Here is a 55,831-nt window from a genome sequence, read left to right as displayed (position 1 = left end):
GTATAAACAAGCCGAGAGCTAAATCGTTATCCCAGTCTTGAAGGGTTTTTTTTAAGCTTCCTACTTAAATTCGCAATTGATTGAAAAGTTCTTGAAACTGAAATGTTTTCTTAAATGCACAAACATTAGCTGGGGGTAAGATAATGAAAATAGATGCAAAAGAGCGGCATCAGCTTTATTTGTAAACGTATTTTAGCTATTGCTTTGTTCTCCTTAAAATATATATATATTCACAACAGATACTCGCTATTTAAATTAAAGTATTTGCGTAAATACTCTGCCATATGGTCTCAGCTACGTTTGCACTGTTTGGCCGACATGTATTATCACATTCGCTCGAAGAAAAAGAACTCAGTGGATTAAGTAAGAAAATAGCACAAAATGAAAAGTCATACCTCTGGCGCTGTGCCAGGCTAATCCTACTTACCTGTGTACCTGGTGTTCTGTGAGAGATCTGGGCCATCTTAATTCTATCGTACCCCCAAGCCTGGATATTCTGCCAAATACCTTTCACCAGAAGCAGTATTGCTTCTGCGCCATTTGTAACAATACCGTACCTGAACATCAGGGTTTTCCAGGTAATGAGGATATTCACATATCCATTTTCCAAGTGACTTCTCACAATGGATGAGGTCGAAAATGCCTTTCCAGGGGCTGCTGGGTGGTGGCTTGGTCAGTTAAGCATCCCACTCTCGATTTCAGCTCAGGTCATGAATCTCACAATTTATGAGTTCAAGTCCCGAGTCAGACTCCGTGCTCACAGTGGGAAGCCTGCTTGGGATTCTCTCTCTCTCTCCCTCTCTCTGCCCCTCCCCTGCTCTCTCTCTCAAAATAAATACACTTAAAAAGAAAAAAAAAAGAAATGCCTTTCCCTCTCAGAAGTCTCGGGGGAATGGGACTTTCATAGGCATGAAATTTAACCCCTAAAGGTAAAGACCGGGCACCAATATTGATAGGCAGTTGTTCAGATAAGGCAAGTCATTGTCCCAAAGTTATACTGCCACTAAACGATAGAGACAAACTTTGACCTTGGGCAGCCTGACTCCCATGGGATTAACCATTACTCATACCATTGACTGTGTTGTTCTGTGGCCTCGTAAGCCACAGAGATCATGGTCATGTGTGCATACACCTTAAAATAAGTCTATGTATTTTACTGTCCATGCTTTGGGCTGGTCAGGGAAGAAGAACACGGTGTTCCCTGTGCTTAATGATATCTCGAGATGCCATAGAGAGTCCAATTGCAGTCTGACCCCAGCTCAAAGATCGGGAAGAGTCACATATATCCCCAGAATTTCCAAGCCACACTTAGGTAAACCAGCCAGTGAGGCAGCTCCAGAGGCATTCCGGACTCATTAGGATGATTCAGGGAACAGAAACAAAATCTCACTTAAAAACACACTATTTCTCCAGGGTGAGCCCACTCAGGGAAACATCCTAGATGCTGAGCACATAGGGCCAACATCTTTTCATACTGGACAGACTTTTAAAAGAGTGGAATAAGAGACTCAAGATGGTCATCTTCCATAGTTTCTCTCGCTTTCCAAGCTGTGTGGCTGTGTACAGATGGTTAAAGTTACCAAGAATACTCAAACTTACTTGCAGAAACATGGCTTTCAAATTCCCGAAGATATAGCTTTAGATCAACAGCAATTTGCCTCTACAATAGAATGGCCTTCAAGAACACATGGTTGCCACCTAGCCCTTCCAGAAAGTCCATTCACTTATTCAGGTGATTTTTTAAACATGGTTATTTATTTTTGACAGAGAGAGAGCACGCGAGAGCTGGGGAGGGGCAGAGAGACAGGGAGACAGAGGATCTGAAGCAGGCTGTGCACTGAGAGCAGACAGCCCAAGGTGGGGCTTGAACTCACAAACCGTGAGATCATGACCTGAGCCAAAGTCGCATGCTTAACTGAAAGAGCCACCCAGGTGCCCCTTTCCAGGCAATCTTAATTTAACACCCACTGGGGGGCAAGTGGTCTGTCAGTGCTGAGGTTACTGCAGTGAAATGTACAGGCTGGTCCTTGATGGGATAGCACTTACATTATAGCTGGGGAAGTGGACAAAGAAGTTTACCACCCAGGCAAGCAATAAAAACAAAATACATAAGGGTCGCCTGGCTGGATCAGTCAGTTAAGCGTCCAACTCTTGATTTCAGCTCAGGTCATGATCTCACGGTTTTGAGGGGTCAAACTTTTAGCACAGAGCCTGCTTGGGATTCTCTCTCTCCCTCCCCCTACTCATGCTCACTCTCTCTCTTAAAATAGATAAATAAACATTTAAAAAATACATAACATAAATGTTTATTAAGTAAGTAAATCCACTGAGTGCTGAATCGAGAACAATTAGGTACAGCTTTTAGGAACTAAGGTCAAAGGATGAGACAGAGCCCGCTTTTGAAGAAATGGAAGACGAGCATCCAGGAAGAGGAAAGAATAGTTACATTCCTGATGCAAAATCATAGGCACCGTTTTTCACTACAACTGTCCCATGGTCTTCCATGAAGGAAGAATGAATAGTAGGCAAAATGAATATGACCTTTCTGAGATCTCAGTCCATAACTTTCATATATATATATATATATATATATAGAACTTGACTTCATGACGAAGACAGTTCAGCATAGTGTGACGCATCTTCAAGACCCAACCTCCGGCCTTCGCTCTACCCTTCTCAGGTTATGCCCTACTTAACCGTGCCTCCAATCGCTTAACCAGTCTGGGCTTCTATAAACTGGAGGCGTCGGATTATAAAGTCCCTTTCATCACTCACGTAGCTTGTAATTAACTGGCAATTGCAAGCTTGTACCAGCCCTTAATCTTTTTTACTCTATCACATAAAACATACTTTATTATATAGTTTTATTTCACATTATTGGCTTTTAAGAGCTTCCCCTTGTGGTTTTTCAAATGGATACAATAGGGCACCATTCCAAATGGTCCTTCACCCCAAACATCTCAACTAAGAAAATGGTTTTGCCATAAATGTGCTTACACTTGCCCATTATAATTTGTCCTTAATAGTGAGTTGACCTCCATTTCCCGTATCTTTAATTCCATCTGGTATTTTCGGTCTCCAGTTTTGTTCATGCCTGCTCAACGTGTCTCCTCTGGAATTTCTTCTCTACATAAATTTCATTTCTCTCCAGGGACAGGTAGACTGTACCACTTATGACTAGCAAACTCCAGGGAAGTTTATTCCAAACCTGGCCATACAGCACGCTGCAGGGGCACGGGGGTTTCTCTGAAAAAATTTAGAGGCAATTTCCACTAAGATGTTCTAATTCCCACTGAATGACTCAAGTGTTCCCAAACAGGGCAACTTGGTGTCCCCCCGCCCCCCCACACACAAAGTGTGTCAGTTACAAAGAAGTCAGTTACTACTTCTGGGGAGGTAGACGGGGCAGTGATGGGGAAGGGGCAGAAGTTGGGCTCCCGGGAGCCAGTGAATGTTCCACTGTTTGACCCGAGGGGTGTTTACCGGTATATCTGCTTTGATAACTCACTTGCGATTTTTATACTGTCTTGTATGTGTGTTGTATTTTCATTTAAAGTTCATTCATAGAGGAGCCACAACTGTTCCCCACACTTTACGTAGCATCATAGCCTAGGTGGGTGATTTAGTGGTTAAGGGTGTGGCTCCTGCAGCTCTGGGTTCCCTTCTTTTCCTGCAACATGCTTCTCCCTGTCTGTAAATTGCACCTGCCTTGTTGTTCTGAGTACAGGAAGAGGTGCCATCCACAGAGCCTGGTTTTGACGGCATTTCCTCGGTCTGCTCACTGACCAAGGTCCACAGGTTATCAAGGGTGACAGGTGGACATTAGCTCTGGCTCCTCTCTAAGTGGTGATGCCTCGTCCCAACCTTTCCAAAGTAACCGGGGGCGGGGGGGGGGGAGGGGTGGCATTTGTCAAAGTTGATCCTGTCGTCATGCACACCGCCAGGATTATCCCGGCCTCCTGGGTGCTTCCGGTGCTTGCCCACGTGGCCATGGCGGTGGCTCATGTGACCCTGAAGTTTCCAAGTCGTCCTCAGCCTGGACGGCATGTCCGTTGGCAGCCCAGACAAAAGAGAGCGAGGGAAGGATTGAAACATCATTTTTCATGTTTACAAAAGATGACTGGAGTCATTAGCACATTTTAAGAGTTCAACATTCAGCATAAGGTCAAAGCCTGAGGTGTCCTGAGGGCCCAGACTCAGTCTCTCTGACCCTGTGATCCCCTAACCAGGCAAAGGTCACCTCAGTAAATGTCACCAGTATTCACCCAGTCACTAAAGCCCAAAGCTTACGGGTCACGTGGGACAGCCTGACCCCCACCCTCAGCCATCCAGCCATCAGCAAGTGCTATCAATTGTATGTCCAAATCGGCCTTCTTCTCCTACCTGGACTCATTCCTACCTGGTCTGCTTATTTATTCCATACGTGCCTCTTCCTGTTCCTTTCTACGCAGCAGCTAAAAACTGTCTTCTAAACTAGAAAAGCTTCTAGGGACGTCTGGGTGGCTCAGCCAGGTAAACGTCCAACTCTTGATTTCGGCTCAGGTCATGATCTCACGGTTCGTGAGATTGAGCCCCGTGTCAGGCTCTCCCCCGACAGTGAGGAGCCTGCCTGGGATTCTCGCTCTCCTCTTCTCTGCCCCTCTCCTGCTCACGCTGTCTCTCACTCTAAATAAATAAACCCTTTGAAAAATATATTTAAAATAGAAAAGCTTCTAAAAGCTCTCAAATGGCTCCTCATCACCCTTGGAGGGGGAGGGAGGAATCCCCACATCACTCGCCTACAAAGGCTTGTGTGTGACATCCGCCTGCTCTCAGCTACTCCGAGCCCCGTAGTTTACAGGTTAAGGAAAGCGAGGCACAAAGAGGTAAAGAAACTGGCCGCCAGGGTTACGGGGCTAGCGAGTGGCAGAGACAGGATTGGAACAGGCTCCAGCCAGCACGTTTCATCCCCACGCCCGCAGTCCCAAGTGTTTCCTGCCCCAGAGTCTCCACTCACTTTTTGTGCAGCTCATTTATTCTGACCCTTTAGATCACAGTTCCAATGTCATTCTGTCAGCCAGGTGTGCCCCAGCTCCCACCATTATTCTCCGCCCTCTCTTTGCTTACTTTGCAATACGTATCCTAATGCAGACTCATTTGGTCCCTTTACTTGTTTTTCTCCGCCTTCCCCCTTTAGTCCCTAAGCCCCACGAGGGCGGGCACTGAACCCACCTTGTTCCCCGCCGTTTCCCTGGTTCCTGGGACAGCGTAGCGTTCAACAAAGGTGGATGGATCAAAGGTGTGTGATTTCCACACTGGATGATTGTTACTCCCTAAAACGGAGCCCAGTATTGAGCCCACTGGTTTTGTGTGTGTATGTTGTTGTTTTTTTTTTTTTTTAATACCCTTTCAGGTCTTACTGGAAAGATTTCTAAGTTGTGAGTGATATTAGTTTCATTCTAATTGCATACATCTTTTCGAGCCGGCGTTCATTCAAAACCCTCAGCAAAACAAAGCTTCAGGTCCTCGTGAAACTTACGCTCTAATGAAGAGAGTCGGACCATAGGCATCAGACAAAATAAAGGAGTAAAATACAGAGCACGTTCCAAGGCGAGAGACGCTACAGAAAGAGAAGAAACAGAGTGTGCAGAAGAGTACATTCCCTTGGTGGCCCTCGAGGCTCCTTGTGCACTCGTATTCGTGTCTTCGGGGCGTAAGGCCCACCCCCGACGCCTCAGGCCTTGGCCACATGACTCACTTGGGCCAAGGATGATGCAAACAGAGGTTCGGTAAGTGCTTGCGCATGGGGGCTTAACTTTTTGGAATGGTCCTTCTTGGAAGCCGGTGGCCAGCACGCTGCATGTTTCACAGCTGTGAAGCTTGAGTTACACCACACAGCTCTGGAGAGGCAGAGGCCATCTTGGACGTGGAAGCCCCAGCCAAGAGGCCCGTTGAATTCGGTTGCAATCAGATCATGAAAGTGGGTCCGAGTCCCAACCTTTGGTGGCAGGAGTTCTACAGCCTAAGTAAACGCGCTAACCTCTCAGGGTTCCTGCTTTCTCATCCACAAGACTTCTGAGGTAGGTGACCCCTCGCCTCTCTCTCTCAATTCCAACTCTCTAACATTTTGTACGGATGTTGAAAAAGTAAGGGAAGCATGCAGAATGTGTTGGTTTAGTAATGGAGACGTGTAATGATAAAAGAGTCCAATTTATTTCCATGTCCAATTTGATATAGAAGGTATTTCTGTTTTTCTTTTGAAAGACAAGATGAGCTTTTGAGCCATGATAAATAAAATATATTCCTTTTGCCCTGGTCTTTCTTCTTTTTTACCCGTTTACAATTTCAACAGAAATTTCAGTGTTGAAAAAGTAAACATAAGATCACTGTTCTAATCCCTGGTGAAGGGGGTGGGGGGAATGTGCCTAGAAAAGTACAACTTTCCATGTTTAAGACAAATTTTTACAGAAAAGTTTGTATCAGTGTCCACATTGGGTCAGTTTCCCCTCCCTTGGGCTGAACAGCATACAGTTCCTTAGTTTCCCCCATTAAGGGGTTAAAATGCGTTCTCTCTCTCTCTCTTTCTTCCTTCCTCTCTCTCCCTTCCTCCCTCTCTGTCTCTCTCTCTCTCTCACTGAGATATAATTGACACATGACATTGTATTAGTCTCAGGTGTACAACAAAATGATTTGATGTTTGTATACACCGCAAAAATGATCACCACGATACCATCTGTTGCCATCTGTCACCACACAAAGTTACAAAGGTTTTTTTTCTTGTGGTAAAAATTTTTAAGATTTACTCTCTTAGCAACTTTCAAACATGCAATACAATATTATTGACTAGGGGTGCCTGGGTGGCTCAGTGGGTTGAGCGACCGACTTTGGCTCAGGTCATGATCTCACGGTTTGTGAGTTCGAGCCCCGAGTCAGGCTCTGTGCTGACAGCTCAGAGCCAGGAACCTGCTTCTGATTCTGTGTCTCCCTCTCTCTCTGCTCCTCCCCCACTCATGCTCTGTCTCTCTCTGTCTCAGAAATAAATAAACATTAAAAAATATATATATTATTGACTATAGTCAGCGTGCTGTATATTACATCCCCATGACTTACTCATTTTATAACTGGAAGTTTGTATCTCTTGACCCCTTTTACCCATCCCCCCAACCCCCACCTCGGGCAACCACCAATCTGTTCTCTGTATCTATCAGTTTCATTTTACTTATTCATTTTTCTGTTTTTTTTTTTTTTTAGATTCCACATATGAGTGAAATCATATAGTATTTATCTTTCTCTGTCTGATTTATCTGACTTAGCATAATGTCCTCAAGGTCCCTTCGTGTTGTCGCAAAAGGCAGGATTTTGTTTTTTTTATGGCTAAGATTTCATTGTGTATCTATATCACATCTTCTTTATCCATTTATCCATTGATGGACACTTGGGTTGTTTCCATGTCTTGGCTATTGTTAATAATGCTGCAATGAACATAGAAGTACCACATATTTTCTTTTTTTTTTAATTTTTTTTTCCAACGTTTTATTTATTTTTGGGACAGAGAGAGACAGAGCATGAACGGGGAGGGGCAGAGAGAGAGGGAGACACAGAATCGGAAACAGGCTCCAGGCTCTGAGCCATCAGCCCGGAGCCCGACGCGGGGCTCGAACTCACGGACCGCGAGATTGTGACCTGGCTGAAGTTGGACGCTTAACCGACTGCGCCACCCAGGCGCCCCAGTACCACATATTTTCTTAACAGCATGAGTCCTCTTTACCATTTGCCTTCAGAAATGAAAACATATGGGGTTAAAGATATTTGAAAACCTTATAGTTTTCCTTCCATCAGCTCCTAGGAAGAGGGTTGAACCTCACCAGAATCAACATGGGGTGACAAGGAAAAACTCAAGAGAACGAGGCGGAAAGAAAGGGGAGAAAACAGAAACCATTGTCCAAGGAGAGAACGAATCATCATAAATCAAACCAACCAAGGCCATTGCAGTTCTTGTCCTAATTCCTTTTGAACCTGACACCCCATGAGAATCTGATGGTAAGACACACAACGGAAGTAAGACTTGAGAAGTGTCTCCAGGTTAAGTCATTCATGGAAAACTTGGGGGGAATACTCCTCAAAAACTGGGTGGGGAGTGAGAAAGACAGAGTTCTGTGAAAGGTAAAGAAATGCCAGGTCCCCAAGGCATCTGGGCAGAAAAGGAATAGCAAATATTGTTGTCTGCTCTCAGGTATGTTTGGGGAGGGAGGAGAGTGGAGAGGTGATGGCAGCATTCAAGGTTATGTCAAAGTCACCAATGGCTGAACAATAAACCATCCCCAAATTGTGTGGCTTACACAGCAGTAACGTGTTATTGTTCACAACGTTGTGAGATGGCTGCGTCGTTCTTCTGAAGTCTTGCCATGACTCTTGCAATGCTCTGCACTCAGCTGAAAGGCTGTCTGAGCTCGGAGGTCCAAGATGACTTCACTCAAATGCCAAGGGGTTGGTGTAACGGTCTACTAGGGCACTTATCTCTCCTCCCTGTGGCCTCTCGTCCTCCAGCAGGAGAGAACATCTTCCCTATCCGGTGGTCTCAGGGCAGTGTTCCGAGGAAGCACGGAGGAAGCTAAGATTTAGGCATCAGAACTCACACTGTGTCTCGTCTGCCATTCTGTTGGTCAAGGCAAGTCACAAGGCCAGCCGAGAATCGAGGGGAGGGCAAGTCAGTCCCACCTCCTGACAGGAGCTGCAAAATCTGGAGGCAAGGTTTTCCCAGTTTACCACACAGTCTACCATTTCAGCCCTCGGCTTTGTCATAATCGAAAATTATCTTCGCACTCTACTAGATCGCTGAGTGGCAGTTAACTCTATGCTACCCAGTAGAATTCTCCATGATTCTAATTTTGAGAAGAGGCCGCCTGCAAATGGCTGGACGATCAGTGAACAATAACGAGGTCGTGGGAAGGCTGGGCTGAAACTTAACAATGAACGTCGCAAGAACTTGCAATGATTTCCGAGGAACTAAGTCTAAATCTGTGAAAACTGCCTCATTTAAAATGGGGATACTCATCCCTTCATTGGCAAAGATCCTTCCAAGAATGTTCTGATATTTTAAAAATTCTGTAACTATGCATGATGATGGATGTTAACTAGACTTGTTGTGGTGATCGTTTTGTAATATATACAAATATCAAATTATTATATTGTGCACCTGAAACTAATACAATGTTGCACGTCAATCACACTTCAATAAGAAATTAAAATAATATAAAATAGATTTTTCAAAAAGAAAATAATAAAATGAGCTCTTGCCATTATATTCATCTCTTTCGACAAAATTGTTTTTCTAGAAACAGTATTGGCTGTGATGAGTCTCTCCTACTTCAATAAGTGAACTCTTCATAACTTGAATGAAAAAGCACAGATTCAGGATTATAATACCATGTTTACTTTTGTGAGCAAGCCTAAATCCCTCCCTTTATAAAATGAATACAAACAGCTGTCTGCTGTTTAAGTTCCTTTCAAAAGCATAATGGTATTTGGTTGGGCTTTGCAGGTTCTATTTGTTTTGCCTTTAAGCAAAACGAGCTCCGCATATGTTCCCAAAGCTCAATGCCATGTGGTTTATAAGGTGCCCTCTTGGAACAATCCTGTGCAATGCCTCTCATCTCAAATCAGTGAAAACAATATGCCCTCTCTGATTATTGCTTTCTTAAGTGTATAGAAGCAGGAATATATTAATTAATTAATAATAATTTCCAATTGTTCCTTGGATCCAAACCTTTTGAGAAACCAACTAGATGACTTTGCTAAATTCATTCAATCTTATAGGTCATTGGATAGCTCTAAATACATGGGAAAAGGGACAGATGTGAAAAAAGTATCACTAATCCAGTGCTGTTATCTCAGAAGCGTCTGATCTTAGATCAGTACTTTGCTTTTTTACATTTTTTAAATGTTTTTATTTATTTTTGAGAGAGAGAAAGAGAGCGTGAGCATGGGAGGGTCAGAGAGAGAGGGAGACAGAGAATCTGAAGCAGGCTCCAGGCTCTGAGCTGTCAGCACAGAGCCCAACGCGGGGCTTGAACTCATGAACCACAAGATCATGACCTGAGCCAAAGTTGGACACTTAGCCAACTGAGCCACCCAAGCACCCCTTAGATCAGTACTTCTCGATTTTAGTGTGCATAAGAGTCACCTGAAGAGTGTTAAAATACAGATTCCTGGACCCCACCCTAGAGATTCTAATCCAGGAGATCTTGGGTAGAGCCTAAAATATATATACTTCTAACAATTTCTCAGGTGATGCTGATCCTTCTAGTACATAGACCACGTTTTAAGTAAGACTGTCCTAATCCACATCAGGTATGAAGATTCTGCAAAAGAAAGTACACTTTTTATCTTCCACCTTTGCTTAAAGGTGATACACAAACACCATGCAACCTGTCCTTCTAATACAATAACCTATAAATCCTCATTTACTTGCTCTATGGAGGAGCTTACCTAGTTATTGCTAAAAGTAGATTCTACTGAGATTTGAATTTTATCGTTGGTGTTCCAAGTAGACGTTTCACACAGTTCTAGCAATGGTCTTTGGAATGAAAATACCCAAATTACCTAAAAAATAATGGCAACCTAGGAGACTATCATTGTGGTAGATTGTTTAAAGGCCAGAAATTCCTCCCGTCCCACGCTGATTCTCCTACCCAGTCTATTTTTCCACTTCCTGAACTTGAGCTGGCCTTGTGACTTCCTTTAACCAATGGAATTTGCTGAAAGTGACTTTAAGAAAGTCTCAGCCCCTAAAACATGAAAGGCCTTGCAGTTTCCACATTTGACTTTTTGGAAAACTCTCCTGAAATTGCCATATGAGGAAGCTAGTCTTGCTTAGGGGAGGATAAGGGACCACAGAAGAGAACCAAGGCACCGCAGGCCATAGGTAGCACCAACTTCCAGGTGTGTGAGTGAGGCCATCTTTCACTTTGAACCCAGATTCCCTCCAGCTGAATGCCATTGCGTGAAGGAACCCGGGCAAACCCAACAGAGGACTTGCCCAGCCAACCCTTAGAAACTGAGAAAATAACAACTCATTGTTTTTTAAGCCCCTAAGTTTGGGGATGTTTTCTTAAGCGGCAATAACAAACTGATACAGCCAGCCTGCATGTGTCAGTGAATCTGGGTAAGGAAGGATCCTGAGAATCTATAGGACAGAAATGATAATGTAACAGCACCTCATAGTCTCTAATGCCTGCAGCCATATGGCAGAGTCCACACCAATGAGCAGTGTTGTGATGCCTGGCCCAGCCTCACTCTTCTCTATGCCAAGAGAAAGTATGTTCATCTCAAAACCAAAACAAGACAAAACATATATATATATATATATATATATACCACTAATTAATCTATGTCTGAAGGAGTAAATAACAATGTAATCAAACAAATAACCCTCTGCTTTTCCAGGTTCACCATAAGCCTAGACGATCTGTGCAACCTTGCTTAGAAGCACGGTACGTGATGGCGTGCAGTAGAGAAGAGGAATTTCTCACCATGCAATCAGTGGTAAAACAGAAGCAAATTCTTCTAGATCATAACCATTGATAACTTGCATTGACTCTTTCAAGAGAAATGAGTAGGCTTTGCATTAAAGCAGTATATTCCTCTACGCCCCTTGCTCCAATGACCTGAATAAAGAAACCTTATAATAATTAGCTTGCCTTTTTAAAACCCTTTGATTCAGGGTGCCTGGGTGGCTCAGACAGTTAAGTGTCCGACTTCGGCTCAGGTCATGATCTCACGGTTTCGTGGGTTCGAGCCCTGTGCCAGGCTCTGTCCTGACAGCTCAGAGCCCGGAGCCTGCTTCTGATTCTGTGTCTCCCTCTCTCTCTGCCCCTCCCCTGCTCATGCTCTGTCTCACAAAAATAAATAAATGTAAAAAATAATAATAATAAAACCCTTTAATTCTTTAATGTTCCTTTTCAAGGGACTTGATTTGAACTTGGGGTGTAAGAGAGTAAACATTGTATGGTCCTCACTTAGAAAACAAAGCAAACTGAATCTTAAGTCCAGGTGAAAACTTGCCCAACATTTCATTGACACCCAAATCAGTATTCCTCAGTACTTAAGTCACCCTGAGTTCAACAGATCACAGTGAGGACAAGGGAGGACTTGAATTTCAGAAGCAAAATCAGAAATAAGGGTATTCAGGTTTTTGCCCCATTTCCCCAGCTTCATGTTCAGTGAGTCTCGGGTAAAACCCCAAATCTGCACTTCGGACCAGCTTTTGGAAAACACTGGAGGAATTTAAAAACACACTATTAGAACAACCTTGCTCATGCCCCTGCTCTGCCTCTCACTGGCTGTTTGACTTTGGGCAAGTTTACTTCTCTGAACCTCAGAACCTTCATCTGGAATTGGGGGTCATAAGATATACTGACTTAGTTTGTTAGGGTTGCTGTAACAAAGCACCCCGGACTGGGAATATATTGCCTCACATATCTGAGGGCTGCAAGTCCATGATCAAGATGTCGGCAGGGTTGGTTCCTTCCGAGGGCTGGGAGGGAGAGTCTGTTCCGTGCCTGTCTCCTAGCTCCCGGTGTTTCGCTGGCAACGATTGACATTCCTTGGCTTACGGATCTCTGCCTTCCTCTTCATCTCCCTACGTGGGTGCCTGCATCTGAATTTCCCCTTTTTATAAGCACACCAGTCGTATTGGATTACAGACCCGCCCTACTCCAGTATGACCTCATCTCGACTAATGACATCTATTTCCAAATAAGATCACGATCTCAGGTTCTGGGGGTTAGGACTTCAACACAGGAATTTGTGAACGACACACATATCCATCCCTCAAGATTGCACATCTTTTCAGGAGGAAAATGTGGGTAATGTATTTAGCACACCGTCTGGCATTTATAAGCCCTAATAAATGATAGCCATTAACTATTATTATATTCCGTTGTCTCCCACAACATCGGGAGTGTGTGTCTCCTTTCTACCTTCCCTATAGGTTGTGACATATAAATATCATTTTAAAAAGAGAACTGGCCTTTTCGAAATGCTGTTATATGCTAGAAAGAGAAATGATCTGAGATGTCTTCTACATTTTACAGAGTATAAGAAATAGAACAATTATGCAAATCCTACTAATGGCGTCAGGGTCTGGAAGTTGCGAGGGAACAGGACAACCGCCTTGGTGCTTTCCTCTGCTGTAGAACACAATTGCCTTTTTTAAATGCTGCATTTAATTATATTACTCATGCTGCAGGGTACTAAGCCTTTTCTAATCTTTTGCCTTTTGTACAAGCGTTTTGCGATTGTTTCCAGGTTTTATTTACTCATTTATACCTCGACTAATAGAATTGTTGAATCTCTTGCAAATTCGAAGTAATTTAAAGAGTTTATTGTTTAACTTAATTAAATTCTCCATGTCCTCCCGGAATGTGGTGCTCCTCAGAAAGAAAAGACCCGCTATTAAAAAGTAAGTCGATTTCGTGTGAGAGCAATTCGCAGAGTAACAGTGTCGACTCTCATTATCTCCCAGCAAATTATCCACTCTGCAGATTATCTGCTGAAAATTAAACTCTTATCCAAGAGAGTGAGAGGTAAGGTACTTGTTCCGCCGTTAACTCTCTAGTAACTTTTTTGGAACAGTCTGAAAGCTCTCAGAATGCAGCATTTCTTGTCAGGGACAGGTAACTGTGTAAAGCACCCAAGTTTTTCAAGAAGTTTTGGAAACTTCCAGCGAGGGTCATCCGCTTATGGTTAGAGTCCGAGCTTTTGCAAGACTCAAAGAAACACCCCCAAACTCCTTCAAAATCATATTGGAGTCAATATCCGGTAAACTAAAGGAAAGCGGGTATGATTTATCTCCCTACATAGTCCCTTAGTCACAGACCTGAGAAAGATAATATATAATCTTACCCTGCCTTTGTAAAACCCTTTATAATTTTTTTTTTTAATTTTTTTTTTCAACGTTTATTTATTTTTGGGACAGAGAGAGACAGAGCATGAACGGGGGAGGGGCAGAGAGAGAGGGAGACACAGAATCGGAAACAGGCTCCAGGCTCTGAGCCATCAGCCCAGAGCCTGATGCGGGGCTCGAACTCACGGACCGCGAGATCGTGACCTGGCTGAAGTCGGACGCTTAACCGACCGTGCCACCCAGGTGCCCGTATAATTTTTAATGTTTATTCAAGGGATTAAATTTGATCCTGTACAGTCAAGTAAGGCACATTTTATTGTCCCCTCTTCCAAAAAACAGATCCTAAAGCCCATTAGATTTTACCATCTGGTTGGTGACATCGATGGTTTTATCTTGGCCAACACCCAGCCCTACTCCAAAAGTCAGCCCCTGGTTTTCTTTCAGGGAACTCTCTCTTCCCCAGCTCCTTGATGAGCTGACCCCACCCCCACCACCGGCCCCCAGGCTCTGGAAGCGAACATGTGATTCAAATTAGCCAATAGGTGCCTCCCACTTTCCAGACCACAGTTACAGATTCGGGGGTGGTCCAGTGACCCAAGATGTTTCAAGGAGGTCCTTTATTAGAATGGTTGGGAGAGATGAACTGTTTTTCCGGAAGTCGCTAAGCTGGTACGATGCCATCTCTGTCACCACAAGGGAGAACGTGCCCAAGAATAAAACAAACATGGAGGAAAACAGATCCAGGTTCTGAGAAAGGCGTAAACTGATGACGTTTGGCCGCTGGATTTCGCTGTCCCTGAAAGGCTACCGCTTGATTTTTCAGATATGTGGGCAGATATACATTCTCTTTGGGGCCAGTTTAAGTAATATTTCTTTTATTTGATACTGACATAGGCCCAGGTCTCCACTCTATTTATTAACAATAGCATATGTAAAGTTCCTGTAATAGCAAGGATAGCCATAGATAGGGATCACAGCCACTGAACTGTGATGTCTTTTGAAATGATTTCCACTGCTGTGGTCCCATGATGGTGTCATAAAACGTTAGCAGATCCCCAAAGTAAGCATGCTCAGGGAAACCATGCGGCTTTGCAAATCAGCTCATCTCCTTCCCTTTGTTCCTTCACGGTCCCATCTCTGGTTCCCAGAAGCCTGACCTGGGGACAAGGATTCACGTGCAAGGAATTGATTGAGTGAGGGCGGAATGAGGTGAAAGAAAGGAGGAAGCCCTGCCAGGTGCGATCCCAGGCAAAGTCCAGAGACAGTGGTATCAGCATGACACTGCTGGCTTGCTCTGGTGGATCAGTGGCACTTCATGGTGGTTCCCATTTGAAGCAAGAAGTTGGGACTTCCATACTCCTGCACCTGTCAGTCACCTGCACAGCCCCCAGAGACTAGAAATTCTGTGCAGACGCAAAGGCGTCCGGTAGCCCAAGGGCAGACTTCTGGAAGAGTCACAGCCTGTTGGGGAACAAGCACAGTGACAAAGAAGGGGATTCAAAACCAGGAAAAAGGAAGACAGAGGTGTCTGGGCAGATCCCCAATATGATCTGTTACATTTACTCCCACTCTTCCCCTCCCGGTGACTTCAGACAAGTCTTTATAAATGCATACTTAAAATAATAGGGAGACAAAATATCACCCAGGCTTTTCGATCACTGTTTTTAGTTTTCTGCAGTTTAATATCCAATATTCACCAGTGCGAAAAAGTCTATCCTCCAAACTTCACGAAAATGACCACTGTCAGCTGGGATTCAGAAATTCTATAGAATCATCATGGCAAAAAGCCAGATTCTTCTAGTCCCAGCTTCTCTGTCTAGGAACTTTGAAAAGCTATTTAAAGTCCTTCAGACTCCTTGGTTTTGATTCACAAAATGCTTTGGTAGCCTTAGAAGACCCAGGCCTAATTTATAAACAAAGAATATTTTTATGCTCTATTCCACCTCAACCTTCAATCCCTCTGCAGATTTGCAAAAGCGCGTATTTTCAACCACCATAATACATTGTACAGTCATCATGTATCAAAAAATATGAGCACATTTTACACCTACAGTTATGCTTCACTGTGGTCTGAAGGCAGGGCACATAAACATGTATACAGAACTTCCTGAACTCATGATGGGGTTAAGTCTGGATAAACCCATTGTAGGTTGAGAACGTCAAAAGTGAAAAATGCATTTAATGTACCTATTTATGTTAGCTTAGCCCAGCCTACCTAACGTGCTCAGAACACTCACTTTAGCCTACAGTGTGGCAAAATCCTCTAACACAAAGCCCATTTTATAATAAAGTGTTGAATATCTCATGTAAGTTACTGAGCAAGTATTGAAAGTGAAAAGCAGACTGGCGGTTTGGGTACAGAACGGTTGTATCAGTTGCTGACCCTGTGGCCATGCGGCCGAGAGGAGGCAGTGGCTGATGGCATCATGAGAGAGTATCACACCACATATCAAAGATCAAAATTCAAGGGATGCCTGGGTGGCTCAGTTGGTTAAGTATCCGACTTCAGCTCAGGTCATGATCTCACGGTCTGTGAGTTTGAGCCCCACACCGGGCTCTGTGCTGACAGCTCGGAGCCTGCTTCGGATTCTGTGTCTCCCCCTCTCTGCCCCTCCCCCCACTCATGCTGTTTCTCTCTCTCTCTCTGTCAAAAATAAACAAACATTAAAAAAAAAAAGCCTGGATGCATCCTTGATTTACCCAAAACTTTTCTGCATATGTTCAGCCACTGAAATCATGCCTAAGAGATCGTCCACCTTCTCGAAACATGTCACAGAGCCTATGAATTGTTTTGCTATCTAGTTCTAAATGTCTGAAAATATGAGATGGCTGATAAAAAAAAATGCTAACAGATTCCTGGGAGCATCTCTGACGCCGTCAGTGCCCCTTTCCCTCTCCTTATTCAAGAACATGTCTTTGCGCTTTAGTTAGGAGCCGGCTTTCACTCCGTATACTTGACTGCAGAAAGAGCCAGGCACAGCCATGGGGTTGGGTTAAGAAGAGGGAGAAGAGAGGAATTCATATGTCTTCCTTTGGAAAGCTTTTCTCTAGATAAATCTTGCCTGAATGAAAAGAAGCAAGGAGACATTGTTCATCTCTGACCCCTACAGTGGAGAGAGGGAGGAAAGACGTTTCCAGGGGTGTGGGGGAGGCATCGGAATCTCATCCCTCTTTTGACAAACAGTTAAACCTGAGGACTAATGGGATCCTGAAGTTAAGGTCTGAGTCCCCTATTGCCAACAGAAATGAAATCTTTATTTGAAAACAATTCAGTATCAACTGGCCATCTTTTCTGAAACTGACAGAGGTTTTTAAGGGGATTCTAGCCCAGAGAAGAGAAAATGATGGAATTCTCCCAATACTCGCACAACTGCTCTCTTTCTTACTTTCTCTCTTACCTATACACTCACAGTTCATTACGTCAATAGTATAGTAGTATTAAGAGATAAATGTGCTGTCACAAGACTTCAGTCTCAGGGCAATCAGTGGGCAATCCTCTCTTACTGGGATGAAAAAAAAAGCTTTAATAAAAACGTTGGTATTCTAGAAAGTATTCATGCCAGGGCACCTGAGTGGCTCAATGTAACTCTTGATTTCAGCTGAGGTCATGTTCCCAGGGTCATGGAATCAAGCCCCGAGTCAGGCTCGACACTGAGCATGGAGACTGCTTAAGATTCTCTCTCTCCCTCTCACTCTCTCTCAAAATTAAAAAAGAGAGAGAGAGAGAAGAAAAGAAAACATTCGTGCCAACTCTCCTCACTTCCGTACAAAAGTCGAAGGTTTCCAGACTTCTTGATTCCTTTGTCCCTCATTAATCACTCCTTCTTAACCTTCTCCCCTCACCCCACCGGCCCCGAGCAAACGCCAACAGGCTCTTAAGCACTCAGGAGAAATTTCAAATGCTTTTTGTCATTTCTCTGTTTTGCCGAAAATAAAATAGAATTACATATACTTATATAGCTATATATACCTCGCGCATTGCTGGCCAGAGCCAAATGTCACTGGGTTTATGTGTGTTTTCTTGGTCCAGCCCACAGAGTGACTGCCAATTTGTGATTGCCCCACAACATCTGAAGAGCTGTTCTGAGCACAGTGCTGAATTGATTAACCCATCATTGACGTGTCTGCTTCATTCCTCAGACGCTGGGGGCACTACAATGTGCCGTACAAAGCCCAAAACTGTCAGGTTACTCTCGTAAGCATCCCCCAGCCAAAAGAAAATCATTTCCCAGCCAAATCGTAGCAGGATGCAAATCTCAGGAAAAAAATGCCGCTTGTCGGGGCCCCTGGGTGGCTCCGTCAGTTAAGCATCTGACTCTCGGTTTCAGCTCAGGTCATGATCTCAAGGTTCCTGAGTTCAAGCCCATGTTGGACAGTGCAGAGCCTGCTTGCAATTCTCTCTCCCTTTCTCTCTCTCTCTCTCAAAATAAATAAACTATTTTTAAAAATTCAGCTGATTGATAACTGGGTTCAATGCCCAAAGCAGGGAACTCAAACTTGATCAGACCAGGGTATGACCCGAGTCCCCCTGTGACACAAAAGTCTTTGCAACATAAAATATTTCTGGATTGATGCACACGTTGTTGTCCACTATGATAAAATGCACTTCATTGTCGTTACTGATTTCAGAATCTTACGTTTCTTCTACAGGTAGAGCCTATATAATAAAATAAAAGGTATTTTTAACGTTTGGAGATTCACATTTATGATATCATGCACTTTTATCTTAAACCATTACTTGGTTGGCCAATAAATGTTACATATGCTACATAGATTAGTTGACTAGTCTTAGAGGAAAAAAATAGTGCAATGTGTTACATGAAGGATAGTGTGTGTGTGTGTGTATTTACTTGGGCTCAACTTATCACAAAATGTGTCCCAGTCCTTTTATAAATACTAAATACAAAATCTATAACTATTGTCCTTTCTTTTCTAAAAGACACATCACAACACAAGCCATTATATTTTTCAAAGCTTCGAGTGCTTAACAAATCCTACGTGATTTCCTCACCAAAAAAAAAAAAAAAAAAAAAAAAAAAAAAAAAAAAAAAAACAATGCATACAAATTTCAGATTAATAATCATTCCATTTAACATTCTGTAAGATCAACAGAACCAATTTCAGGTTATTTTCAAATGTTCCTTCCTTTATTTACACAGCCTTACAAGGGACGTAATGAGAGGAAAATATTTGTCCACGTATTACTTAAGTTGCGGTGATATTTACTTCCCTAAAACTATACAAAACTCAGATCCTTGATGCAAAAAGTACTTCTCTATGCATCTTGTTACATTTAAGTCAGCTATCCGGTATTTCTGTGTTTAGCCACTGAAGAGTTTCTTTTCCTCCAGGTTATTCACATTTGTACCCTGAGATTTAAGAGCTGTATCTTTTAGGATGCCTGGATGGCTTGGTTGGTTAAGCATCCAACTCTTGGCTTCAGCTCAAGTCATGATCACACAGTTCCTGAGTTTGAGCCCCACATGGAGCTCTGTGCTGACAGTGGGATTCTCTCTTTCCCTCTCTCTCTGCCCCTCCCCTGCTGGTGCTCTCTCTCTCTTTCTCTCTCTCAAAAGTAAATAAATAAACTTAAAAAAGAAAAAAGAGCTGTGTCCTTCAAGTCAACGTCACATCCTGCCTTTAGAGCCTCAGAGTTGTAATACAATTGACACTCTAACTCTTGTTTACTGATTTTATGCCTGACTCCAAAAATGTATGGTCCAGCTAAGAACCAATCAGCTTTCGGCTCACCTTCAACGAGGAACCAAAAAACTATTCCAACATATAACATCTTAAAAGAAAGGTGATTTTCTTTGCCTTTCCTCGAATGCAACTCTCTAAACACAGTGATGGTAAGTAGCAGAGAAATCAGTGACCGTTAACTACAAAGCTTCATTTCTTATCTCTTCCCAAGTTGTTAAGGATTCACATGCATAAAAAGATTAAATGACTTCAACATTTGATCACCAGCCTGCTTACTAGATGTAAATTGGACTGCTGTGAAAATGACTTTCCAGGGCTGAAGACTTATAAATATGGAAATGAATGCATCGGACCTTCAGGGATCCAAGTGGGCGGATTCAAGCGTCTTCGGTGAGTTCCAACTCTATAATGAAGTAAACCTCAGATCAAAATATTCTGCTTTAATTTGGATGCCAGCTTTACCTCTGTTCAAGCGTTCATAAATCTATTTTATTCATTACCATTGTAATTGTATTTTCAAAAAGATTTCTCCCACGCTCCGCCCAAGTACCCACGGCTGTGAGTGAGCAAGCCTTTCTCACCCTTAACCCTCTGCCCTTAATTGACTTACTTCAGGACGTTCATAAACAGAGAGGGGCGCAAACCAAATTTAGGGGACGCAGCATCGAAACACGTTCTGTCCACTCTTGACAAATAAACCCAATTATGAATCCAAAGTGAAAGCAATCACTCTCCTGGCAGTGATGAGAGCAAGTAAATGGAAATGCGCCATCCGTCGCGGATGAACTGTCCTGGCTTTTATTTACCGCGCTGGGACTTCATTTGTCCTTAAAGATTGGCGGCTTGATTTAATTAGAGTAATGAGAAGCATCTGAGGGGAGGCAAGCTGGATTACCTAATTACCTACATCATACTAATTAGCCCCGGGCGGGAAAGTCCCCTCCCCTCCGCAGAATTTAAAAAACGTCCCTTCCCCATGAGGACTTTCTTTGCGTTCTCAAACCCTCACGCCTGGGACTCTTCACCTGCAGAAATCAAATCCGTGTTGCAGTTCGTCTCTGTTCAGTTTGACCTCCAGGGGGCGATCCTTCCTAATTTTAAACGGATCGGATTCGGCGGGGGAAGAGCGGAGACTGCCAACCCAACCCCAGAACTCCCAAGTACAGTGATCATGTCTTGTGAAGACTTGGCCGGGGAGAAAAAAAACGATCACTGCTTTCGAGTTACCTGTGACACGCCCGCCACTCCGGCCTTCATGTTTCGCGCTGTGCCCTTTTTTCTGTCCCCTCATCGGCGAAATGATGAACCCACCTTTAACTATGTTGGTGTAAAAAGTTAAGTGATTCCCCCGAAGCCTCTTCCAGCTGTATAAATCCTACCATGATTTTTGTTTCTTGGCACCAAGGTAGTCCAAGTTGTTTGCCATCTATCGAAATATTGACACAGCAGGTGTCTTAACTTCAGAGGCTTCTTCCGGGTTTTGTCTGTTTCGCCTAATATTGTTTTAAGAGTCAAAACGTGCCAGCTAGTAAATGGTAGAGATAACCGTTCCTATGGACTCATGTGGTGCTTGATACCCGTCCTGTATAAAGTTTCTAGAAAGTCAAAGAATTGTCCAAGGGTCATCGCATTTCTCAATGACAGAGCCAGAGTTTAATCTGATAGTTTTAAAGTGTTCATCTGAGGTTTGCTCACCAATCCACACCCATCTGTAATTCCACCACTAGGCTCCCTGCGAAAATAAGAGCTAACATTTATTAGGCACTTTCTAGGTACCCAGCACTCCCTTAGGCACTTACCTGAGTTATATTATTATTCCTCCCAATGCAAGGGTATGTTTTGATCCGCTTTACAAATGAGAACCCCAAGGCTCAGAGTTGGTAAGTAACTTGTCCAACATCACTCAGCTAGGAGACTTTACTAGAATATCAAACTACAGCTGTCTAACACAGTCTGTTTGCTTATCTCTGGCCACCTAAAAAAGTTTCCAAATCTGGAAACACCTAAAAAGTTTCCAAATCTGGAAACACCTAAAAAGTTTCCAAATCTGGAAACATTTAAGTACTCCTTTCTTTCAAGGAGGGTAAAGAGAATTCAAAGAAATCTCTGGGGGGGGGGGGGGGGGGGGGGTGGGGGAGGGGAGTTCATTTTTCTCCATAGCCCGCTGGCAAAACTGACTCACGTGGCTTAGAAAACTTCTAAATCCTAATCGCGGGCCATCGCGAGTGGCATTTATGTTCCACATTCTAAAGCCAGACAGCCTCGATCAAAACGTCTTCTCATTTTGCGAGCTGAATTACTTTTAACAAATTATTTAACCTCCCTGGGCCTCAGTTTCCTGATTTGGAAACTGGATAATAACATACACTTCAGGAGTGAGGTGTAAATCGGTAATTTCAAGTGAAGTGTTTGTAACAGTACCTCGGAAGTACTCAGTAAATGCAAACGCTTTTTATTTTTGTTTGCCTTCAGAGAAACGAGAGGTTTAATAATAATGGGAACTGTGAGAGAGTTTCATCAACCCGAATAAATAAATAAATAAATAAATAAATAAATAAATGGATGTATACAGCCTTAAGCTTAACAAATAAGACTTTTTAATGACCCCTTGTAAATATGCCAGTTAAGTTTTGGTTTCTGGTTGGTCTGGGTGATGTGACTTCCAGGTTGCATAATGAGGTGGTTTCTAGCCAAAGAAAAAAGTCTACCTGGTTTAACAGGTCATGCGCACATTTCATTCCAAATGCCAGACCCCACCCCTGCCTCTGCGGGGAAACTGAGATGCTTTCTTTCTTTAAGAACATTTCAGAAACCAAAGCTCTCCTTGCAGAAAAAGAAATCAACTACACCAACCTTACTTCCTGTCTGTCAGACATTTCACGAAACTCCGTATTTCATCTCAATCTCCCAACCCTCACTGCCACTTTATGTCGCCGTCTGTCCCCAACAGCTTGATCGGAACTTCAGGGCAGAGCCTCTCCTTTGGAAATGATAACCTGCACCTTCAACCCAGGGGCGCCGCCTTGTAAACATTGCACTTGACGTGGGTGATGAGTCCACGGCACGGCCGTTGCGTAAACATCCTAGCCTCTATTGACTTGTCTTTGGGTTTCCTTTACATCGAAAACATCGGTCAGCCGAGCAACATATCAAAGTCGATAAACTGTGCCACCTCTTGGGAGCAGTTGGTGGAGAAGACACAACCGGTGGGTCCATTGGGAAGGATGAAGGCCTGAGGTTTTGCTCTTCACATTCTATGTGTTTGCATTATTACTGCCCTGGATCTCAGCGTATTAGTCTTTTGGAGGGCTCAGTTTCTTGTTATGAAAGGAGGTGGGTTGCTTCCTATGTACGTATATAATCAGTTGGATTATTCTAGCTAAGAGTTCGGGAAGAAAGCAATGTGCTGAGATCACACGTATGCACATCTTAACCGGGTGCGTGGCTGTCTTTCATTCATGCTCCTCATTTCATGGCTGAAGTTACTTTCCCACCTTAACCCTCCTGTGAACTGTTTTCTTTCAAGCTTTTGCAGGTTTCACAGCCTTGACATTATTGACATGTTGAGTTTTAGAACTCTGGTGTCGGGGATGTTCTGGTGTCGGGGACTGTTAGTAGGATGTTTTGAAGCATCCCGGGCCTCACTCCACTGGGTGCCCCTCTGTGCACTGGCACATGCCTCCCTCAGTTGTGGCCACCAAAAGTGTCTCCAGCCATTGTTCCACGACATCCGGGGAGCAAAGCTACCCCGGTTAGGAACCACTGGCCAACCGTATTGGTCTACGACTTGTAAATAACATCAGGTACTTGATTCTCGTTTTCACAATGAGTAGTAATTATTTGGGTTTTATTTTGTTCCCCAGTTTTGTACTTTGCTTTTCTCTGCCTGTGGAGGGAAAAGCATTCCCTGAGTATCATAAAGCCTTAAGCCAGCATTGCTGAGTTATAAAAACTATAACCAAATAGCTGTGTGACAGTCCCGGTCACTGAAGCGAAACTAAGCTCTGCCCCCCACCCCCACCCCCATCTAGGCACCTGTTGTATAATTCAGTTGAAAGCGCTGGCTTCCATGATCTGGGGCCAGCAGTCTTGCTGTTCATGCTCCCCCTCCCCCACCCCAAAGGCCAGCATCACGGAAGGTCCGCAGGAGCCTCAAGACAAAGGTAAGCAGTTGCCTAACTGCGGATGATGCCATAACTATGCACAACAGGTGCAGTCCGGGCTCCAGGAAGCGGTGGGAATTGAACAATACGTCTCTGTGGAACCTGACTGCCGAGGGAGTAAAAACAACCTGTATATTTAATGTGCAGACATCCGTGGCATCAGGGCCAGCCCTACATCAGGAGTATGCCCGGGTCACCCTGAGTCACATGCTTCACGTCTTCAGCACCCACCTCCATCAGTCGCCCAACCTGCCTCCTCCCCACCCCGGAGCTTCTGCCCATCACCCACCTGGGCTCGTCTGCCCCGGTGGCTTCTAGTGCTTAAAGCATTCTCTTAAATGCACCTTTCCTGGATCCCACTTGCAGCTGATCTCACAACTAATCGCAGTAATCTAGATCAAAGTTTCTCAACTCTTGGCCCATGTGCCAGATCTACCCCGTGAAACGTGTATTCCTTTGGCCAGCAAGGCGCTTTTTTAAACTCTTTGGTTTCACTGCCAATGTTTACAGACCCAGAAATTTTATCGAAGAATTCCAGATTTCCAGCTTCTCTTGACGAACTTGCATGTGACCCCACCGGCACGGAAGCTAAGTTGCAGGAGCTAAGCCCTTGCAGCCTGTTTGGGCACATCAGACCACATGCTCCCTGGTTCCTCCCAGGCCTGCTTCCCTCATTTATTCACGTTACCGGCCTCACCCCTGCAGGCATCTGAGTAGGTGATCCTCTCATTCGAATCCCAGAGAGTCACATGCTAACGCTATAATTACTTTTGGAAAACAGAATCAGCAAGGCTACTGGAGGAGGCCATACAATTAGAGACAATCACTAACTTAAAAAAAATTTTTTTTTAATGTTTTTATTTATCTTTGAGACAGAGAGAGACAGAGCATGAGGAGGGGAGGGGCAGAGAGAGAGGGAGACACAGAATCCGAAGCAGGCTCCAGGCTCTGAGCCGTCAGCACAGAGCCCGACACGGGGCTCGAACTCACGGACCGCGAGATCGTGACCTGGCTGAAGTGGGACGATTAACCGACTGAGCCACCCAGGCGCCCCAATGACTAACTTTTTTATGTCATTAATGCCCTTCTCATAGACATCGTTTTTTCATAATAATCAAGTGCCTCTTACCGAGCGTTGTTTTTAGGGGCTGTGATCAAATGCCAGTGACACTTGGAAGCACTTTGCATGAAATCGTTCATCCAATTCTCGCCCTAACCGTTTGAAACAGGCACCATTATTATCCTCTTCCTGGAGATAAGGCAACTGAGGCACAGAGAGGTTGAGGAAATTTGTTCCAGTGTCAGAATCCACGTGGGGAAGAACCCGGGTGGCCTGACGCTGGACTCCAACTCAAGTTTGCCTTGGCCCTCGGCTGCTTCTCAAACGAAGTCACTTCCAACAACCACCCTCAAAGCGGGAAGCCAGGAAGGCGTTTCAAAGTCACTCTTCCGGGGGGTGGGGGTACGGGGGCGGGGCCAGGCCAAGTCTGCTAAGCTGACCTTGCCCCGCATGGTGGTTCCTGCTCTGCGGAGGCTCACAGGAAGTAGCAACGTGGGAGCCAGGGAGCCAGGGGGGTGGTTGCGAGACAGCCGAAGCAAAGGTTACCGAGCCACGCACCGCCCAGACGCAGAAAGAACGTTTGGAGGATTCGGGAAGTGATCTGCATGCCTTTCTAGTTCTACCGAATCGACAGCCCAGCCTCAGCTCCTCGCTGAACATCACACGTCCAGACCCAAAGGAGCCCGGCTCCCACGAGACAAGAACTTGCTCCCTCCTGAGAGGCACCGGGGAGCCGTGGGAAAAGCCCTGGATTCCGCACAAAAGGAACCCTCGGCCACAAGGCCGGGGGTCATCCTGGACCCAGCCCTTCTCTCGCTGCCCATGCTGTGTGCCCGCGGGCCCCACGGCTCTTCTCCAAAACCTATCCCAAAGGCGTCCTCTCTTCCCCATCGCGACCACGAAAATCCGGGGCCTGCCACGGGCATCTCTCACCTGGGCTCCTGACATAGCCTCTTGGTTCACTGTTGCACACGCGCCCTTGACGGCTGCACCCCTCCAAGCCACTTTCCCAACAGCACAATCAATGCTCCTCGGAAAGCATAAATCAGATCACGTCATTCCGACGTTCAAAACCCTCCCATCACGTTGAGGATGAAGTCCAAAGTTCTCAACAGGTCCTAGAAAGCCCAGTCTGTCGATCTTCAACTCCCATGCTCTACACTCTCCATGATGGGCGTCCTCACCTTCTTTGCTCCTCAGACACATCGAGTTCCTTTCACTCATACACACTCTGCCCCCAACTCTTTTCCAACGGTTTTCCATCGCCGTTTCCTCCGTGTTTCTCTCCATCCCGTCCCAGCTACTGCTGTGTCTTTACACTGCCCGTTATTATTATTTTATTATTTTTCTCTTTCCTGAGCACTGTCTGAAATTATCGCACATATGCATTTGCTCACCTGTGTCTTCTCAGCCTCCCCTCACTAGACTACGATCTCCAGGAGAACATAAACATCGTCTTGGTCAGACTTGTGTCTTCAGAACCCAGGACCACGCCTGGCACATAGTCACTGCTCAACAGCTGTTTGTTGAATGAACGAACAAAGCTACAAACTCATCATAATATTTCCAGCTTTGGGGAGGAAAAAAAAAAAAAAAGAGAGAGGAAGAAGAAGGAGAGAAATGAAAAAGAAGGGAAGGTAGTCATGTGTTTTAAGCCCCTGTGGGGGGTGAGCACAGTGCCTCGAATGTAGCAAATCCCCCACAAAACGGTAACTGTGTTTGTTGGAACTAGATGCCCACTGATTTACACGCCCAATTGCAGTTAATGCTTTCAGGGATCCTATGAGGTAGACATTAGTGTTGCCATTGTAGACATAGTGTTGCCATCAGGAAAAAACGCTGATGCTTCAGGTGTCAAGTGACATGGGCCAAACAGCTGGAAAGTGATGGAACTGGCCAGGGAGCTTCTCCATCCATCACCCAGTGGCTTTGACCGCTGTCCCTGACATTCGCTGCTGGGATCTTATATCCTTGTACTTTCTTTTCCAAAAAACTGGCCGAAAGAATTTGCCTCCTGAATCCTAGGCACGTGGCCAAGGCAAGAAGATAAGACTCAAAACTTGTTTCAACATCTTGGAAGAAGAACACCCTGTGTGCCTCTTGATTATCTGGAATGCCCGCGCAAATTGTGTCCACGTCGATAGAGTGAGGTCAACAACCGAGGCCTGATTTGTCCACTCCTGCCCGTATCCCTCCAACTTAGCCTCTGTATCTTCTAGATTCCAGTTTTCGATTATGATGTCCTACCTTGCAAAAGGAACATAATGTGGTAAGACAGAATGATCACAAATGATCTATCCACAAATTGGCGTTTCCCATTTGAAGCATCTTTATCAAGAATTCATTTTCTCGGGGTGCCTGGGTGGCTCAGTCGGTTAAGCGTCCGAGTTCGGCTCAGGTCATGATCTCACGGTCCATGAGTTCGAGCCCCGCTTCGGGCTCTGTGCTGACAGCTCAGAGCCTGGAGCCTGCTTCAGATTCTGTGTCTCCCTCTCTCTCTGACCCTCCCCTGTTTATGCTCTGTCTCTCTCTGTCTCAAAAATAAATAAACATTAAAAAAAATAAAAAAAAAAGAATTTGTTTTCTCTTTATTTTTTAAAAAATATTTTTGTAATGTTTATTCATTTTTGAGAGAGGCAGAGCGCGAGCAGGGGAGGGGCAGTGGGAGAGGGAGACACAGAATCTGAAGCAGGCTCCAGGCTCCGAGCTGTCAGCCCAGAGCCCGACGCGGGGCTCGAACCCAGGAACTGTGAGATCATAACCTGAGCTGAAGTCGGACACTTAACCAACTGAGCCACTGGGTGCCCCAAGAATCAGTTTCCTAAAGAATTGATGTTCTGTTTTTTTTTTCCTAGCATGTTATTAGGAAAGTAAAAAGGCACGGCCACTCTGGAAAACAGTTGTGCGTTTTCTCTAAAAAACTAAACATACACTTAGCGTATGACCCACCAATTGCACTTATCCCAAAGAAATTAAAATGTCTGTGCACGTAAACCTGTACATGATTGTTCACGGCAACTTTAATTGAATAGCCCATAGGCTGGTGCATTCATGCCATGGACTACCCACTCAGTGACACAAAGTGATGAGCTATTGATGTACCAACATCATGGTCGGGGCTCAAGGGCATTTTAATGAGCACCAAAAGCCAATCTCAAAAGCTCACATCCTATATGATTCCACTTCTGTAAGTATCTCAAAATGGCAAAATTACAGAAATGGAAAACATATTCGTGGCTGTCCAGGTTTATGGTGCTGGAGGGAGGAGCAGGTAGCAAGAGGGAAATGTCTGTGGTGTTGGAATCGTTCCTCTTCTAACTGTAGTGATGATGACATAAACCTACACATGTAACAAAATGACACTGGGGCTCCTGGGTGACTCAGTCGGTTCAGTGTCCAACTCTTGATTTCGGCGCAGGTCATGATCTCACAGTTCATGGGTTCAAGCCCGGTGTCAGGCTCTGCACTGAGTGTGGAGCCTGCTTGGAATTCTCCCTCTCTCTCTCTCTCTCTCTCTCTCTCTCTCTCTCTTTCTCTGCCCCTCCCCTGCTTGTGCCCTCTCTCTCTCTCTCAAAATAAATCAACGTAAAAAAAAACAAAAACAAAAACAAAAACAAAACAACCCTATACACACTGTACCAATGTCAGTTTCCTGGATTTCATATTATACTATAGTTACATAAAATGTAACCATTGGGGCCCAGTTGAGCCTCCTACTTCAGCTCAGGTCATGATCTTTCTATTAATGGGTTCGAGCCCTGCATCGGGCTCTGTGCGGACAGCCCAGAGCCTGGGTCTGCTTCGAATTCTCTGTGTTTCCCTCTCTCTCTCTCTCTCTGCCCCTCCCCTGCTCCCTCTCTGTCTCTCTCTCTCAAAAATAAATAAACATTAAAAAAAAAAGTTTTTTAATAAAATGTAACCATAAGGGAAAGTGGATACCTGTACAAAGAATTCTCTGTATTGTCTTTGCAACTTTCCTGGCAATCTATAATAAAACCAAAATATTTATAAAGTGCATATTTAAGTCACTCTGGATACCTAGGGAATGGCTGGGATAAAGCAGGTCACTTACCCCCTAATTAGAGTAGCTAACATGTCATCGATGTGTAAGGATTTGTATTATATCTGTCCCGAACAAAGTTTCCCTTAAATCGCTGACTTAAAGTAACCGTTCTCATTTTCCAGAGCTTTTCACACAAAGTTAGCGTCCATCAGTTCGGCAAAGGCTGGTAAACCCCTGTTCAGTCAGTGCCCGGCACACAGTAGGTGCTCAACAAATATTCATTGAGCGGATGCCTGAATGTAAGATAGTAAGAATGGATGTGTAGGAATGATAGAAGACAAATCACCAGGGTAACCCACATGGGAAATACGGAAAAAAATATGGAAAGAAAGTTAATAATGGAAACAACTTACAATGCTAGGGAATAAGGCTGGGGCAGACTGGGGAGGCTGCTTCTCAGTGCACGTACAGAAAACATGATTCTTCTGTCTAAAATCAGACAACCTGGGGCGCCTGGGTGGCGCAGTCGGTTAAGCGTCCGACTTCAGCCAGGTCACGATCTCGCGGTCCGTGAGTTCGAGCCCCGTGTCGGGCTCTGGGCTGATGGCTCGGAGCCTGGAGCCTGTTTCCGATTCTGTGTCTCCCTCTCTCTCTGCCCCTCCCCCGTTCATGCTCTGTCTCTCTCTGTCCCAAAAATAAATAAACGTTAAAAAAATAAAATAAAATAAAATAAAATAAAATAAAATCAGACAACCTAATGGAAACTATGAAGAGGAACCACAGTCTTAGGGAAGTTCTAAGTTGGAGTTCCAGGTCAATCCAAAGTCACGGTTCTATATCGACAGATACGAGGATAACCAAGCTTTGAAGGTCCTTCCAATGCTGGTTTCGACACAGCTCTGCAAGTGATGATTGAAAATGGCAAGGATTGGGGCGCCTGGGTGGCTCGGTTGGTTAAGCGTTTGAATCTGGATTTTGGCTCAGGTCAGTCATGATCTCACGGTTCATGGGATCGAGCCCCCAGTCAGGCTCTGCAATGATAGGGCAGCACCTGCTTAGGATTCTCTCTCTCCCTCTCTCTCTCTGCCCCTTCCCTACTCACACTCTCTCTCTCTCTCTCTCAAAATAAATAAAGAAACTTAAAAAAAAAAAGAAAAAGAAAATGGTAAAAATTATATTTATTCTCGGATGGTGGAAAAGCATCTGTTTTTCTTTGTATTTTTCCTGTATTTAACCTAAATAAACTCAGCCCTTATGTCTGCTTCCTTCTGTGGTTTAGTCTGGGGTGCCAAGGTCAACACCTGCGGGGGCCCAGGCAGGTAAGGTAAATGCATAAAGTCACATAGAAGCTTCTAGTGAACAAAAGAGCGTGACTCACCTAAAGCCATTCAAATCCAAATATTATAAAAAGAAAGAAAAACCACACACATTGAGCCAGCCCGACAAATTTGCAAGCTCTGGGCCCAGAGCAACACGGTTACGTTCAGGTCAATAAACACCCTTGCAGGTGTGTGCAGTCACTGAGGTGGAGGTCAGGCTTGTTTGTTTTCTTCTGAATCGGAATGAGGAGGCAGCCTCAAGGAGGAAGTGCTCACTTTGTTACAATGAAACACAGGAGGGATCCTCCCGCAGACGCCCACCTGTTGAACGATTTACTTTTTAAAAGAGCAGTGGCCTGAAACTTCAAGGCATCACCAATGCGATGAAATAGACTAAAACACAGCTCAAGGATGGACCCATCGGGGAGCAAAAGGTTGCTCCAAAGCAGGCATGATTGGCTTGTCCTTCACACTCGAAGTTCTCCCCAGTAGTTTGTAACATTTATATTGTTCTGGGTAAACTATGGCATTTGAGTCCTGATTTATGATTGTGTCTTCCTCTGTCCCCTCCTATTTGCCTTTACAAATACTTTGCCTTTTCATATCAGAAAACCAGGGATTCTTTGGACTTGATTTTTTTTTTTTTACCCACAGGACGAAGAGAGATCAGAGTTGCCACCTTCTAGGTACTAATTTAGTAGTTTATTTATTCAATGGCGTTTGTTCAGCTGTTCCTATTTACTAGCCACTAGGATAGATGCCAGATATAAAGAATGAGTAAAATATGGTACTTGCCCCCAGCAAAATCCAACAGAAAGAGATAGAACAGGTCGACATTGGCAGTGGTCTATTTAGCTTTCCGTCCCCTCCCCATCCCCCATTAGGCCTTCCAAACAGAGTTCTAGCTCAAGGGTAAATCCACTCCTCTTGACAGCGATTGGGCCGACGAAAATTCTTGCCGATGAATCATGAGAAGAGGTAGCCCCACGCTCTTCAGAATGAGCTTCCAGAAGCATTTTATTGTCATCCAACGGTGGTGTTGTTCATGGATCACGTGTCTGGAACTGTTGCATCCAAGTCCCTACCAGCCTGAGGATGTGGCTGAGCCACGGAGAGATAAGAAAGGAAACGAAGCCAAGGTCGATGGATTAAGGCAACAAAATATGTCGTGTATCTGGGCTTCCAGTTACCGGAGTCAATGAATTCCTTTGTCATTTAAGCCACTTTGAGTTGGGTTTCCTTGCACCGCACTTGCAAACAAGATTGTTGGAGAAGCTTTTACCAACAGCTCATCTCTGTAGATGATCCACAGTTCGTACCATTTTTTTCTCAGTGATGATAGTGACATTTCACAGCTCTCGCATTAACTGTGCTTCTTCTGCGTCTCAATTGAGACACGTGAGGTTAACGGACACCTTCTTCTCTTTCTTTGCCCTTGTGTTTGCAGTGTCCCTTCCCTTATTTCCAGCTAATTTAACTTGAAAGTACGGCACGAGAAATGGAAGGCAGGCATAGGAAATTTTCTCAAAATGTGATTGTTTCTGTAGGTAGGTGCTAAATGATCAACATTTTTTTTTTCAGTGAAAGTGTATTTACAACTAGAGCTCAGACGCATTCAGATGGCATGACTTAAAGGTAATTCAACTGAAACAAGGCCATCAAGAATGGATGCTGATGGAGTAGGCAATCGCTCAAGAGTGGTTCCAGATGGTGACTATACTTATTGTGGGGAGCACTGTGCAAGGGATAGACTTGTCAAATCGCTGTGTTGTACACCTGAAACTAATATAACCTTGTATGTCAACTATACTTCAATAAAAATAGAGAAAACAAGAGTGGTTCCAGCCCTAGGAGCCTGTGCCTCGGGTGCCTTGAGTAGCAGGCAGGGCAGAAAGGTTACATGAATGTCCTTATTACTATCCTCCGTTGAGAAGAGGTGCAAATATAAAAGGAAGAGTATTTGGGAGGCTCAGTTGCAGAATAGGGATCCGTCGCCTACGTGGCTAGTTCCGACTCTGAATACCTGCTCATCTTGAACGAGCTGTGGCTTGATTTTTTTTCCTTGTTTTTTAGTATTTCTATGTGATAGTATTTCTATCACAAACATGAGGGATGTCGTTCTGTGCGTAAACTACCGTAGATTCAAAATCAGGAGGGAGTGGCAACAGGCAGCATATTCCAGAACTGACTTTGACAACATTGTGTTTGATTGCTGGCTCATACGGGGATTAACTGGGGATAATAGGTCCCATCCTACCCGCCATCTGTAATCTTGCTTCCCCTTCATTCTGAGTGGCCAAATTAGTTCCTGTACTAAAAAACAGAGTAGAATGCCTGGGTCCTCAATACCACATCTACCTTCCATTTGGAATAGTGACTGCACGCGATCCCTTATTTAATGACCAAATCCTATCATTAACCATTAGGGAGGTAGAGCCAGCATGTGAAATGGAACAACAAAACATCAAAATTAAAACAACAACAACAACAACAGCTCCCTTTGATTTCTAAAGTGTTTGATTAAAATTCATTAAGAATAAAACCTTGTACTATGTGGTGTGGCTGTCACAAAGAAATGTATTTCCTGAGCAGGACATAAATAGAATGGAGATGCTGGGGATCGAACCCAGGACCTCATGCATGCTAAGCATGCGCTCTACCACTGAGCTACATCCCCACCTGCCATAGTGCTGGCTTTCTAGACTGCTTTCATGAAGTAAAGCAGCAATTTTCTCCCTTAAAAAAAACTACTGGTTATAGTAATAGCCAGGAGGTTTTCTTTTCTGGGGGGAAGAGGGGAGGGGGGAGGGGGGAGCAGATAATGCAGAGGGTGTATAGGGGGAGGTCCTAGGAGTTAGAAATGAAAATATTTACTTTTATTTCTGTGCTTTTGTGTACTTGAGTATTTTACCATGCAGACATTACCTACTTAAAGCAAATAAAGACGTAAAATAAAATAAAAGAGAAAAAAACCAGAATGAAATCCTGTGATGTTTATAATTTTCCTTTGAAAAGAAAATACTTCATAATAACTTGTAATGCATGTAAAAATATTAAAGTCGCACTCATTCTTTATAGCCTACGTTGCTAAATAAAGCAAACGATGACAATTCTATTTTGAATATTATTATTTTTTTCTTTTTCTTTTTTGTATTACTAAATCTAAGAAGAATTGCCATTTTCAGAGTACCGTTGCTGGTTCCTCAAGTTCCTGTGGATGGGACACAGCATCTGTTGAGTGTTTTAACATGCGCTTTCGAGGCTCCCACAGTATTCACAGATTAAACATCCAGAAAAACATTAAGTATTTCTCACCATGAGAATACCACCTTATATTTCTACGACCCTTTTTGTGTGTTTATAACACTTCTTTCATGCATGATCACATTTTATTTTTCATTTGTCTGTGAGCAAGATTTCATTATACCGATATTAAAAGGCATCAAAAGCGAATGCACAAAGAGCGTGAAAATTCACAATTTATTAGTAAACCAAAAAGTGGAACTTGAACGTGAATTTTCTGACTGCCAATTAGTGCCTTTAAAAATAATGTTCTCTGGGCGCCTGGGTGGCGCAGTCGGTTAAGCGTCCGACTTCAGCCAGGTCACGATCTCGCGGTCCGTGAGTTCGAGTCCCGCGTCGGGCTCTGGGCTGATGGCTCAGAGCCTGGAGCCTGTTCCCGATTCTGTGTCTCCCTCTCTCTCTGCCCCTCCCCCGTTCATGCTCTGTCTCTCTCTGTCCCCCCCCCCAAAAAAATAAATAAACGTTGAAAAAAAAAAATAATGTTCTCATGGGGCACCTGGGTGCCTCAGTCAGTTGAGCGTCCGACTTTAGCTTGGGTGCTTGGGTCATGATTTCACAGCTTGTGGGTTCGAGCCCCACATCGGGCTCTGGGCTGACAGCTTGGATCCTGGAGTCTGCTTCATATTCTGTGTCTCATTCTCTCTCTACCCCTCCCCTGCTTGTACTCTGTTTCTCTCTCTCAAAAATAAGTAAAAATTACAAAAATAAAATAATACAAATAATGTTCTCGTAAACACAGCGGCCATCTTGAGGAATATCATGGACAAAATGCCCTCTTTGAGGGATTCTTCTAAGATGTATTAGAATGGCAGAGGCCGCCATTATTTAGACTGTGATGAGACTATGATTTCAATTTTAATAGAATAATCACAAAAAGTTTAAGGACAACACCCGCATGACTTTTCTGTGCCCCCCATAGCTTAGCCTAGTGCTTTGAATATAAAAGGGTCTCAAATATCCCATGTCTTCTACCTACATAAACAGGACTCAATAGAGGGCAACTGCTAGGGCAACTTCTATCTTCCCCAGAGGCTTCTAAACACATCAGCGGGGTCAACGGAAAGCCTGTTGCCTGGATCACCTCCAACAGGATCCAAAGAAAGCCCCAGATACCCACCTTCATCCAGCCCCTGACATTCAAAGCCTCAACACCACTGTCTTGAAGCCCCCAAGGTGTATCTCATTATGTCCCATATCCTTGTGCCTGTCAATCACCCTGAAAAGGCCCAGACTTTCAGGCCATCTGGAATCTTCCTCACTCTACCCCCCAAGGCTCTGCTCAGCCCCTATTTGACTTCATCTTCACTTCCGCCTCAACTCTCTGAACCATTCCCGCACTGCCCTCTGCGACGCACAGTCCATCCTTTGTATAATCCCTACACCACAAGCCTCTCCAGATGGTTCCATCTTTTTCTCACCAGAACTGTAACCCAGGGAGCGCTGTGTCCCCTGCGGCTTCTCACCCAATGGACCTCCCATCTCCCGTAGTGCGGGCATCACCTGGACGTCTAACAGGTGTCCCAGGTTGGGGTGCTAAACAACTCGTGACCCTCCACTGCAGAACTCCTCTCCTCCAGAGTCCCCTATTTCATTGACGGCAACTCCCCCTTTCCAATCCTTGGGGTCAAAGACCTTGCAGCCATCCTGATTCCCTTTTCTGTCACTGTTGGCTCTTCTTTCAAAATATATCCAGAATCCAACCTCTTCTCATCTGGATTTCTGCCATAGCATCTTTAAAAGTCTCCCTGCTTCCACCTGGGTCTATTCTACCTTCCTGGAGTCTCTTTTCAACCTAGCTTCCAGAGCAGTCTTTCCAGTCAGATCATGCCATCACTCTGCAGGAAACCTACTAAAGACGCCCTGTTTGGACCGGAGTAGCACAAACCGAAGTCCTTACGATGATCGGCTAGACCCTACGGAACCTGCCCTTTGGCCCATCAGATCTCCTCTCCCTGAGTGACTCTGTTATACGGACTTCATGCTCAAATGTTCCCAGGAGGAACAAGCAGGCACTACGTGTCTTAGTGCATTTGAATTGTTTCCTCTGCTTGAAATGTTCTACTTCCAGACGCTCCCGCACCCCCACACCAGCACTCTTGATCCCTGCTCCCTGCTCTTATACTTTCTCCTACTTCTTACCCTTTCTAACATCTATATCATTTTTTTATGGATCACATTTTTGTCCCAAACCTTCCGTGCAAATGTAAAGGCGGGGGCTGGAATCTTTACTTCTTTTGTTCACTGAGGTGTCCCAAGCGCCTGCGTAGGGCATAGGACCGACTCTGCGGATCATCGGGCACGAACCTGCTTCACCACAAACCCCCCCCCCCATCTCAGTTGATGGCAACTCCATCCTTCCAGTGGCCCTGGTCAGAAACACTGGAAGCATCCTTGACCCTTTCATCTGTGACACCCACATCCAATCAGTCAGGAAGTCTTTTTGACTCCACCCTCAAATTAATTGCTCAATAGTTTCGTGTCAAAAGAAGACTGATTGATCCTTACGAAACTGGCTAATAACATGACCCAGTCCCACTCAAAGACCATGAACTAATCCCAATATATCTAAACCTTTCACATACCCCACGGATTGCTGCCCCACCAATTACATGCATATGGGCGGGTAGTCATTGTAAATATTAATTTTGATTCTACTTTTATCTGGCTTGGCTTCAATTCTGTATACACTCATTAGCTGCCTAAGTGCTGGGGATATGTGCAAGATGCTTTACAAATCAGATACATCCAGTTGAGTTTTTCCAGCTCTGAGGGCTCAGTGCTCGTTGACTGTAATGGCAGGTAGCGATTTCACAAACCGCAGTCAAGGCAGAACTCGGAGTCCTTGAGATCCTACGGAAAAGTCAATCCAATTCAACAAATCTTTATTGCGTGGCTATGCTAGGAATTCCGCTGGATGTTGAAGAGAACAAAATACACAACTCTCAAGACGCCCATTGCCTGATACAGAACGCAGTCATTTAAACCAATCGTGCCACTGGAATGTGATAAAGGGAACATGAGTATTGACACAGGTAAGAGTGATTAACCCCAGCAAGCCGGAGAAAGGCAAGGGCAAGTCAGAGTTCATCAGGAATACCATTGGGGGGAAAGACAAGCCAAGCAAAAAAAAAAAAAAAAACAACTGAACAAGACTCCTGTTTGTTGTTAAGCTCCTGTTGCTTCTTCTTAGTGATGCGGCTTTTGGCCATAAGAGGGCAGATGGGGAAGGGGGACCCAACTCATAGACCAGAACATATGAATTGGGTGAAAAATTTGAAGTAAACCGTTTCCAAAGTCCCTAGCAAAACTTCTATATACAATGACTCAAATGATCAAAAAGGACTACATTAATTTAGTCAAGTTTCGACTTATAGAACGCTTTTGGCAAGGTTCGCATGAATAATACTATTTAATGTGTCTGATGCCAAATCTGAAATATTAATAGACTGTGTTAAGATTTAAATCTAGTCATAAACATGTCTCCAAGAGGAGACGCGTGACAATTAGCAGAAAAAAAGAATTTGGAGCTGTTCCTTTCTGCAAACCATTAGAACTGTGAACAGCTACAATCTGTCTTTGGATTTTCCTTGAAAGTAAAAATCATCAAATAACAAAGAACAAAACCGCCTGCACCTATACAACAGCCTGGGTATAATTTTGTTCTAATTCTCTTGTAAGCAATGTTGACCACTTGTCAGGGAAACATTTTCTTCTGGAATCTGTAAATTAGTCTCGACATTGCTTTTCTGACAGGCACGGGTAAACACGTTCTCATCTTCACCAGACTAAAAATAGACAACAAATTTCATCTTTCTTCAGGAATAGTGTGCTGCTTTTTACATCCTTTCAGCGATTCTTAAAAATAGAACTGGGTTTGAATGCTGACTCCAGCATGCACGAGGCAATTATAACCGAGATCCTCTGTTCCGCTACCTATGAAATGGAAACGGCAAAACTTGCCTTATCTCACAAAGTGTTCGAATCAGATCCAAAAACACAGCATAAATTCGAAAATGTCATACACAGACAAAAACTTGTATGTGAACGTTCACAGCAGTGTTATTCATAATAGCCAAAAAGCAAAAATAACTAGCTGAGAGCCCCATCAGCTGATGAATGGAGAAACAAAAAAATAGCACAGCCGTATGATGGAATATTATTTGGCCATAAAAAAGGAATGAAATGCTGATACATGTGACAACATGGATGAACCTTAAGAACTTCATAGTAAGTGGCAGAAGCCAGACACAAAAAGCCACATGATATGACTCCACATATATGAAATGTCCAGAGTAGGTGAATCCACAAAGAAAGTGGATTAGTGGTTGGTTGCAAGGTGGGGCAAGAAGGGGGAAGGGAGGACTAGGGAGTCACTGCTAAAGGGGACAGGGCTGATGACAATGTTCTAAAATTAAGATCATGGTGATGGCTGATTGACTCTATGAATATACTAGAAGCCACTGACTCGTAAACTGTAAAGGGGTCAATTTACAGTACGTGAATTTCAATTCAATTATTCAGTTGAACTGAATTGAATTATTCAATTGAATAGAACTGAATTATTCAATTGAATAATTCAATTCAATTTTACATTTTATAAATTGTACACTAAAAATACAATATACAAATATTTCATTATTATTGTCATTATTTGGGAGTCTCTTTATTTCCGGATTAGGGGTTTTTCCCTATACTACAGTACTGCTCCTCCTCTCAAAATCTTTCTCTAAAATTCCTACAGCTGCGCTAGCAGGCTTCTGGACAATAATTCAGAAAGCAATTGATAATGAAAAGGAAGCAGGTGTGGAAGGTCACCTGGCTGGCTCAGTCGGAAGAACGTGGGACCCTTGATCTCAGGATCGCAGGTTCGAGCCCCACACTGGGTGCAGAGATTACTAGAAATAAATAAGCTTGAAAAATAGTTTTAAAATAAATAAATAATTTAAAATGCAGATGTGGAGAAAAAGGGTTGGCCTTCATAAGCATAACCACATATACCAAGAACTGCTTCTTCCTCTATAAGCTGAACTTCATGAAGAAAAGAGGTAGAATCTTCTCTTACTAAAAAGTACCCTCTGGGGGTAAAAGTACTCCAGGTTGCACTTCGTGCTTATTTTGAGCTTATAGTTTCACCTGAGTAAAAACGTGTGTGTGTGTGTGTGTGTGTGTGTGTGTGTGTGTGTGTGTAAGGAGAAAATGTAAAGACACAACACAATTTAACCAGGGCTCTTGTCTCCCTCCAACTAAAGTTCAACAAATTCTTACCATTTCACATGTATTTGAAGAATTTTTTCTTACTTCCTACGAATTCTAAATATCTGGTTTGAAAAAAAATTAGTCAGGGCGCCTGGGTGGCTCAGTGGATTAAGCATCCAACTTTGGCTCAGGTCATAATCTCACGGTGTGTGCGTTCCAGCCCCACGTTGGGCTCTGTGCTGACAGCTCGGCACCTGGAGCCTGCTTCAGATTCTGTGTTTCCCTCTCTCTCTGCCCCCTCCCCCTCATGCTCTGTCTCTCTGTCTGTCTCTCAAAAATACATAAATATTAAAAAATTTTAAATAGTAATAAAAGAAGAGGATGTGGAAGGATGTTGATAGCAGCTGTCTGAGCTATAGATGGTGGGTGGTCTTAGCTTCCCTGAGCTTATGTATATTTGCTCCCTTTTCTGCAATAAGGTTGTAAAAAAAAAAGTGGAGTATCTTTATAATAAGAGAAAAGAAGATATTTGTAAATAAAAACACTGACATTATTTCAGCTGAATTATACCAAGAGATGCCCTCGAAAATAAGGCCACCTTCTCAATGATTTTAGAGAGATTGATAAAAACTCCAAACAAAACAAGGGCAATTTGCTGAAGACTAAACAAGAGACATACAAAGCAAGCCCTTTCAAGGAAAGAAACTTCTTAAGCCATTTATATTGTTTTACCAGATCTTTTCCTTTTCGAGCTTTTTGATGGTCATTGGGGTCGCTGCCTAAATTATAGAATGCTTTTAGGGAAATGCTTTTTTTTTCCCTCATTTTAAACTGACATTTTAAGAATAATTTGTAGTTAGAACACAGTATGCAAACAGAAAAGGACCTTAAGTGTATTCTCAAGTGGGTAGAATAGTTTTGTTCACACAACTTTTGCAGTAGCAAAATCTATTTTCATGGAAAGCACAAAAGCAAGGTCCAGTCTATCAAGTGTGTAACATAATCATGAATGTTTAAAGAAGGCCATCCAACACGTATAGACTCAGAGCTCTGTCTTCCCTCGTCACTTGCCAGAAACTGGTCTTTTGAGATATTGGGACTTGTTTTGCCTGTATAATAAATTCCTATTTATCTAGCATCAGATGGAAAAAAATAATTCAAACAACCAGACACTTTTGGCAGATAAGTAACAACTCAATAAAACGGATATCGAGACTTTATTCAGGAATTTATTCAGGAGTTTATCCTAATTACATACTCACACAGGTACGTAAACTTATTTACAACTGTGTTCATTGCAGCCTGACTGGGAATGGCAAGTTACTGGGCACAGCCAATGTGTCCGTCAATTCTCAGTGGTTAAGTTAAATCTAGGCGTAACTGAGTGAAAGAATATTGTGCTTTGATGAAAAAGACATAGGTAGATCTCCAAGATCTATCATTCGGTGAAAAATATAAAGCAGAAGGCAATATGGATTGTAGGATCCCATTCGTGTAAAGCACAAAAGAGTGTACATATAGGCACATCTGTACATTAAAAACATCTGTAAGGACAAACTTCTGGGGTGGGACAGCCCTTTTGTTCGATCTAGGCCTTCGACTATGCCTTCAACACTGGGCCATTGTTCTAGTCAAGGGTTTTTTTTTTTTTAAGTTTATTTATTTATTTTGAGAGAGAGAGACTGCACATGCACAAGGGGCAGGTGGAGGGGCAGAGAGAGAGAGAGAGAGAGAGAATCCCAAGCAGGCTCTGGGCTATCAGCACAGAGCCAGACTCGGGGTTTGATCTCACAAATCGTGATATCATGACCTGAGCCAAGATCAAGAGTCGGACACTTAACCAACTGAGTCACCCAGGGGCCCCTCTAATTTGAACATCAGTTCATCCTGGGTCTTGAGCCTGCTAGGCTTCAGACTGGAACCATATCATCCGTCCTCCTGGGTCTCCAGCCTGCTGACCACAGATCTTGGGACTTGCCAGCCTCCATAACCACATGAACCAATTCCTTGGAATAAATCCCTTTTATTGTTTATTTATTATTTAAAGTAAGTCTTTTTTGGGGCATCTATATGTACATGTATGTGTATATACATATATATACACACATTTTTAAGGATATATATATATATATATATATATATATATATGCCATTTCTTTGGAGAACACTGACTAATACGTACCAGATTCAAAGAAACATGGTCCCAGAGAAGCTGAGAAGCCCAGATCATGCAATTTCCCAATTCGTAGAAATGGCTCCTCCTGGCAGAAAAGTGTAGCATAGCTTGGAAGGCGGTTTAGACACATGCTCCTAGCACTTTTACTAGAAATGTTGATGCTAGCTTCTTTTTTTTCTTATTTGTTTCACATATATTCTTGAACGAACCTCAAATTTGTCCTATAAAATAGCAGCTAGTGTTTTTACTCTGCCTCTGCTCATCCAGTGAATATGGACATCTATGAATTGTGTATAAAGGTTTGCTTATAAATAAACGGATTTGCTCAACCCTGAGGAGATACTGATTTTTAACACACATCCTTCCAGTCATGGCCCAGAACTCCAACCACAACAGACAATAAACACATGCATTTTTGCAGGCGGGTTATCGATCAAAATACTAGCCAAGTAGCAGCTGGAACAGACGTGCCAGGACGGAGAATTTGCTCAATCCAATTGCAATTGACAAAGCACAGTTTTTAATAACATCTCAGCTTTTAGTGACACTCCTGACATTGAGGGGTGGAACACAAGGATATTTTCAAAAGGAATTTATCTTCTCACTCATGACGGAAGCCAAAGACAAATGAAAGTATCTAGGAATCATGCAGTTTTTTGGGGGGGGCGAGGGGAGATTAAGAACTGAACTTCAACTTTCAGGAAAAGGAATGATGTGATGATAGGGTCCACTGGAAATACATGTAGATGGTGAGAACATATGCAAATAAAGGGGCGGTGGAAATTTTAACACAGCAATGCTTTCCTACACGTGGCTTCATTGGACGCGTCCGTCTCCGCGAGGTAATAGTAGGATCCTGTCCTACAAACGGGGACTGCGAGGCTTGGAGGCTTTGGTAATTTCAGAATCCCAGACTCCAAATCAGGGTTACCACTGCCTTCCATCGGAGTCTCCCAAATGTTCAGCTTTTCCTGGCTGTTTGTTTGTGTTCAGTACCTTCTCTGCAGATCCAAAACGATACTAATTGTATTTTTCCCAGTAAAAGTACCTTGTTAGGTAACCCACGGGGTAGGGTTTTTTTTTTGTTTTTTCTCTTTGTCCCTCTGAAGTATTCACTGTCTGAGGGATGATTCTTCTGCACCCAGAAGCCCCTGATGAGAACTCTGTGGGGGCCAGGGAGGGGATAGGGAGGGAAAGAGGGGCCATGCCTCTCCCTCTTACAGCCCCCACCTCACGAACCTTTGGCCAAAGCCACTTTGCTCAGGGCTACTGAGTTAAGAATCTCACAAACATGGGGCGCCTGGGTGGCGCAGTCGGTTAAGCGTCCGACTTCAGCCAGGTCACGATCTCGCGGTCCGTGAGTTCGAGCCCCGCGTCGGGCTCTGGGCTGATGGCTCAGAGCCTGGAGCCTGTTTCCGATTCTGTGTCTCCCTCTCTCTCTGACCCTCCCCCGTTCATGCTCTGTCTCTCTCTGTCCCAAAAATAAATAAACTTTGAAAAAAAAAAAAAATTAAAAAAAAAAAAAAAAGAATCTCACAAACAACCAAGACAGGCAGAACCATTTGTTACAGAGGACAATTTTTTTCTTTTTTTTAATATTTGAATCTGAAGGGTCTTTAAGTGAAACACACACTCATCACAATCCCCAGCTGTCTTACACTTGGCTGCCTCCGACATTTGCTGTACATCTGTGGCCCCTGAAGGCTTTTGAATTTGTAGCTTCTAAAGCAGGTCTTGACTGCCAAGTCACTGGTGTTTATTCCAAAGCTGCTCTGAATAGGGGGTGAGGGATCGAACGTTGCACCCCTCGTCTAGATGCTCACTTCCCTTAAGCTTCCCTGTGGCTAAGATTTCATGCCTCATTTCCAGGGCAGCGGGATTACAGCCCACGAGGAAGCATCTCAAGCTTTCAGAAGGCGCCATGCCTGGGTCTCCCTTGTTTCCCACCTATGATTGCTCCCTCTAATCCTGCCCCCTCTACTGCCCTCTCCCTTGTCTTTTCCCAGTACTTTTCACCCTTCCCTAGGGAAATTACCAGGCAAATCACAAACCCAGGCATTGAGTGCCAAGGCTAATAATCACAATAAGAGGTAAGTAATATGGGTAGAGTTTATACTATGTGCCAGGCACTATGCGCTTTGGTATTTTATACAATGCTCAAGGAAACCCTTAATCCCATTTTACGTACAAAGAAGCTGAAGCTCCAGGCAGAGAAGGACGTTCTGATGTCACAGGCTATGGGATTCCGATCCAGATGGCCAGTCCTGGGCCCTCAACTACAGTACCTCTTCTGCTTTTTACCTTAGCCACCTAGTATCTTCTGCCTTAAAGAGGAAAGAGCTGCGTTTCAACTCAGGCTGTGAAAGTCTGCCCCAGGAAAGGGAAGGAACTGGGGGTCGGGGACAAAGAGAAGAAAGGGAAAGTGGGACTCTTTCTTCCTGGCTGTAACCCCCCATCTACCTCTCCTCTGTAGAGAAGCAAAACTAAACACATCCACCAACAAAGACTCTTGTGTTTGAAGGTTGGATTGGGGGACTAGAATCCAAATTCACATTCTTCCCATGACCTCCACTCTATTTCTTGCAAATTAATACAGCCCAGTTTTATTAAGCCTAGAAAGCATTCTCCTTGACTTTTCCCTAGATCACACTGTGACGCACCCCATGGGAACCAGACGGTAAGTAACACAAGACCTGAGCACCCTGCCCAAGAGAGGAGGCCGAGGAAAGGAAGGGAGAAGAAGGTAGGGAAGAGTCTCAAGGTTCCCTTTCAGAGTTTAACATATGGTACATCCTGAATGAACGTTGATGCCTCTTTAATATTATGTCTGCAAAACGCTGCACAGGAGTGCAGGGGTGGCTCTGTCAGTTAAGCGTCTGGCTTCCGCTCAGGTCATGATCTCATGGTTCATGAATTTGAGCCCCACATGGGGCTCCATGCTGACGGCTCAGAGCCTGGAGCCTGCTTCGGATTCTGTGTCTCCCCTCTCTCTGACCCCTCCCCTGCTCATGCTCTGTCTCTCTCTTTCTCTCTCTCTCTCAAATAAATAAATAAATAAACATTATTTTTTTTAAACTGCATAAAAGAAAAAAAACAAGACACCCAGGGGGCACCTGGGTGGCTCAGTCAGCCAAGCACCTGACTTAAGCTCAGGGTTTCATGAGTTCGAGCCCCACATCGGGCTCTGCGCTGACAGTGCAGAGCCTGCTTTCGATTCTGTCTCCCTCTGTCTCTGCCCCTCCCCAACTTACACACACATGCTCTCTGAATAAGTCAATAAACCAATAAACTTTAAAAATTATTTTAGAAAAAGAAGACAGCCAGAAAATGCACCCCTAATATAGGGCTCCAGGGATCCAGGAGAACCTACAGATCTCAAACCTGGCTCTTTCCCTATACATGGCAAAGAGGTTAGCTTCCTTCATGGAGGCAGGGACTTTGTGGGCCACTGAGAGAGGCTGTTAAGTGACCAGAGCCTACTGTGACCTAGAAGTCATCCCTGATGGTAACTACAGCGCCTTATAAGAGTTAAATAAATGACTAAGAAAAACAAATAAGGCGTACATGCATCCATACATTTGTGATGTACTCAGGGTAGAAAGCTATTCCAAGCTAATTGCTAAGCAAATGAACAGACGAACTGAATTGCCCAGAAATTGTCTTTTAGTGTGGGTAACATAATGCAGTGTATTAAATACAAACATCATTGACCCTAGAGGAACTTTTATTTAAGAAGGGGGAGAAATTATGCCTCAGAGCATTCATTTTTTTTAAGCTCTTTACCATCTGTTTGGGTGAGAGACTATATAAAGGCCAGGAATTACCATTATCACCAATTATGGGTCGCTAGACATTTTTTTTTCAGTTTACCATTAGCACTAAATTTGAAGCAAGAAATAGGCTTATTAAATCCTAGAATAGATTTTTATTCTCCGTGGAGACATGCAGTTTACAAAACACTTTTGATATTCTAACGTGGAGCTCTAAGCCTGAAAACAACAGGAACCAAGCAAACATCCTTCTGTGCGTGGAACTGCCTGTCCAGTCCTCATACTCGCAGGGCTGTAGACGCTGGCAACAGGTAGAGTAACAGGTGGGTATCAGAGGAGACTACGGCTGGCATGGATTTCAAAGGCCCTACAACTCTCAGATTTGGTGATCCTAGGCCCTGGAAGAGAAGGTTAAGACACGTTTACTAGACAGTGAACGCATCCTTCATTCACTCACGCTCCTGCCCTCACACAAATGCTTAATACAACGTCGGCCCATAGAAGAAGCTTGATAAATGTTAGTTGTTGTTTGTAGCTGTGGTAGAATGGCTCTTGGTTTCTTGGCTTGATGTAATCAAGTTGTCTCTGGCAATCTACTAATTTTATTTTAAAAGAGTTGAAGGGTCAGATAGTCTCTCTTTTTCACTCGCTTCCTAAGCAAACTCCCATTCCATTGCCTTGTGTCTAGATAGTTTAATTTCATGGTTTGATTTTCCTCTCAACTCTCAACACACTGTAAAATCAAATTACCCCACAACTTGGCTCTGGAGCCAAGGATTTACCCAAGAACCAGAAAATATTTGCTAGAAAAACATGGCTGTTTCTTTCCATGATGTGTCCTCAGAGGTAATGGACACCCTGAAAAAATCTAAACGGTTCAGCCAAATGCCTAATGCCCTTGACCATCTGATACCATCTGATATGTTCATCCTTATTACCTAGTCGTTCCCTGCATGAACCTTTGGCTACAGTAAATCCAGACTATATAATGATCCCTGAACCTCAGAGTTTAATTAATCCAGAAAATGTACTGGACGCATATATAAAATACCTTTATTCCATACTTTCATTCATTCCATCTCCTCTTCCAGTAGTTGATTTCTTCCGTATTCTATTCACACTTGAAGATCACGGTAGACATGATTCAGAAACATGTCTTCGCAAACTCCCTTTTCTGGAAACGGCCGGCATCCGTTCCTCAACACTTGGACGGCTGAAGGAAGAGGTAGGTGTAGGTGACAGCGATTTTATCATGTGGTTTCTCAATTGAACAAATTGCGTAGAATAAATAGCTGAGCCAAACTGGACCAATGAGATTCTTTCCCTGGGAATTTGGAATTAACAGTCACTTCAACACAGAACATTATGTAAAAGCCCAGCTAAGGTTTATTCTTGGGTTTATTTAACCCAAAGCCACGTGCAAGACAAAGTTATGGAGAGTCAGAGACCAAGAGTAAGCAAAGAAAGTTTGTTTGCCAAACAGAAGAGAGTGTGCCTGGAAAACTACGTGCAGAATTATGCCACCACTGAGAGAAAAAGCAGCTATGGTCCTTGGCAGCTCCCAGGGTGAAGCTTCGTTCCCAGCTGTGTCTCATTGATGTGAGAGCTCTGGATCCTAAAAATAAACCTCCCTTTCAATTGGAATTAATTTGAGTGGATTTCCGTCCCTTGCAACCATCGAGTTTTGCCTTTAAAAAAAAAAAACAAAAAACAAAACCCACAAAAAAAACACCCTCACTCAGAGGACAAATCTTCCACGATAGTTTTCTAAATTCTCCCAACTGGAACGATTCTTGTCTCACAATGCTACCTTGTCATGACCGGCCTGCTGATCTATTCTCACTGCCTTCTAGTCACTGCGCCTCCTCCTGGAGGCTTAACCCCCACCAAAGCCCTAGTGTAGCTTTTTGTGTTTTGTTATCCGCAGAAACTGCTCTAGTTCAATGGCCTAGCACTGCTCTGATGGTATTAAAGTGGTCAGACTTGAGCTTGTTTCTGTGACCAAATTCTATCCTTGTCCTTGCTTTGAGAATCTGGCCTATGCAATCCTACTAAATTGACCCTACCTTGCCCTGACCGGTCATTTTCTGAACGTTCTCTCTTTTTTTTTTTTTTCGAGATTTTATTTAAACTCAGGTTACTTAACATATAGTGTAGTATTCACCACTTGCATATAACACCCAGTGCTCATCCCAACAAGCGTCCTCCTTAATGCCCGTCACTCATTTACCCCATTACCTACCCACCTCCCTTCCAGCAACCCTCAGTTTATTCCCTATAGTTATTAGTCTCTTATGGTTCACCTCCCTCTCTGTTTTTATCTTATTTTATTTTTCCTTCCCTTCCCCTATGTTCATCTGTTTTGTTTCCTATATTCCACATGAGTGAAATCATATGGTATTTGTCTTTCTCTGGACTTATTTTGCTTAGCATAATCCACTCTAGTTCCATCCATGTTATTGCAAATGACAAGAGTTCATTCTTTTTGATGACTGAGTAATATTCCACTGTATGTATGTATATATATATATTCCACTTCTTTTTTATCCATTCATTCGCCAATGGACATGTGGGATTTTTCCATATTTTAGTTATTGCGGATAGTGCTGCTATGAACATTGGGGTGCATGTGCCCTTTTGAATCACTATTTTTGAATCCTTTGGGTAAGTACCTCATAGTGCAATTGCTGGGTCGTAGGTTAGTTCTATTTTTAACTTTTTGAGGAACCTCCACACTGTTTTCCAGAACGGCTGCACCAGTTTGCATTCCCACCAACAGTGTAAGAGGGTTCCCCTTTCTCCACATTCTCACCAACATCTGTTGTTTCCTGAGTTAATTTTAGCCATTGTGGCAGGTAGGAGGTGGTATCTCATTGTGGTTTTGATTGGTATTTCCCCGATGATGGGTGATGTTGAGCATTTTGTCATATCATGAGCCATTTGTATGTCTTCTTTGGAGAAATGTCTGTTCATGTCTTCTGCTCATTTCTTAACAGGATTTATCTCTTGAGTGCTAAGTTTGAAAGTCCTTTATAGATTTTGGATACCAGTCCTTTACTGGATATGTCATTTGCAAATATCTTCTCCTATCCCACTGGCTGTCTTTTAATTTTATTTATTTTTTATTTTGTGTGTGTATGGGTGTTTTGTTTTGTTTTTTAGAGAGAGACAGAGAGAGCCGGGGAGGGGCACAGGGAGAGAGAAAGAGAATCTTAAGCAGGTTCCATGCTCAGTGCACAACTTGGGGTCATGACCTGAGCTGAAATCAAGAGTCAGAAGCTCGACTGAGCCACCCCAGGGCCCCGGTTGCCTTTTAGTTTTGTGTACAGTTCTAAAGCAGGGGCTCTGTCAGACCATCCTAATCTTAGTAACCAGTGGTGTTAGGGCAGTGGTTTTCAAATGAACACATCTGGCAACATCTGTTATCACAACCTGAGTGGGGAGAGGTGCTACCAGCATCTTGCGGGTAGAGCCCAGAAGCGCGGGCAAACATTCTACCAGGCACAGGTTAGTACCCTACAACAAAGAATCATCTAGCCCCAAATGTGAATAATGCTGAAGCTGAGAAACCCTACTTTCGAGTACTGGGCAAATGATCTTGGGCAAGCTATTTAACAGTTCAGTGCTTCAGAATTGTCCTCCATAAAAATACAGACATATTTCTTGTAGGATTATCACAGAACCTACCACACTGCCTTTGGAGCCTTTGGTACTTTGTCCTGGTCATGTTTGTGTGATGAAAAAAAAAAAAAAACCCAAATAATTATGGCATAATGTAACCATTCCTTCTTTATGCTGTCTATACCTTGGGGCTGGAAAACCTCTCAGCAGTAGTGTATTACATGTTTCTTCGTCAAAACTTTTGGAATTCTAAGGGCTTTGATCACATTTTTCTCTTGATTTTTTAAAAATAAAACTTTGTTTTAGGGGGTAAAATATACAAAATGTAAAATTGATCAGCCTAACCATTTTTAAACGTACAGTTTAGTGATATTAAGTACATTCACATTGTTTTCGGTTTTGTTTTTGTTTTAAATGCTTATTTATTTTGACAGAGTGAGAGCGTGTAAGTGGGGGAGAAGCAGAGAGAGAGAGAGAGAGAGAGGGAGAGAGAATCCCAAGCGGGCTCCATCCCATGAACTGTGAGATCATGATCTGAAACGAAATTAAGAGTTGGACACTCAACTGACTGAGCCACCCAGGCGCCCCATACATTCACATTCACGTTGTTGTGCAAACATTACCATCATCCATCTCCAGAACTCTTTTCATCTTGCAAAATTGAAAATCTGGAAATACTGATTAAACCAAAACTCCCCATTTCCTCCTCTTCCCCAGCCTTGGCAATCACCATTTAACTTTCCGTGTCTATGAATTTGACTACCTTAGGTATTTATATATGTGGAATCATACAGTATTTGTCTTTTCAAGACTAGCTTATTACACTCAGCATAATATCCTGAAGGTTCATCTGTGTCAGAATTTCATTATTTTTTAAGGCTGAATAACATACCACATTTGGTTTATCCCGCTGTCTGTCAACGGACACTTGGGTTTCCACATTTTAGCTATTGTGAATAACGCTGCTATGAACGTGGTCATACAAACATCGCTTCGAGGCAGTGCTTTCAATTTTGGGGCGTATACACCCAGAAGTGAAATTGCTGAATCATATGGTAATTTTATTTTTAATTTTGTAAGGAACGGGAATATTGTTTTCCACGAGGCTATACTGTTTTACATTCCACCAACAGTGCACAAAAATTCCAGTTGCCCCACATCGTCACCAACCCTTGTTATGTTCTATTTTCATTTTCTTATAGGAGCCATTCTGGTGTGAGGTGGTATTTCACTGTAGTTTTGATCTGCCTTTACCTAATGATTAGTGATGTTGAGCATCTTTTCATGTGTTTATTGGTCATTTGAATATCTTCTTTGGAGGAATGTCTATTCAAGCCCATTTTTTAATTGGGTTGTTTGAAGTTTAGGTGCTCTCCATATATTCTTTTAAAAAAAAATTTTTTTTAATGTTTTTATTTATTTTTGAGACAGAGAGAGACAGAGCATGAGCAGGGGAGGGGCAGAGAGAGAGGGAGACCCAGAATCCGAAGCAGGCTCCAGGCTCTGAGCCGTCAGCACAGAGCCTGACATGGGGCTCGAACTCACGAGCCGCGAGATCATGACCTGAGCCGAAGTCGGACGCTCAACTGACTGAGCCATCCAGGCGCCTCCTCCCTATATTCTTAATATTAATCTTTTATCAGAGGTATCATTCGCAAATATTTTTTCCCATTCTGTGGATTACCGTCTTACTCTGTTGGTACTGTCCTTTGACACATGGAAGTTTTTATTTTTATGAAGTCCGATTTGTCCATTTTTTCTTTTGTTGCCTGTGCCTCTGGTGTCACATCCAAAAAAACACTGCCAAATCCAGCATTTTGAAGCTTTTGTCCTATGTTTTCTTCTGAGGGCTTTCTAACTTACCCATGTCCTCCTTGCGTTTGTTTTCAGGGCTTTATTTTTCCAGAGACAGTCTGCAGACTAAAAATGTGCCGGGAAAAATGCACGCAGAGGTATTATTCATCTCCTCGCCTATCTAGATACACACTTACACGTGTTAGGGTATCACTTGTGGCAAGAAATAGAAAAAACCGTTTCACACAAATACAGGAAAATGTGGGTGTAGCAGACAGGGTGCACGAATGGTGAAACCAGTAAATCCCCAAATGTAAAACTGTTCAAACAAACAAACAAACAAACACCTCCGCGTTTATGTTTTGTTTTTGCAACATCCAAAACAAATATTTCCAATTGATGGCAGGCTCTCTTCAAAGTAATGATTCAAAGACCAATGCTTCTTCTCTCTTTTGCCATCTTTGATGGGCTCCACGTGCATTTGCATCCAGCTGGTGAAAGGGGACAGAGAGAGGGGAGGAGTCACATTTGCCTCTGAACCACCTTGGTTTAAAAGTGACAGATATGACTTCCACTTCCAAGCCTTTGGCAATACTTAGTCACGTGGCCCTTTCTCGATGCGAGTAGCTGGGAAATGAAGTCTCCGAGAGCAGAGCTGCTTGCCAATAGTTGTTCTGTCCCTGCAGTGTCCAATATGATGGCCATCCACCCCTTGAAACTCTTGGGGCACTTGGAATGTGGTTCATTCAAGTCGAGCTATGCTGTAAGTATAAAGCGCACACCAGAATTTGAGATGACTTAGTATGAAAAGAAGGATGTAAATATGTCATTGATAACTTTTATATTGATTATATATTGAAATGGGACCACCATGGATATATCGGATTAGATAAAATGCATTGTTAAAATTGGGGTGCCTGGGTGGCTCAGTCGGTTAAGCGTCTGACTTCGGCTCAGGTCACGATCTCACAGTCCGTGAGTTCGAGCCCCGCGTCGGGCTCTGGGCTGATGGCTCGGAGCCTGGAGCCTGCTTCCGATTCTGTGTCTCCCTCTCTCTCTGCCCCTTCCCCGTTCATGCTCTGTCTCTCTCTGTCTCAAAAATAAATAAACGTTAAAATAAAAAAAAAAAAATTAATCTCACCAGTTTCTTTTTACTTTTTTTACCATAGTCACTAGAAAATGTTAAATTACGTAGATGGCTTATGTTCTGTATCTCTTTAAAAAGAGACCTCTTCCTTTATTATTTTTTTTTTAGCCTTATTTATTTATTTTGAGAGAGAGTGAATGACCAAGGGAGGGACAGAGAGAGAGGGAGAGAGAATCCCAAGCAGGCTCCGCATTGTCAGTGCAGAGCCCGACGTAGGGCTCAAACTCACAAACTGTGAGTGTGTGACCTGAGCCGTAATCAAGAATCTGATGCTTAATCAACCGAGCCGCCCAGGCACCTCTGCTTACATTCTATTTTCATTGGCTAACGCTGCTATGGAAATTAGCCTCCCTTGTTACACAGATAATCACCTAGAATCAAGATACAGAGTGAATCTGGGCCACCCACAGAGTCAGAAGAAATCTGAAAGTTCTGTAGAATGAGGATATGTGCTCTCTTTTTTCCTTTCCTCCTCTCTCTCCCTCACTGGAGCCGAAAGGTCACTGCCTTCTGCCTGGATACCCGCTGACCTTAGTCTTCTTTTTCTCTCCGTCTTTGTCTCTCTTTCTCTAGATGTCTTTTTCATCCCTGTTTCAATCAGCTGCTGTCAGGAGAGTGAGGTCAAATGGCTTGCTGCCCATTTGCTAGAAGCAATGAGAACAGGTTCTCAGGAAGGGGGCACAGGTAGGTCAGACGAACAGACTGACGTGCTTGGTCACGTCGTGTGTAAAAGCCACACGAGCTTGGCAGCTGTCAAAATTCCCCAATTTTTACTCCTAATAGATTATATTTGCTTGAAGGCTTTTGTAAGAACTCTGTGTTGAATAGATGACAAATTTCACCCAGGGTATACTATTCAACTCATGTCATCACCAAAGAAAACATGTAACTGATCTTTCTTTCTGGGGCCTTGTACCAGTGCCCAGAAAGAGTCAACTTGACAAGCTTTGAATTTTCAACAGTGTTCCTTGGACTCAATGTACATTCATATAACGTCAGATTCACCTCATTGAATCAAGCTCATCAAACCATAAGTAGAAATTATATGAGGGTACAAAGTTAATAAATGGAGAATATACCCTGAAATGTTTTCTCCTACAGGGCTAGAACTTTTAAATTTTAGCGGCATTCTCTAGAGTTTAAGAAATGTCTGTAAGTAGCCCCTGTTCAAATATATGTATAAATGTGTAAATACATTTACATATGAGATAAATTTATCTGTACATATACACGTAAATATATATATATACGTATGCATAGATTACCAGATGGTTTTATATTCTTAGGAAGCATTTATATGCCAGAGAGTGTCCTAAATTTATTATCACCATTAACAATTTATCAGAAATGGGTTTTTCAGATTATCTTCCACCCAGCCAAAAAAAAAAAAAGAGGGGGGTCCATAAGGAATAGAGTACAAGGTAGTAACTTCTATTAAAAGAGGGGTATGGTTAGCTTCAGAGTACGTGCAGGAAAGATGAGTTTTAGTGGGGCCCTGCGGGAGTACACCAGCCAGCCACAGTGTGGCCTTGAACCCTGGGCATCTGGAGGGGCAAGGAGACGATGCAGAAAGAGAGAGCAACAGTGTCCCAAATACACAGTTGGCCTCCTTTATCTGGCTGATGAAACTTAAGCTTGGACAATGGTCTTCTTTTTGCAAGAGGCTATGGGCTTCAAGGTCGATGGGACTCTCCTGAGGAAGTCCCTGCCCTTCTTCTGGACGCAGGCCATTGAGTGGATGACCCTCCAGCAGTGAACTGACGTTTCCTGGGGCACTGATAGGGTACCGGATGGGCGGGCAGCGCGCTGAGTTGTTGAGGATGCAGGCTTTGCCTCTCTGTCTCCTGCAAAGCCTGCTCAGAGGCCAGTGGGCGTGCAGATCTGCCAGGAGACGGCCTCCACTCTGCCAGCACAGCGAGCCAGGCCCAGCAGCTCCCACTAAGATGAAGATCCAGCTCCCAAGAAGTCTAACTTGTCCTGAGGAGGCTAATCTTTCCCTTTCACTGGGTAGAGATGGGGTGAGCGGGCTTCTGCCGGCTGGTACTTCCCTCTCAGCTTGGAATCTAGATAAACAGCAGAGGGACATCTGCCAGAGAGGAGGAGGATGTAATACAAGCAGCTTAGGGACCTTCTACAACTCATCAATGGCTTTGAGGTCTACACGGAAATCTTGACTGACTCGTTGGCCTTGCAATTTCCATAACGGATAGTACTCCTTAGCTCATGTCGTTTCTAGTACACGTTCCAGAAATGAAACGGATATCTTGCACGTATTCACATTTTCCTAGAACCACATCACTGACACTATGTGGACAGAAACCACTTCTATCTCGCTGGCTTTTTCCCCCCTCGTCTCTCTACACTTGATCTTAGCCAAAAGGCCGAGAAGCGATTCCCCCTCGTCTCTCTAGAGCTAAAAACTGAATGAATGAATCAATGAACAAATGAATTTACCTATCCTCTTGGTATTGTGTTGTCTATGTTGATTGTCATCTTTGTTACCGTCATTCTTTTGGGGAAGAAGAAGGTCCGTTTTCCTTTATTCCGGGTCTAGGAGAAAGCTGTATCAAGGAACCACTTACTACAAATTATCTGTTAATAAGCAACTGGGCAAGAACGCTTAGAAATCTTAGTTGTAGATGACAGATAACCCTTTCCTCTAAAGCATCAACTCCTTTTGTTCTCTTGCTATATGAAAATAAAATGGAGATCACGTCGAGATAATAAATCGTATTTGCACAGAACGCTACCGTGCTGGAAAAGAATGCTCACCCGTATCCTATGCATTTTATTTTTAGAGGATCTTCTCAGAAATGGAGCTAGCATTATAAACTGTTTTCCTACTAAAGGAGTGACAAGGCTCAGAGAGCTGTAGTGTAGTTGAGGGAGCAGATCTCTGATGAAACCAGAAGGGTAGGGCTCACCAATTATGATGTGCTACTTACTTTGTGAAATCTGAATCTAGAATTCTGCATTTTGGCTCTCAGGCTACAGACTTCAGATTGCAGCCCAAACCACATTCGTCTGACTCCTACACCTCCCTCAGATCTCAATTCAAAAGCCTCTTCTTCAAGGAAGCCCTCCCTCTACGCAACAGGTTGGGTCAGTCTCCTTAGCATGTGTTCTCACAGCGCCCGGCAGCTTCCTTACACAGTACCTAACACAGCTGTCTCTCATGAGCTTTTTTTGTGGCATTGTTTGATGATCGTCCTGTCTCCTTGGCCAGAAAGCACATTGCTTGCCAAGACATTCCTGGAGCTTAGCACATAGTAAACATTCAATAAATACCATAGCATTAGTCAGTAAAGGAACCAATAAATGTTAAATTTTCAAAATGGACTTTAAAGTCCTAGAAGGCATTCAGAGAAAGGTAAAATACAAATTTGTTTTCAGACAATATGGATTGATGTTTATATTTCAGAAGAATTTTTAAAATTTAAATAAAGGTAGCAAAGAGGTAGATTTAATTATGACTAAATTATGTTATTTTTACAATTATACATGTACACAGAAAGACTTTAAAACTTTTATTTTATAGAGAGGGAGAGTGAAAGTAGGGGAGAGGGGCAGAGGCAGAGGGAGAGAGAGAGAGAATCTTCTTTTTTTTTTAATTTGTAACATTTCTTTTTAAATTTATTTTTGAGATACAGAGCGTGAGCAGGGGAAGGGCAGAGACAGGGGGAGACACAGAATCCGAAGCAGGCTCCAGGCTCTGAGCTGTCAGCCCAGAGCCCAACGGCAAGGCTTGAACTCACCAACCGTGAGATCATGACCTGAGCTGAAGTCGGACACTTAACCAATTGAGCCATCAGGCGCCCCGAAGGAGAGAGAGAATCTTTTTTTTTTTTTTTTAATTTTTTTTTTCAACGTTTATTTATTTTTGGGACAGAGAGAGACAGAGCATGAACGGGGGAGGGGCAGAGAGAGAGGGAGACACAGAATCGGAAACAGGCTCCAGGCTCTGAGCCATCAGCCCAGAGCCTGACGCGGGGCTCGAACTCACGGACCGCGAGATCGTGACCTGGCTGAAGTCGGACGCTCAACCGACTGCGCCACCCAGGCGCCCCATGGAGAGAGAGAATCTTAAGCAGACTCCACGCTCAGCGTGTAGCCCAAGGCGGGGCTCAATCCCACGATGCTGGTCATGACCTGAGTCGAAATCAAGAGTTGGATGCTCAACCAAGTGAGCCACCCAGGCACCCCTTTCTTAAAACATTTAAAAACATTTAAAACACTGCTTACCATCCATAAATCGGTGATACAATTCAAATTTATTTTTCAAAAACTTTGTTTTATGCTTTCTTTATAAAAGCACAGGTTAAAAGCTGCATTTCATTAATGTTTCCTCCCTAATAGCCTAAAAATCCTATATTTAAGAAAAAATAGGGGCGCCTGGGTGGCGCAGTCGGTTAAGCGTCCAACTTCAGCCAGGTCACGATCTCGCGGTCCGTGAGTTCGAGCCCCGCGTCAGGCTCTGGGCTGATGGCTCGGAGCCTGGAGCCTGTTTCCGATTCTGTGTCTCCCTCTCTCTCTGCCCCTCCCCCGTTCATGCTCTGTCTCTCTCTGTCCCAAAAATAAATAAACGTTGAAAAAAAAAAATTAAAAAAAAAAAAAAAGAAAAAATATTTGATTCATATATCTTCGGCAATATATTTTATTAAGCTGATGTTGAGCAAGGAAGAAAATGGCTA

At 43.5% G+C, this 55,831-nt stretch overlaps 1 non-coding gene across 1 annotated transcript; it reads right to left on the bottom strand.

Moving 5' to 3' along the window:
• Positions 1 to 32,738: 32,738 nt before the first annotated feature.
• TRNAA-AGC lies at positions 32,739 to 32,810 on the bottom strand. The gene has a single exon. It is a non-coding gene; the product is annotated as a tRNA-Ala (tRNA).
• Between the last annotated feature and the right edge of the window lie 23,021 nt (positions 32,811 to 55,831).

Source organism: Leopardus geoffroyi, chromosome C1 (genome assembly GCF_018350155.1).
Source record: "Leopardus geoffroyi isolate Oge1 chromosome C1, O.geoffroyi_Oge1_pat1.0, whole genome shotgun sequence".
Taxonomy (NCBI): Eukaryota; Metazoa; Chordata; class Mammalia; order Carnivora; family Felidae; genus Leopardus; species Leopardus geoffroyi.
The sequence above is the reverse complement of the archived record's forward strand: the minus strand, read 5'-3'. Positions and strand labels throughout refer to the sequence as shown.